At 32.6% G+C, this 72,089-nt stretch overlaps 2 protein-coding genes across 4 annotated transcripts; both read right to left on the bottom strand.

Moving 5' to 3' along the window:
• Positions 1-6,048: 6,048 nt before the first annotated feature.
• On the bottom strand, positions 6,049-8,421 carry LOC111403687 (60S ribosomal protein L10-like). The gene is made up of 4 exons (XM_023032278.1): positions 8,273-8,421; positions 6,749-7,250; positions 6,529-6,610; positions 6,049-6,384 (listed from the first exon to the last, which is right to left on the bottom strand). The coding sequence occupies exons 1-4, from the start codon at positions 8,280-8,282 to the stop codon at positions 6,310-6,312; spliced, it is 669 nt and encodes a 222-aa protein (XP_022888046.1). The 5' UTR covers positions 8,283-8,421; the 3' UTR covers positions 6,049-6,309.
• Positions 8,422-27,282: 18,861 nt separating this feature from the next.
• On the bottom strand, positions 27,283-53,250 carry LOC111403688 (probable LRR receptor-like serine/threonine-protein kinase At1g06840). 3 transcript variants are annotated; one of them, XM_023032280.1, is made up of 21 exons: positions 53,164-53,250; positions 46,202-46,363; positions 36,070-36,220; positions 35,921-35,992; positions 35,722-35,793; positions 35,118-35,261; positions 34,949-35,020; positions 34,798-34,869; positions 34,558-34,632; positions 34,348-34,416; positions 33,712-33,780; positions 33,509-33,580; positions 33,249-33,335; positions 32,589-32,657; positions 31,936-32,438; positions 31,076-31,231; positions 30,123-30,406; positions 29,313-29,364; positions 28,815-29,065; positions 28,532-28,666; positions 27,283-27,839 (listed from the first exon to the last, which is right to left on the bottom strand). In XM_023032280.1, the coding sequence occupies exons 2-21, from the start codon at positions 46,359-46,361 to the stop codon at positions 27,495-27,497; spliced, it is 2,910 nt and encodes a 969-aa protein (XP_022888048.1). In that variant the 5' UTR covers positions 46,362-46,363; positions 53,164-53,250; the 3' UTR covers positions 27,283-27,494. The 3 variants fall into 3 exon arrangements, with proteins under 3 accessions (XP_022888048.1, XP_022888049.1, XP_022888047.1); XM_023032281.1 differs by lacking the exon at positions 53,164-53,250 and adding an exon at positions 46,468-46,568 and having other exon boundaries at positions 34,810-34,869; XM_023032279.1 differs by lacking the exon at positions 53,164-53,250 and adding an exon at positions 46,468-46,568.
• Between the last annotated feature and the right edge of the window lie 18,839 nt (positions 53,251-72,089).

Raw genomic sequence — 72,089 nt, forward strand, 5'->3', positions numbered from 1 at the left:
TATTATAATTATAATTCCACAAAAACTAACCTTTACAACTCTTAAAAGCCGGCAACCGGAAGTTCTTTTGTGAGGGAGATGTCTGGACGGACGACTGTCAATGAATCTGATTTTTCCTTTCCAAACCGTTGATAGAGAGACAGAAAGATGGAGGGGTATTTTTGGAAACGTGTTTTTAAATTGTGTTTTTCGTTTTTTTTTAAATCAATCAAAAGTCAAAGTGGAAATAAGGGCGGGTCGAATGGCCATTTTCACTTATTTAATCAGAATTAGGCCTATGTTTCCCGACAATTTTCCTGGGCAAAGCTACTCGAGGAAAATACAGCTATCTCTCGTTCTTTTTTTCTCGATTATTTTCAACTACGCAATCTTCCATAAAATAATATTATACGTAAATAAAAAAAATTTCATTCTTTTCAATCACACATTTTTTCAAAAAAACACTACTCTAACCACTAAAATTTCGAAAGAATGGAAGCCGAATGAGGCTAATATTCCATTTTCATAAATCAAGATTTAAGTATCATAATACAAAAATCAAGTGATTATGTATTTTAAATAATAATATAAAATTAAACTAATTCAACCTATTATATTCCAAACCCTAATTTTCCCATCTCTCTCTCTCTCTCTCGCAAGATGCAGCCACCATCGTTGTCGCCGTGAAGACCCCTCACTTCTCTCCTCTTTCTCACAAATCATCGACGAATGTATTGGCGTCATCTGAAGCAACCAACTACGACGGTGTTGTGTGTAGTGGTGTTGGCAGTGTGCGCCGACAACATTTCTCCATAGGCACTGCAGATCTGGTTAGGTGTGGTGGGTACGTTGCGGTCGATGTCAGCATTTCTCCTTCATCTCTTCCCGCGTATGCGTGGGTATGGTGGTGCGTCATCATCAATCTGTGCTCAAATTTGGTGCTGTTAGTTTGGGTGCTGCGCTTCGCAGCCGTCGTCTCCAGTAATTTTTTGTGTGCAATGGTTGGGTACGATGGTAGTGTGCATTGTTAGTGTGTTGTGATCAGTGGTGGTGGTGTTGTAGTCAACGTTGGTGGCAGTTTTGTTGGTGGTGCGACGGCGGGTGAGGCGGAAAGAAAAGAATGTGACCATCTGCGGTAGTGGTAGATCAAGATCGGAGGTGGAAGTGGGTTGTTTGGTAGATGTGACCAACAATTTGATTAATTTGTGACTTGCAATTTGGTTATTTGTGACTAACAATTTAATTGTGACCTAAAAATTATTTCATTTGTGACTAACTAATTTGAAAAATGTGATCGATGAATAAGTTGTGATTTATAAAATTTGTGATTTGTGTTCGAAAGATATGAGCGAACCATTTAATTGTGACCTAAAAATTATATAATTTGTGATAAATTAATTTGAAAATTTGACGAATAAGTTGTAACTTTTAAAAATTTTGATGATAATATGTGACTAGTAAATAAGTTATGACCTATAATATGGCAATTGTGACCAAAAAATATGTAATGTTGTGACCATAATATATTATATTAAAAAATATTTTTTTAATTAATAAAATCATAATTATGACCTGATTTTTGAAAGTTTAGATGCAGTTTCTTAAAATTGAAATTGTGTATAGTTAATACCTTAATTATGTATTGTTCCCAAGCTACTTCAGTCATAATGGACCTTAATTTAGTATAAGCCGAAATTGACACAAATAGCACTACAATTGATCATATACTAATAGAATTTTTTTTTGGAATATTTTCTAACAAGTTAATTTCAGAAATGGTCACTGAAGTTTAAGTAAAATTTCAAATTGGCTATAAAGTATTTTTGTGTCCCTCATTTATTAACTAAAGTAAGATAATGCTACATTATTGGCCACTTTAGCAGAACCCACTCCTAATATTGACAGCTAAACCTAAACATCGACTAATGACCATTGTATCTTCGTAGTGAACATACAGACCATCAAAATAAAATGCAATTTTTACGAGAGATGACCTCACATTTAGCCAAAAATTAGTAAAATTCACTCCAAATATGACGGCGAATTGTTAAATTTTGACATCAAACGAACCATCGTTATGTTCATCGTAAAGTCACATTCCAATAAAATAAAACAGTGGAGCCAAAAATTCAAAATCGCTTCCTTTAACCCTAATCTTATTTTCATCATTAATAAATGGTAAAATGATTGTGATATGAGGCCAACTTGATCGACAATAAGTCCATGTGGATTAACAAATGCTAGACGTGAAAGTTTAATAGCGGCTAGATAGAATATAACCTCAAGCTAAAAGAGTGATCAAATATGTAACATTATTTAATGGTAAAGACTAAAGGAGTCACAAAAATACTTTAATAACCACATTAAAATTTTGCTTGAACCTCAATAATTGTTCGTGAACTTAACTCATTTTCACCTTTAGGTTTGTATCAAATTCCATTCAATTTTTTCTCTTCTCGTTTTAGTCCAAGTGTATTTAGTTAGGATCTAAGGGACTCAAAAATAATTTTGTATATAATATTTAGAAAGATATTAAACTCAATTCTATGAGGTTTGGACCCTCCATGTCAAAAATATGTCATACTCCAAGACTTGTAGTTTATACCCATTACACTATTGCACACTTACAAGTATATGTTTTGTTAAAATGGAACTACTTATAAGTTAAATTTATAATTTATTAAAATATCATATCAAGTGAAAATCATTTTTTGGACGATTTCTTACTATAATTTAATTATTTCAATAATATTTCACTTTTCATTTTTCAATATGTATTTAAATTATTTAACTATTTAGTCACCATCAATATACATTTACATTTGACAAATTGTGAAATGCGCTTTCATTAATGTATAAATTTTCTATTATTAATCCTCAATAATTAACATTCACATTCATTTAATTAATATTCATCTTCATTTATGCATTTTAGTGTAATTATTTCTAATTATAAGTTAATTATAATTTCATGTTCAAGTATGTATTTTATTATTCACGTCAGTTATGCTGATTAACATTCAATTTTACTTAATCGGAAATTAAATAAATGATTTAACATTCATTGTCACGTATATTTCCTGATATTAATTCTAAATTAATTAACATTCACACATAATGCACAATACATGTTCAATGTTGACTAATATATCTAAAAATATGTAATCTTTTTAATTGAGACAAACAAGTTGTCTGTCACGAGAATCTGTAAATGTTGAAATTGTGGAAGACGTATCCAAATGACAGCTATTAGATATACACATTAAAGTTCGAGTTTCTATGCAAGAAAGTGATGAATGATCACACACGAACACAAAAGTCTGGGATGTGAATCACTAGTCACTTGTGCATGGGAGTTTCTAACCTTTTCTATTGCTCCTAAACTATGTTTGATAGCCCAATTTTTCTATGAAAAATGAAAAACAAATTTCATTTTCATCTTTTGGCGTGTTTGATAGCCAATTTTTTTTCACTAATTCGTTTTCCACCTTTGCCTCACACGAGCACCAATTCTTGGTTTTTGGAAAATTAATTTTCCCATGGGGTAGCTGATTTTATGTTTTCCACCAATTTTTTTTATTTTATTTTGTTTTATTTGGTTTTGTTTTTGTTTTTGTTTTTGTTTTTGTTTTTTTAATTTTTGACAATGGGAACAAATTCTATGGACAATTGTAAAAGATGATATCCCTTAAATTGATAATTTACATGTAAAACAAAGTCAAACGAACACCAAAATATATAATTTTTTTTTGAATTTTTTTTCACAATGGAAACAAATTCTAGGAACAATTGTAGAAGTGGATATCCCTAAAATTAACATTTTTCATGAAAAACAAAGCCAAACGAACACCAAAATACACTTTTATTTTAACATTTTTCAGGTGAAAAATTATATGAATCAAACACTATTAATTAACAATTCTCATTAAAACATATTTTAGGCAATTCGATTCCCTTCAAGTCATTTTCTTTTCATCCAAATTCCATATTTATAATCAAACGGACCCTTATTATCTTCTATCCACGTGACAACAATTTTCACGATCATCGACTGTAAATTCACTTTTAAAGTGTAAAACAACATGTCCTTAACATATGCTAAATTAAAGCAACTATGCTATAGTAAAAAAAACTGAATAATGCTATTTTTAGTCCCTCGTAGCGATAGTCATTCTACATGGCATATATATGGTAGGTGATTATTTGATGCATTAATATTATAATCTTTTATCGACTCATATATCAAATAATCACCTGTCATGTGCATATCATGTTAGATGATTGCCGTTGTGAGCAACTACAAATAGCATAAACATCTTAGTACACAGAGGAAAAGAAAGCAAAAGCGATTTCTATAGTAACGGCGAGGGAAAGGTTTACGGTAGATACCTAGGCACCCAGAGACGAGGAAGGACGTAGTAATCAATGTTCAAAAAAATTGACATGCTTATGAGACAATGTGACATGGCCGGTCGATTGGACATTAAAAGATATCAGAATCGAAGAAATTTAACAAAGACCAAACCTAAGGAAAGAGCTCGGCTTATGTTATAAAGAGGTCAATCAGCCATTACTATTAAGCTTTGGTCATTTTAAGAATGGGAATGCTCTAGCCAAACAATGCGACAATATAACCAGACCAAAGAGCTTAGATCCAATATCTTCGTAGAAGCTAGCAAAGGTTGAAATCCTTAAGCTCACTAAATTATGCCTTGCTTGGTGCTCACGCATGACAAGCTTGGCCTAGCACAAGCATGCCCAACAAGCTAAGCAGGGCGGCACCAGCACGGAATTCTGCTGCTTCTTCAAGTTTGGGTTGGGCTCTTCGAATGGTCAACAATGGCAAATAGCAATTGTCCTAATTGGGATACTTGGCCCTTGTGCAAGATCAGTTGGATGGAGCATCCACCTTGGGCAAACCAATTTATATGGCCATCCACCCTGGAAGATGAGAGTGTCAATTGATGGCCCAGGCAGCATAAAATCCATTGCTGATCGTTAATAATTAGAACGTCTGATATATCAAAATAAATGGTGTGGATTACTGACTTTACACATTTTTTCTATCACAAACTGTCATCATAAGTCGACAAATGCCAAAAAGAAAAAGTTGCAGAGTCCATTGAGAAGTAGGATTCTATTAACAAGCCTGCTCCTTGTCCCGGCTTGGGGACAGGATCACGGACAGGGCGCTCCCTATTGGATGCCGGCATCCCTCCAATAGGGGGCGCCACATGCTTCAACCTTGTTCCCAAACCAAGACGGCGGCTTTATTATTCTATTTATTATTCTATTAAACAGGTAAGATTGGATTCATATTTTGTTAATTATAAGATTTTATGCATTTAAATTAAAATCTTCAGCACACCCATCATGTGCAAACGAGTAGCTGCGTAACAAATAAAATTCTAGTGCCTCACAGGGCATAGCCCGATGGTGCAAAGGACAAAAGTGAGATTATTCGCGCCTTGTCGACAGCCGCAGTGTGAAAGTTTGATTCTTGAGACATGAAATTTGACTCCTTGTATGCGCAGTTTACATACAGCTCTTGTTCCCTGATCTGTTGGGACACATCCCACGATTTATCTCCCTCACAAAGCTCTAAGAGCGAAACGGTAAGGACTCTCAAAATTGGAGTTCAACCTTTTTTTAACAAATAAAATTCTGGTAACTGACTTGAATCCTTTGTCATTGTGTCCTATTTGGCCCTCATTCTTTTCAAATTTTAATGGTTGAAATAGTGATTTTTTGAAAAATGTGTAGTTAAAAAAAATGAAAGCCTTTGATTTTCATGTAATATTATTTTATAAAAGATTGTATAGTTTAAAATAAGAAAGAAAAAAAGAATAAGAGGATATTTGACAAACATTTTTATATAAAAATGTATTTTAAAATAGTAAATTGATGTGAAATGTATGGTTGAAAAATAAGGAAAAGTTTTTTATTTACGTTTAATATTATTTTAATAAAAAATGTGTGATTCAAAAGAAGAAAGAGAAAAATACATTTTGAAAAAAATGGCTACCAGACGGAACCTAATAATGGGAATGAGGACAAAAAGAGGCTGTATGTTCCAATACTAACAAAGTTACATCACATTAAAAAAGGGTAATTAAACTGTTCAAAGTACCACAGAATAAATACCTCAAACCTGGAAATTAATATTGACAAATGCATCAGAAATTTAACACAATCAAGCTCCTACACTTCATCCAAAAAAAGGATAGTATATTTAAAAAGCAAGTATTTGAAGTCTCAGAAATAACAGCATAACTCAAAAACTAAATGAGAAGAAGATGGAGCCGATCACCACCATATCTCTTCGTTATCCTAGGCAGATTCAGCCTGAGATAAAAATGCTCTTCCTGGTTGACGCAGAGCCAGTGGTCCGTGACATCCCAGAAGCTGCAAAATCAAATACAAAATTTTCTCATAAACAGTGAACGGCACCCAAGAGGTTAGACAATAAAGCAGCATATGTAAAGATAAAATTGAAAAAAGGGAAAACAGCTGCAAATATTTTAATTAATCCTCAAGGTTACAACTAACCTTAGCATTCACACCATCAGATAGAATCCGATTCTCAGATTTCCACTTCAGGTAATCAGTGCGGCTGTGTTTAGTGAACCCCCTGAAATTCAAGATAAACAGCAATACTTTAATAATATGTATGTGAATGGGGCGGTAGTCTAGACAAAAACATAAGGTTTTCCAAACTACAAAATGTCTCAATTAATCCAAAATGAAATTCAATAGGAAAGCAGCATACCATTTCCTGCTGACAATAATCTTTTGACGGCCAGGGAATTTGAACTTTGCACGGCGCAATGCTTCCTGCGCATTGTGGCTGTTGCTATCTTTGCAGCGAACAGAGAGGAGCACCTGGCCAATAGCAACACGAGCACAAACACCTTGAGGCTTGCCAAAAGCACCCCTCATACCAGTTTGGAGCCTATCAGCTCCAGCACATGACAACATCTTGTTAATTCGCAACACATGGAAAGGGTGCACGCGGACCCTCAGGTGGAAAGCATCCTTTCCTGCAAACTTAGTCATGTACTTATTGCAGGCAATACGAGCAGCTTCAAGTGCTTCACTAGACACATTTTCCTTTTCCCAACTGACCAAGTGCACGCAGAAAGGGAACTCATCAACTCCCTTCTTCTTCATCCCTACATCGTAGATCCTGATCTTGGGATCTGGCACACCACGGCAGAACCGTGATTTTGGGTATGGCTTATTCTTTATTTGACGATAGCACCTAGCAGGTCCTGCGTACGAGTAGTCAACTCATCAAAACAATGTACTGAATTTTCTATTTCCTAAGATAATAAAAAGACAATTTTCATTTCCAGAAGTATTTGATATACAATCCACTCTAGGAATGCTACACACTTGGAAGCTCAGAATAGTCCCATAAATCCAAAATATAATTAAATGAAAATAACATCAAGCAGCCTATCTAAGATTAATGAGAAACAACACATTACTTCCCAAATACAATGCATTAAAACAGTTAGCAATTTAATAAAGAAAGACAGATAACAATATACTGAATGATGACAACAAACACAAAATAATTAGCAATACATATCCAAGTATAACAAGATTGACAAAATCAACAGTTACCAGCCACATAAATAAAGTTCCCCTCTAGTCATAAACAGAACTCCATGAATGAAAAAACCCACACAAGCCAAATTTATACACACCTAACTGAAAATTCGAGGTTTTATACTTTCCAGTGAACCAGAATACAATATACTTAGCACCTAATATCCACATTTCTAAATAAAACAATCCTATGATCATAATTAATGAAACTATCTCATTCACCAAATAAAAATTCAGTAACACAATACAAATTAAAATTATATACCCTAACAACGTTACATGCATCACCAAAGCCTAATCCTTACAAATAAACCCGAAAACGGCTTTCAAATATCAATAAAACCATGGATCCATCATAACAACCTTGATAAAAAGGTCAGCAACACTAACAAATTTCCAAAATCAATTTAATTCATACCACCAAGCAAATAACGCAAGAAATAATTCCTACAGCATCATTTTATCACAAGTCAAAATACAAATACCACAAAAGCATGCATATATCTAGCTATGCATTTACATATTCATACCATCTAACATATAACATAGAAAATAATTCCTCCGGAATCATTTCATCGCAACACAAAATAGTTATTCAACAATATGTATCTCTATATCTAGCCATACATTTACATCACATATACTCGTGAACGAATCTATCTGGAGTGAAAGAACTTACTTCTACCCATGGCGAATTTTCCGCTTTGTTGGTCTGCGGCTTAAAATTGAGAAATGACCCACACACTCCTGGATATGGGGGAAATTCTATTTATATAGTTAGGGTTGGGTTGGGGGAAGAATATGTTTCCCGACAATTTTCCAGGGCAAAGCTACCTTAGTTATAATGGACCTTAATTTAGTATAAGCCAAAATTGACACAAATAGCATCACAATCATATACTGATAGAATTTTTTTTGGAATATTTTCTAACGAGTTTATTTCAGAAATGCAATTTTTTTTTTTTTTTTGGAGAATGGTTAGCCAAAAATTAATGAAATTCACTCCAGATACAACGTTGAATTGTTAAATTTTGACATCAAACCAACCATCGTTATGTTCATATCGTAAAGTTGCATTCCAATAAAATAAAACAGTGGAGCCAAAAATTCAAAATCGCTTCCTTTAACCCTAATCTTATTTTTGTCATTAATAAATGGTAAAATGATTGTGATATGAGGCCAACTTGGTCAACGGTAAGTCCACGTGAACTTTTAACAACTGCTAGATCGAATATGACCTCATGTGAAAGTTTAACAACCGCTAGATAGAATATGACCTCAAGCTAATAGAGTGATTAAATATGTAAATTATTTAATGGTAAAGACTAAAAGAGTCACAAAAACACTTTAATAACCACATTAAAATTTTGCTTGAACGTCAATAATTGTTCGTGAACTAAACTCATTTTCACCTTTAGGTGTGTATCAAATTCCTTTCAATTTTTTCTCTTCTCGTTTTAGTTCAAGTTTATTTAGTTAGAGTCTAAGGGACTCAAAATTAATTTTGCATATACCCTCTTTGTCAAAAATATGTCTTACTCCAAGACTTGTAGTTTATACCCATTACACTATTGAGCACTTGTTTTGTTAAAATGGAACTACTTATAAGTTAAATTTATAATATATTAAAATATCACATCAAATGAGAATCATTTTTTGGACAATTCTAACCTTACATAATTTAATTATTTCAATAATACCTTACTTTTCATTTTTCAATATGTATTTAATTTATTTAATCATTTAGTTACCATCAATGTACATGTATATTTGACAGATTCATTTCATATGTGCGTTTTCATTAAGGTATGAATTTTCTATTATTAATTCTCAATAATTAACATTCACATTCATTTAATTAATATTCATCTTCATTTATGCATTTTAGTGTTATTATTTCTAATTATAAGTTAATTAGAATTTCATGTTCAAGTATGCATTTTATTATTCACGTTCATATATGCTAATTAACATTCGGTTTTACTTAATAGGAAATTAATAAATGATAACATTCATTGTCACGTATATTTCCTAATATTAATTCTAAATTAATTAACATTGAAGCATATTCAGATATTATTTTTAAAGCACTTATAAAATATTTCATAATAACGTGTAATGCATAACGTTGACTAATATATCTAAACATACGTAATCAAATAAGAACAATACTCTATTACCTAGAAAATTGAAGCAAAAATCCCCAACCCTATGGATAATGTAACATTTGGGACTCCTATTTTTGGCATATACACCGTAAACTTTCCAAATATGATATAACTCGGTTCTTTATTGAGTGTTTATGTCTACTCAATCAAAATAAGAAGACGAAAACTTATTGAAAATTATATTTTCACGATTAAAATAGAAGCAAATAACAATTATTAAAAAAAAAATGGAGTACTCCCTCTTGCAAAAATGCAATTGTTGCTCCTCTCTTCTACCTAGACTTGTCCGTTCAAAATGAAGAGAAGACAGGCAATGGAAATGGGAGATGGAGGGTATAAAAACACAAGTATTATGAGAAGCCAGATTTAGATTAGACTGGGAAGGGGGGGAAATATGTAGGTTGTAGCGAAGGGCTAAACCAAAAAGTAGAGAACTCACTAGTAAATTGGGGCCAACAGTGAATGGATGAGAAGTTGGAGTATGACATGAAGCGGGTCGAGTTAGTGGGTACAAGGTCATTTTAAATTCAGGTCAAATCTAAATTCGAATATGACATGACACTCCTAAATTAAGATTGTCGCGCGGAGCAGGTAAGACGTTTTGATTTTAAAAGATCTCCAAAATTAAACCACCTTTTGGACCGTTTATAAACAAGGAAAAATGTAAATCAATATCAATGCACTACAGTGATTATTAAAAGGAAAAAAAAAAAAAAAAAAACTGTTGACAACTTCAAAATCATAAAAAATTAAAAAACACATTACAATATGTTATCAACATGGACAGTAACGGATCCAGTGCTTGACGAACACTTGTGGCGGCGCTTGCTGTATTGGTTGGGAGCAATTTTTTTATTTTTTGACAATAGATAAATCTTTTAGCTTATATTACTGATAATTCATATTAAATATTTCTTCTAGCTAAGTTGGTTAGAGCTTGCATGTACATATTAGAAGCCTTGAGTTCGAATTCTTTACCAACCAATTTATTGTGCAATACTTTTAGTTCTATAATTTTTAACAATTAATTCAAGAGGGACAGTGCCAGAGAGGATTCTGAGCTTTTGTTAGGATTATTGAAAGTTTGACTATTATGATACTTGTTGAATTTGTACACTAATTTTAGTTTTAATGCAATTGTAAAGATTCAAACTCGTGCTCTTCCTTTAAATTGTACACAATTTGGCAACAATGTCATTTAATGAGTACGGTTTATTCTTATAACATAATTATATATGTTCAATTTGAACAAAATAATTTTCATATTTAAATTTTAGGCCTTGTTTGATTTTTATTTATTTCAAAATAAATTTTTCTCTCTCTTCTTTTCAACTATACATTTTTCAATAAAATAATATTACACGCAGATTCAAAACTTTTCATTATTTGTAACCACACATTTTTTTATCAAATTACTATTTCAAAATGCTTTTTTTTTTTTTGCAAAAAGATGACATCAAAATGACTCTTAAATATTTTATTGCAACTGATGATCGACGATCAACGACCGCCCATGCTGACTCAAATTCTTGGATTCGCCACTGCAATATGGTGTTGTTCAATGTATATTATGCCCTAATGCCAGTGTGCAATATTTTTGTTGATCGCATGTCAGTTTGATATAAGTTTTGGAGATCTTGCAAATGACTTGGTCTTTTCTTTTTTCTTTTCTTTTTTTGACGATTCATAAATACACCTAAAAAAACCCATTTTAGAGTACGCTATACACCCTTTTTTTTGTTTTTTTGTTTTTTGTTTTTAGAGTTCTTGCAAACAACTTGGTTTCCATTCTCTCCCTCTCTCTTGGGACTGTTCACAAATATACTTAAAAAGAAAACCCTATTTTTGAGTATGCTATACGACTTTTTCCTATTCTTTTTTTAAAAAGACATTGTCTTATGTTATGTTACACCCATTTCATCACATGTTTTCGTCATCGCCATGACTTGTAACAAAGTGTATTACATACATTCCATCACTTATTTCTATCACCACCAGAGTCATTACTACTACCACTTCTTGTAATAAACACTCGGTTCATCTCCACCACCACCAATTATAGCATTTAGTATTACACATCAACATTGGCACCACCACTTATAACATAATATGTTGTACCACCATCACTTATACCATATCGTTTTACACCTCAAGCAACAATGGCTAAACTTGACACCGTCTATGCCATCAGACTAACCCCATCTCCACCATAATTAAACCACCGTCTACAAACCCTAAATCACCATACTAAAAGTAAATTTGAACCATCACAACCACCACTGATGCCCACCACAAAAATAAATCATCTTAAAATCATTCACGCCTCTCAAATTATAAAATTAAAAATAAACCCAAGAGAGTTCAAATCTAGTTTCAAATTTGAAATTGTGTTTGCTATCGATTGTGGTGCTAACCCTAAATTCCCCGACTCCTAGAAAAAATAGTAGAAACCTATTCATCCTTGCTGAGAGAAGCACACAAAAGTTTTGAAGTAAATTAAGGATTTGTGTTAAAAATAGGAGTCCAATTGGCCTCTATTCATCCTTATTGTAGTGGATGGTGATGGTGATGGTGATGGTGGTGATATCTTGTAATGATAGAAATCAGATCAAGGAATTCTACTCACATAGCTATGACTTTCACTTCCTAAACTCACTAGTTTTGATACTCAAACAAGAGCAGGAAGAGAAATGGTTATTTGAGAAATAAATTTTTGAATTGCATCCCTTCTTCTTCAAATGATGGATTATTTATAGATTCCCTCCAAATGTTGGGGTATTTGGTCATCTTAGAGGCATGATGGATGGTGATTTCTTGTTGGCTTCTTGATGATTGATTCTGTTACAAGTATATATATTGCTTTATGTGCATTTTGACAGTTTGTAGTCAGTTTGGACAAAGGAAGGGTTTGCAGTTTATTATACAAACTCTTCATGCTTTCTTTCTCCTTTGCATATGGTTGTATACTTTGAAGAAAATACTATAGGGTTTGCAGAGCGAATTTTTGGAGTTAAACAATAGTCCTCGAAGTCCGATTTTAATATTTATATTAATTCTAGGACTTGTTGTTTCTTTTGATGCGTTGCTAATAGTGGGTGATGTGGGCCATTTTGAGGGGACAAACTATGATTACTATAATTATTTGCGAGTGCCACAAAGCCTTTTCACATGTTTCTAGGCTATGGCCTTATGTATTTAATGTGCATGTCAGATACATTTGATTGAGCTAGTTTTTTTGAATTCTTAGTTAGGCGTCTCTTAATATTTAATGGCTGCGATTACTTGTGTAATTTGGTCGGTTACGATTCATCTAAAAATGCAATCTAACGGTTCACGTTTCTTTTTGAACCGATAAATAAGTAATTTCTTCTTATGGGTTTTGTTTCTTACTTCTTTTGCTATTCATCTCTCTTAGTGATTTCATACCTTTCCTTTACCATCATATTTTTCCATAGTAATTCTCAAAATATTTCTTAAGGATTTGAGATTAAAGGTTCTCGATGACACGCCCCGTCTCGAATCACCCTAATAGACTAGAAATGTGACGTGCGTCGATAATAGATGCTGACTAGATGTCAGATACACCACCAAGGCTAACTGTGACTTACTACAAAATATGCATCAAAATCAAATGCTATGTAAAATATAATATATTTCTTAAGGATTTGAGATTAAAGGTTCTCGATGACACGCCCCGTCTCGAATCACCCTAATAGACTAGAAATGTGACGTGCGTCGATAATAGATGCTGACTAGATGTCAGATACACCACCAAGGCTAACTGTGACTTACTACAAAATATGCATCAAAATCAAATGCTATGTAAAATATAATGAGATAGGCCCAAATTATTTACTTTATGCCTCATCAATATGAGTTTATAACACTCAACATGTCGTGTGCCTCTCATTCCGAAATCATTAGGCTCTTCCAACTAAAAAGAATCAATTGTTACATGCAAGAAAATTACGGGAAAATATATGAGTTGATAGCTCAGTGAATGCAGAAGTTTAAAAATAATTATACTTTTTCATTTATACATTTTTATTGAAAATCGAGTTCATATCATTGAATACTTCACAAGGTAACATCATAAAATTTATAGCTAAAAATTGTGACATTCTTATAACTCTGTAAATATTATCTCATATCTACGATATAGTCATCAGCTGATATCTATACCATCGTCTCATCACATCACATGTGATCCACAAAAAATGTACTCTCTGACTAAAATCTGAAATTCGCCCATCGGGCCAAGCACTTTTGCCACGGGCCTTTGGCCCCCCTTCGTGAACGAAAGCGGGTCTTAAAGACCTCTGGTAATCAATTCTAGAGCACGATCAAGGCCTCTCTGTGAACTATATGTACACGGTCGAGACCAATATCCGGTTAAGATCCTCCGTGTAGGATAGAACACGGCTAAGGTCCCTCTGTGAATTAGAAGAAGTGCATAATCACTGGTACTTTTCTGGTCGATCTCAATATCACGTCTCACATACCAAATAAATCTCAATATCACATATCTCATATACCAAGTCATAAATGTATAATAAATAATTCTTGAAATTCCACATGTATCATAATAAAAGAGATTTCCATAATAATCATATAATCAAACACATAATTGAACATATTTTGATAATATACTTAATTTATAAATATTTTAAAAATATTTATATTTTTCCACTCATAGAATCAAAATTGAGGAATTCAAGCCTAATAATGTAGACCACTTATTTTCTAACAACATAGGCGAACTTCCCTTTTTTTTTTTTTTCTTCTTCTTCCTCTTCTCCTTTTTTTTTCCTGCCTCGTTTTCTCTCTCTATGCATATGTGAAAATGGGTTTTTCTTTTCATTTGTGTGTGGATTGGATTGATTATATCAATCCAATTCACCGCTTGACCGTTTTTCTTTTCTTTTTCTTTTTAATTTTTTTTATTTATATTAAGGTATTTCAAATTTCACCCCATAACTATAATTACAATACAAGTCCCCAACCTTTATATAATTTAACATTTAGTCATCTTATTTATCATTCTAGAAGCTAAATCCCAAAATTTATTTTTATATCATTTTGAGCCCTCTTAAGTACTAGCAATTTCAATTTAAACCCCATGAAAATCATTCCTCCAACTTAAATCCTTATTTGGCTTTAATTTTGACTATAAAATTCATTGACTTTGAGTGTAATTGAGTGAGGTATAACACTCGACTCAGGGATTCATCTTCTGAGTGCCTTCTTCCTCGGATAGGTCTTGCATTTTGTGATGTAGTCGCTTCTCTCAATGAATCCTTCATCGTTTGAGGCTATCCCAAAACTTTTCGACCAGGATAGTGTTCCCAACCTAGGACTGACGAGGCTCGCAAGATTTTGACTATAGCGATAGAGAGACTTTCGAAGTCTAAAAAATATTTTCACATATCGCGAAAGATGTGGGTTAAATTTGAGACTGCTTTGGTGTTTCTGATACTGTAGAAATGATTTGTCCTAGGTAGTTTCAGACTGCAGATTGTCCTTCCCATGATTATATAGCTTTGCATGAGCTTTCGATAGGTACGTAGTTCAAACTTCATTTTTACCCTTTCTTTATCATCATCCTTTCCTCCTTTAATATTGCCCCCACCCAAATTACTCCGAATGGATAAAGCCATATGATTGGGTCGTTTTTGTCATTGAATATTTCCCAGATTATAAATAGAAATAACAAATCTAGAGAAGCTATTATAAATAGAAAGAAAGTTACTCCTTGCTTCCCTAAAACATGCTCAAAACTCATCGTCATTCTTAATAAAATACATGATTGAAAGGAGAGCTTTTCTTTGCTTGCCGCAATTGGAGACTACATCCTAATTGGATATTCCCTGTCTTTATGGAAATTCCAGTAAGTATTCAGCATTTACACACCTCTTCTTTTTTTGACTACCTTTGTCCAAACAAACTGTTGACTCCTCTTCGAGGTCAAGCCCTTAAAGATCTTCTCATTTGGTAGCTCCTATTCTTAATTTGAGCTCGGAGATTTGCAAAGCTGAAAGGCTACTAAGCTCCTCCGATCCAAAATTCTATGATACCAGCATTTAGATTTCTCCGGAAATTAATGATTCATTTCCTTGCTTTAATGGACCTTTACTATCTTTTCGGAAGATATTCAAATTTGTTTGTTTCTTTTGTAGTGCAAACTGATTTGGTGCCACATCTTCGGTGGCTTCTAAGTGCCAGAAGTCCGCAACATCACTTTCTAAGAAATTGATCCGCAAAGGTTCCAAGAGCTCTAAGGAAATATCCCTGCAGGTGATCGATGCTCTGTCCAATAAGCCCCGTCACATGCTTCTATTGCTGGAGCTCTAGGATCTTCACTTGTAGAATCTGCACCTCCTTCTTCTAGTATTTTAGCGAAACGTCCTCAACCCGAATCTCATTAAATATAAGATTTATTAATTAGAGAAAGTAAAATGGATACCTTTCGCAAACCTCTATCCGGAAGGAGGTGTTGGCCACAGGCCATTCCAAAAAGCATTCCTTGTTTCCTCGCCACACATAATCTCACTAGCAAACATTTCAGCTTTAAACCGTGCATAATAACTTCTAAGGAATTCTTCTCTCCTTTGATCGATGCTATTTAACCTTGTTGCTAATTGAATTATTTCGAGACTTGCTTGTTGATGAGAAAGCCAATCATTGGTTATATATACTGGTAGATGATACATCACATTCTCGTTTACACATTGCTCCGGGGTGGATTGGCCTTCTAGTCCTTTGTGCAAATGAATGTTATAGGAATTGCTATAGTTTTCCATTGGTTATACCTCATGTCGTGAGAGTTTTCCTTGTTCGCCACTCCATCTATTGAGGATCTACTATTTTGTGGTTTTTCCACTTTCCTACCGGAGCAACTCCGTGCCTATGATGTCATTATTGCTTTTGGGAAGAAACCTAGCATCAGACGCTAGTTTTCTTGGATTTTCCTTTCGTTGCCAGCTCGTCTTTAGATTGTCATACTTTGTGCACAGAAATGCATTTTTCGCTATCAACGCCTTTAGTTTTTCTGCCATTTCATGGATTGCCTCCGCAGTAGGCACTCCATTCCCATGACAATGGCATCGGACAGGGAAAATATCAGCTTGAGATCTAGTCAACATTTTTTCCCACTTCCTCTTTAGATTAATGTCACTTTTGATTGAATCATTGCTAGATTATTTTGTCCCCGCTTTTGATGCTTTGGCTACGTTCAGATCTGCTTCTACTCCATTAATCTTTCTAGATCCTCAAGGCTTCTCAATTTAAGTAGAGGGATTTGTGGTTTCCTTTGTTTGGAAATTTCCACAGATGAATGCCAATTTGTTGGTGATAGAAATCATATCAACAAATTCTACTCACATAGCTATGACTTTCACTTCTTAAACTCACTAGTTTTGATACTTAAACAAGAGCAAGGAAAAAAAAAAAAAAAAAAAAAAAAGGTTATTTGAGAGGGAGATATTTGAATTGCATTTTTTCAAATGAGGCAGTATTTATGGATTTTCTTCGAAACTCTTGGGGTAATTTGATCATCTCATGGGAATGACAGATGGTAGCTTCTTGTTGGCTTCTTAATAACATATTCCATTACAAGTATCATGCTTTATGTCCATCTTGACAGCTTGTGGTCAACTTGGACGAAAGAAAGGTTGGCATCTTATTTTGTGAACCCTTCCTGCTTTCTTTCCCCCTTGCATATGGTTACATACTTTGCAGCGTATGTGATTGGGTTTGCGGTATGGATTTTTGGAGTTAAAAGTGTCCAACAGTGGTGGTGTGTTCCTGTGTTGGTGTGTTTTAAAAAAGTAAGTATTGCTGAAATAAAGAAAATAGTTATAGTGGAATTGAAATTTGAAAACAAAATATGGTGTATGGTGCAATTAGTCCTTTTTTATTCTTTTTAAATCTAAGGCAATTAGGTGACAATTTTATTTATCAATTAGAAACAATTTTTTCTTTAGTAATTGTTACTAGCACTAAAAACTCTATTAGCTCACTTAACTTGGCAAGTGCTTGCCACTCTTCAATGGGGAAATACATGAAATTGACCCAAATAAGAGATGCCATTTTTCAAAATGGCCTTTGACTTTTCCAAACATTTGAAACTACCTAAAATACCCTTAAACAAATATTAAAAAAAACCTACTTCATTATAAAAATCTTCTATTTAAGTCCTTAAAAAATTAACAAGTAATTTTTCTTAAAATTTGAAAGAATTATTAATGAATAATTATAAAATGAAAAAACCCAAATATAAGAGAGGACCATATAATATAAAAAAAAGTTGTTAAAAATAAAAAAGAAATTAAGTTTGAAAAAGAAATTGATAAGATAGGATATCAAGAACAATTATATGCATCACAAGAAATATTAAAATGTTTCAAAGAAAACTTATTAGAAAATTTTGTTAAAGGAATTGTAAGATCAATAATCATAAAAGATATACAAGATATCATAGATAAATTAGAAAAAAGGAAGAAAAATATCTCAAAATACGATATACCTTTTAGAACAGACATAGATATGATAACAGATATTGATATTATAAATTCTCAAACATTACTAGATTTTGAAGAATTACTTAAAAATTTATGAGAAAACCAATAAAAAATAGATTACCACAAGCATATAAAAAATTAGTTTTTAACCTTATATTAAGATTTTATATACGCTTAATAACAAATAAATTAACTAAAACAAAAATAAAAGAATTTTTAGAATATTAGAATACTAGATTTGTGATTATTAGATTATTAGATTTTTGTTCGCTCATAGTAGCACCCATCCCGTTGGTATTAGAGCCAGAGAGATCATGAGAAAGTATATAAGAATAAATTACCTAAAAGATATTGAAAATAAATAAAATTTATGATTTTAGAAATTATTGAAACTTATAAAAATAGACTAAGGTATTAGATAAAATATAGTTCTAATATAGAAGACTATATAGAAGAAGATAATATAGTTAGAACATATAGTAAAGACATAAAAGAAGTATTAGAAATTTTTAGAGTAATTAAAAATTTACCTTTAGAACTAAAAGAAAAAATAATTAAAAAGATATTATTTGAAGAATATAAGCATATATATATATTAGGAAAAATCCAGAGTGAAATAGATTTCATAGTAATTTGAAAAAAAAAATTATTATGGAAATCATAAAAATAAATAATTATTATCAATGTATTGAAGAAAAATGATGTTATATATTTTTCAACCCTATCTCTAATAAATTAAAAATAATAACATTATATGTAACTAGGAATTTACCTAGAGATATAAAGGAACAAATATTACATAAATTAATTGTAAGATTTATCAAAGATAAACGTACATATGAAATAATTATCGAAATATTTGAAAATGAATTATACCATGGAGAAATATTTGAATCAACAATGGAAGAAACTAAAAATATTTTAGAAAGAAAGTTAAGAAGAATAAGATTAATAAATAATAAAATTTTAGATGAATTATTAATACCTGGAGATATAACTAAAACTCAAGAAAAACAAAAATTAAAATTAAAACAAGAAAGGTATAAAGAAAAGACAAGGTATTATGAAAAATTAAAAGAGCTAACAAATATTGAAGTTATAACACAAAAATATGATAAAATGATAAAAGAGTGTAAAAATGCTGAGTATATAGCATTTTATTATTGTCAATCAAAAAATCGATAAAATGTCAATCAGTGAAGAATTAAAAATTTAATAAGAACATTAATAAATGATGTACGAGAAATAAAGAATGAAATAAAAGAAGCAAAAAATGATATAAATATATTGAAACTTGAAGTCAGAAAATTAAAAGAAAATGAAGAAAAGATAATAGAATAGATAAAAAATTTATAGAAAAAGAAATAACCAGAATAGGGAAAAAACATATTGAAAGGAAAAATATAATAATAGAAACAGAAAGCATTGATGATGAGTTTAGAAAAAATATATTACCTAAAATATTAGAAGAAGGGGAATATAGAGAAAAAATGTTATGTAAACAGAAAATTGAAGAAAATCAAAACAAAGAAAATAAATGAAGAATTAGATCTACTTATAAATAATTTTGATCATTTAAACTTAAAAAGTATAGATGATGAATATCAAATCTTAATGAATACTGGAGGAGGACATAATCCCGTAGGAACCTCTAAACAAGAATCAATAGATCCAGATGAAAGTTATGCTCCGATGTATAATAAACTATATAGACAATTTTATGATAAAATAAGAGATAAACAACTGTCCAAAGGAAATAAATATAGTAATAGATTTGAATCAAATAATAATTATGATAAACCTGTTAATCATGGAGGAACAAAATTAGACTTAGATTGCAAAACAAATACTAAGAAAGCCTTAATAACTTGGGCAGACTCAATGATATTATTTTTTTTATATAATAAAGATGATACATGAGAAAATACTGAAAGGAGAATAGACTTTTTAATTGCATCTTTTGAAAGAAGTGTTAGAAATTGGTGGGAAGGAATTAGTAGTGATACAAAATCATTAATAAAAAGAAATGTACAAAGAGAAATAATAATGTCAGATAAACTAGGAATAGAAAGATTAGTAGAATATATTGCAGATGAATTCTTAGGAGAAAATTGGTTAAGAAATTATGAAGAAGAAGCAATACGAGAAAAAGATAATGCAAAAGTTAAGTTAATTAATTTAACAATTTGTGATATGTGTAAAATTAAAGAATATACTTGTGAATTCAAGGAATACTATTATACGCAATTTTATAGTAATGAGAATCAAAAAGTATATCAAGATATGTATTATAATAAATTACCAGGTTCATGGGGAATATATTTTAAAATAGAATTTGAAAAATATATTAAAAAAAATATAGGAATACCTAGAACATTAGGATCAAGAATAAAATTCTTGTTTGAAAGACTTATATATATATATGTCAACAAAGACAATTATTGAAAAAATTAGGAAAATTAACTAGAATATGTTGTGAAGATATGAAAAACCTACAAAATGGGGATGTAATTCTAAAAAAAGAAATAATAGAAAATATAAAAACAGAAAGTTTAAGAAATATAGAAACTTTAAGAAAAAATACATAAAACCTGAAAGGAAATATTATAAAAGGAAAAATAATATACAGAAAAATAAACCTTATAAGAAAGATAAAAAAACAATGTAATTGTTGGAATTGTGGAGAAATAGGTCATAATAGTCCTGATTGCACAAAGAAAAAAGTGAGAATATTACAAAAGGATTATTTTGAAATAGAAAGTGAATTAAGTGAAATATCTGATATTGAACATTATAATAATCAGGAAGTATATATAAGTGAAACAGATTCAGAAGATTATGGAGAAATTGAAGAAATAGAAAATAATAACATAGAAATCCAAGAATATGAGGGAATAGAAGGTTATGGATTAAAAGTAACTTTTGATAATAATAAATTTAAGAAAATACAAAAGTTATCCTTAGATTTGAAAATAGGAAAATTGGAAATTCTAAATAGAATATGGAGAAGAGAAAGAATAGCAATAAATGAATACCATAAGATTGAAAAAACTATAGATGTTAGGACTACTCAAGGAACACATAAGATAAACATTTTAACAAAAAGTACAGTATCAGAATTATTATCAAAAATAAGTAAAAAAACATAGTGAAAAGATCCAATATGTTTATTTAGCAGAAATACAAATAATATTTAAATCTTTATTTAGGGAATGAATAGATTCACCATTAACTATAAGTTTACATGATGGAAAAATTATAAATCTTGAAGATGGTCATTTGGGAACTATAGAAGGAAATTTAGCACATCAAAAGTTAATATTTACTTGTTACCCAAAATATTGTGTTTCATTGAAAGATAAAAACTTTAATGAAATCTTAGGATTACATTTCAAATTACATAGAAATGATATAATGGAACCAGGAGACCAAATTATGACTATGGAATATAGGGCATTATATACATTTACTAATTCTAATTATGAGAATATTTATTCTAATAAATCATACATAGAAATTCATAAGGAATGTAAGGATATTAGTAAAATAGTGGAACCAAACAAACAAATAAATCTTATTCCAGAAGAATATGAATTTAATATAACTAAAAATAAGCCTGAAATAACAGAGTTAAGAGAAGAAGAAGATTATAAAATAACATTTTATAATGGAAGGTTGATAAAGAAATCAAAAAGTCTTAGACTACCAAATAAAAAAGAATATTTGGGAGAAGCTAGTGGTATAAAAGAAATAAAACCTCATGGAAATATTGGAAATATGAAAATAGAAGGAAAATATTTCAACGGTAGAAGGTATATAAAATAACCAAATATATTGATAGATACAGGAGCTGGTGAATGTCATATGACTGCAAATAAAAATGAAGAATTAATGACTTACAAGATAGAACCATATGAATATAGGGATTTTGATGGACAACTATATATTATAGAATTAAAGGTAAAGGTACCAATAAAAATAGATGGGATTGATCTTTTAGTACCATGTTATTTGGATGAAAGTATGGATATTAAACCTCATATATTATTAGGAATGAGTTTCTTAAATGGATTAGAAGATTATAGTATAAAGAGAGAAGGATTATATATAACTCATAAAGGACAAACTACATTATGTAAAATAGGAAGTGGATGAATAATCAAATAAGTTTTCCATTAGCAGTATATATACAAGTTATTATAGTAGAAACAAATATAACAACTTGTGCCTTAATTGATACAGGAAGTGATATAACAATTTTTAAAAATTTCTTAATAAAATTATGGAGTAAAAACAGTAAAATAAAAATAACAGGAGTGACTGAGAAAGTACTCAAATAATTAATAGTGCTGAAATAGCTAATATAATACTTGGTAGTAAACAAGTTATAATAAATAAAGTATATAATTATAATAAATTAGAATGTAATATATTATTAGGAAATGATTTTATCCAACAATTTCAATATTATAAACAAAATAATTACATGATAATGTTACAAACACCTTGTGCACATCTATTAAAAATACCAAGAGAGTTTAGACCCTAGTTCAGCCAGCCCAGCGTGGTGATAAATGAGAAAAATGACCAATAGTACAAGATGAACTAAAAAATAAAAAACTATCATATAAAAAGATCCTAAAAACATAAATAGAGATAAGTATGGAAAAAATCATAGAACAATTAGAAAAAATTTATGGAGAAAACCCATTATTATTTTGGAAACCATATCATCCTAAAACTAAAATAGAATTAATAGAAAATGTTATAATAAGAATTAGACCAATGAAGTATACCTTATAAGATATGCAAGAATTTAAAATTCAGATAAAAGAACTATTAGAATAAAAGCTAATTAGACCCAGTAATGGACCTCATAGTAGTCCAGTTTTTATGGTTATGAAACATTCTGAGCAGATTGGAGGAAAAGCTAGAATGGTAATAAATTATAAGGAATTAAATAAATATACTAAATTTGATTGTTACTTTTTACCAAATAAAGAAGTCCTAATAAATCTTGCAAAAGGAAAACAATATTATTCCAAATTTGATTGTAAATCAGGATTTTGGCAAATAAAAATGGAAGAAGACAGTATACAATATACAGCTTTTAGTACACTTCAAGAAAAATATGAATGATTAGTTATGCCATTTGGTTTAAAAAATGCACCACAAATATTTCAAAGTAAAATGGATAATATATTCAAAAAGTATAGTGATTTTCTTATTGTTTATATAGATGATATATTAGTATGCTCTAATAATAAAAAGGAACATAGGAATTATTTATTACAATTTATAAATGAATGCAAAAAGGAAGGAATTGTACTTTCTAAAAAGAAATCTATAATTGAGAAATAAGAAATAGATTTTCTGGGATTATCAATAGATAGAAAAGGAATAAAATTACAAACTCATATATCTAAAAAGATAGAAAGCTTTTCAGATGAATTAAAATCCAAAAAATAAATACAAAAAAATTTTAGGATGTTTAAACTACATTGAAAGATTTATTGAAAATCTCTAAAAAAAGAGACATAAGATATAAATTCTACTTAGAAAAATAAATACTTAAGGTTGGAATAAAGAACATACTGAAATTGTTAAAGCATTAAAAGAAGAATGTAAAAATTTACCAAAACTAAGATTACCAGATGAAAAAGATAATTTAATTGTTAATACTAATGCCTCGGATAAATATTGGGCAGCTATATTAGAAACAGATTTAAATGAAATATGCAGATGTTCAAGTGAAACTTTTAATCAAGTAGAAATAAATTATACTACTCATGAAAAAGAATTGTTAACAATTATTAGAGGAATAAAAAAATTTTCATTATTCCTTTTATCTAAAAAATTTATTGTTGAAACTTATAATTCTCAAGTTGCAGGGCTCATTAGAAATAAGTTACATATGGAACCTCAATATAGAATGTTACACAGATGGCAAGCATATTTATCATTCTACAATTTTTATATTGTTCATATTAAAGGAATAAATAATTATCTTGCAGATTTTTTGAGCAGGAATATCGAATTCGGAGATAGATAATATCAAAAATTCATTAATAGATGTCAACAGACGAATGAAATTCCTCATGAAAGAATCAGAAGATATGAAAATTGGAATTGAGCAATTAGAGCAAATGGCAGAATCTATCCAACAAAATGTCAAATTGTTGGTGGAAATCTCTAATTCTCATTCCAAATATACCAAAGAATTGAATGACAGAATTGTTGATATTACTTCACAATTCGAGTCATTAAATACCAAACAGGAAATACCAATTGATACAATCTCAAAAATACAAATAGGTACACAGCCAGGAATCAGCAGTGGACCTAGCAATATCAAACGAGATATAGCAAGTCCCCGGAAGGTGATTATAAAAAATGGCGATGAACATACAAGAGTTATCAGAATCAAAACTGATGAAAATGATGATACCCCTTTATCATCAAAAGAAGAAGAATATAGACCATTTGCCAAAATTATTTATGAATTGGAAGAAAATGAATCATATTTTATTGCATCGGGAGATCATGTTTATCCCAGATTAATAATTACCAAAGATGCAGACCCTTTCATGATCAAAATGGCAGCAGATTATGGATTTCTGGATTTGATCTATCCAGGAAAAGATTTAAAAGAAATTGAAAAATTTGATGATATATTCAGGGCAGAAGTTTCAAAATTTGCCCAAGGGAGATCGATTTATACCAAATTTTATTCAATAAGTCTCGAGGTTGATGGAAGGATATACTATCCTGCTGAACATATTATCACAATTGAATATATTGGCCGAGATTTCTAGATTGAAGTTGGCCGAAATAATAAATCATTGCCTAAAATCAATAAATCATGGATAAAATCCCGAAGAGTTTTGGGGATGAAAGTTCTTTACAACATTGCAAAGAACTTATATGATAAAAAATTCAGATGCTTGTTCCAATATGAAGGATGGACACTCCTTACGAATAATGGAAAAGAAAAATCTACTATTTTGAAAGAATATATCTAGAAATTTGATACTCATCAAATTAATGGAAGTCCTACAACAATCCAAGAATCATGCAGATTGAGGGAGTGCCCCACATGCAGACAAGATTAAAAGATTGATTCTTTAAGATAAAAGATGAATGAAGAAAAATAAAAGGGGACCTACCACTACCAAAGCATCTAACCAGCTGCATATGGAGCCAAAGATTGAGAGGCAATAATAGAGGAAAGGATGTCCCTCTGATGAAAAAGAAAAAACCGCATGTGAAAATGTAGACCCCAGGAGAAAAAGAATAAAGAGGCATGTGAGCCTTTTTTCAAATTCTGATGTATGCAATAATGTAATAGACCAATAATAGTAAGTTTGAGTCATGTATAAATAGAGGTCTTTGGGAGAAAATGGATCATCTCGAGTCAGAAATCATTCTCTTTCCTTAAGCTTTGTTTAAAACCAGTTTTTCTGGAAACCCCTTGTATACAATAGAAACCTTGTATATATCATTATATAAATAAAATTTCAATCTTTTGATATTAGAAAAATATGAGCTTCTAAACTTCCTATCCCATAGATTCTTGACAGATTGAAAAAGATAATTTCTTTCTTACTTTAACAAAGAGAGAATTTTCTTTACTAAGATCCTTATTCTTAATTCTAAAAAAAGATACAGTGAGGGCAAGAAGCTGAAATAGCAGAATTCCCATTGAGGCAAAAGGCCGTTTGAGGGAGCAGTTTGCAGATTCAGAGCTTGAAGGTCACTCGGTTCTAAGAATACAGATTTGAGATCATAAGTAAGATAAAATTATTGTCTTTGTTAAATTTAGAAAGAATTCTTCCAATATCTTGAAAGAATCGTAGGGATTATTACTTATCATATTTGCAAAAACTTATCTATCATGTTATTATTATCATAAAGCTTGGAATTATCTATATGATGCCAAGCTATACAATTAAGGGATTAGATAATCTGTTAGAAAGACTATTAGAAAAAATAAAAAGTATATTTTCTCAACTAGAGACTATGGATATATCATCTAAGAAATATGATAATCTTAAAGAATTATCTGACAATTATATTACAGATTATGCTACTTTATTAGATCAAAGGATGAAACTATATATTAAAATTAGAAATGAGAGAAATAGAAGAATTTTGGAACTATCCCAATAAATCAGGATATTTTGTGCAAAATATGACAAGTCATTTCATTAAGGATATTATACATATTTTGGCAAGAATGAATAGTGATAGGCCATTTAGAAAAATCCCCCCTCCTCAATGGCCCCTATGCTCATTCAATGGCCTAGTAATCGGATTTCTTCATTCAGAAGAGCATTTATCTTATACATATATGTAATTCTTTGAGAAATGTTGATTGACAAGTAAGAACATAGGGAGAGAGTCGTAAGAAACTAAAAAGTCAAAGGGTGTTTGATAGAGATTTTGAAAATTGATTTTTTGATCATTGGAGATAAAGGTGAATCCTACCTATAAGAGAAGAATTCAAAAATGACGGTTGGAATAGTGAAATAAGGATCAAAAAAATTAATTTTAATTGACTTAAAATCCCCACCAAACACCCTTTCAGTATATAAGAACATAATTTGTACAAGTATTCTTATCTAAGAATACTAATAAAACAACTTCATTATAAGGTTGTGGATGAATATTCGAGAAAACATTGAGTACTAATTACACAATCAAACCAAGAGTAGCGATGTCAAGAAAATAGGAAAAATGATTTCCTATATTTCTGAAGAGCCACATATCCTATCACTAAAATATTTTTTTAGTGGGGCGTGGATGTGAAAGGACAAATTGCCCCATTTCTTCATTTCGGAAGAAATAAAATAATAGGAGCTAATTAATCGCTAATATAAAACAACCCTACACATGAACAACTAATAACGAAGAATAAAAATATCATGGAGAATATTACGACAATATTTTCATATGTTTAATAAAAAAAAACATAGGATATATATAGAAAGGAACTGTATTCATGTCTTGTACAGTGTTACAATTAAAATGATTTTTATTTATACACATTTTTAGAGTATATCCTCCAAACTATAGTTAAGAGGCTCCCTGGAATGCTAGGCATAAGACCACTTATATTCTCATGTTACAGATAAAATTAAACATATTATAGACCGTACAGATTCTGGTTAATTTCCCATTAACCAAAGCAGGAAAGGTGTGGCAAGTAAAAACATTACCTAGGTTTAACGGTGTGAAAGACTCCACTTAGAAGATTACTGCTAGAAATATCTTCCGAAACGTTAGAAGTTTTTACTGTAGAAGACGAAGATGTTGGAGTGAAAACCTTCTCAGCATCAGATAGTGTGGATTCTGAAATGATGTTATCGGATTCTGGCATCATTAACGATATGCTTTCAAGTTCTCTAACCACTTCGACCATTGAGGGTCGAGTGTCTGTATCATCGTGGCAACAGTTAAGAGCCAGCTTTATGAATTTCACAGCACATTCAGAAGGATAAGATCCCATCCGTTTATCGATGATAGAGAATATCATACCAGAAGAATATGCAATGTTGACCTGATGAAAATGGACGACGATTAAGTAAAGTTAATCATCCAGCAACTCGTTTTTTTAGAGGGGAAGATTAGTAAAACAGCATACAGTTATGAACGGACTGGTAAAAAAATAGAATCATTTTGCATCGGTAATTAGGGCTAGTTTAGCATGACTTTAGAAAAGCCAAAAAGGCTTTTAAGACCCAAAACTTGCTTTTGAACTTGTCTGACTAATTGTTAAAAAATCTTCTAATTAGAAGAGTTTTTAGAGGGAGCTAGTCAATGTAACTTCCTCTAAAAGCACTTTTGGGATAGGAATTTTTTTTAAACATTAGCTTCCAAACAAAAACTAAGTTAACTTTCTCAAAAACTTTTCGATAGGAAGCAAAAGTCATGCCAAAGGGACCCATAAGATGGTATAAAATATGACATCACAAAATTTCACTCATATTGCTTTCTATTTTACACGTGCATGTTCGACTGGTCTTTTAAAAAATGTAAAATTGCAAGTTTTTTTCGTTCAAACAAGTTCGGAGCTAGCTTCTTACTTTCAAGTAAAAAATTACTTCTTGTAAAAGTAACTCTTACATATGGTCAAAATAGGTTATTGCTTATTTCCAACTTTGACCAACAAATATGTTAAAAAAAATTGTTCGTTTAAAAGTAAATTGATAAACATGCACCTAGAACAATAACAAAGTAGCTAGATAGTACCTCCCTGACAATGTTTTTGCCTTCGTAGATTGGGTGCATCCCAGTTAAGAGCTCCAAAAATACAACTCCAAGACTATAGACATCACTTTTGTCAGTTAACTTATGAGTCAGGAAATACTCTGGATCAAGATATCCCTACAAAAAATCATGCATTACATTTTTGAGTAGCACATAAAATGAATCGAATTAGAATTGTTCTGGTTTCACTGTTGAATCCAGTGGTTCTACTGGAAAACTAAATGAAAGGATACATATTTGAGCTCGGTCGTGCAATCATACTTACCGGCGTCCCTTTAACTACAGTAGATACATGAGCAGGCACCAATCCTTCAAAGTCGGGAACTGGAGCAAGTCGCGATAGTCCAAAATCGGAAACTTTGGCGGTAAATCGAGGGTCCAATAATATGTTGCTTGCCTTGATATCTCGATGATATATTGGAGGATTGGCTTCCATATGTAGGTAAAGGATGCCTTTGGCTGAACTCAATGCAATTCTCAGTCTCATAGCAAAAGTCAAATGAACTTTTAATTTACCTGTGATATCTCAAACATTAAAAACTTGCTAACACAGCAAACACTAACATCTGATTTAATACATAAAATTTTCAGTTCTCAACTATGTGCCCGTCAACAAAAAAAAAAAAAAAAAATTCCATAAATTTTTTTTGCCCAAGAGGCTCGATGCAGGTTAGGATGCTTTCAAAAATATCTAGCCAACCACATATGACAAATTATTTAAACGTATACAATACCAATTTAAAAAGAACGAGTTCAAATTTACCCGATAGGTGATCTCTCAAGTTACCATTGGACATGAATTCATATATCAACATCTGCACCATGAAAAATACGGTAAACCAAGAGAAATTCAACATCTATAACAACAATTTGAAGATATATTGGAAAAAAAATTGTTGCTCTCCCGGAAGATTATAAAATTTAAAGCAGATAGATTTAAGCTTTCGAGCACTTTTTGTCATTGTTCTGGGAGTCCTGAGTTCATATTAGAAGAAGAAGCAAGCTATTTAGAAAGCCGTTTGAAATGAACTGTGAAAAGTTAAGTGCTGTAATCTTGCCGCATGCTCTTCCTACAATAAACATTATCCTTTCTTCTCGTCATATCAGGACTCTCAATAGGGACAGCAAGAAATCTTTTCTTCCATGTAGCCATTCCCTACACTTTCTGTATTAATTTATCTAAGCTATATTATATGAAGCTGGATATCAGATCAAGAAAAAGCTTTTTAATTTTGTTGAAGAAATGTTATGAATCCTAGAGAGTAAGAAAATGGGGAATGTTCTTCCAAAATCCACCAATCAAACCTCAGGCAGATCCTAGTAGTAAGTAAACATATCTCATGGGTGAATGAATCAATCAAAATTATGTTGAAAAATTCCTAAGACCACCATTCAAAACCTGGACAGGCTTGAATTTGAAAATAAGTTAGTTATTGTGACAGTAAGGAAATAGTTACTTTCACATTAAGTACCTCATTTTATTTAAAAAGTAGAGAAAAGTAAGTTATCAAAAAATGTTGAATGTAATTTTTACTTTGATTAAGCTTTGCCAAATATCTAAATTATTGGGTACCTGTTCACCTTCTTCATCACAATATCCAACCAATGACACCAGATTCCTATGGTGTAGCCTTGATAGTAATTCTATTTCGGTAAGAAACTCCTTTTCACCCTGTAATGATCCCTCCTGAGCACGCTTTATGGCTACGATAGTTCCATCAGCAAGAACGCCTTTATAAACTTTTCCGTAACCTCCTTTTCCAACAAAGGTTGAGCTATTAAAATTATTCGTTGCAACTTCCATTTCACTATAAGTAAAATCTTTTACCCCATCGATTTTGATGGAGGTCCTTGATGCTGCAATAGAATGAAATGAGAGATTTCAGTGCAAAAACCAAGAAAATGGATTGTGTGTTGAGTATAAATGTGTGATACATATGTATGTCTGAATGTGTATGTGAAAATTGGGAAGGAAAGTCATATTGAATTACTATACCACACTCAAAAACAATAGTATGCAGCCCCTTTTACGGATGAGAACTTCATCTATTAACCAAATATTACTCCCACCATCTCAACCCTAATTTCTTTATGTCATTGAATTAGGCCCCTCAATCATTGTTGCCTCTCTTCTCCTTTGATTCATTTCTTTTTCTTTTTTATTTTCAACAAATCAATTCATCTCCTCCTTTCCCTCATTTCCTTTGCCATTTGATCTCCTTTTTGATCCGATCTGGTCTGGTTCCGTTCCTTTTATACTCAGGATTTTTTTGTTTAACTTTGTAGGAGTATCATCAATGTAATCTGAACTTCAGTTATTTAAATTAAGAAGCAGGTTCCTGCCAGAATACTTTATGCGAATTATAATGGCATCGTGCAACTTTTCTGGAAAACCTATAGCATGAATATTTAACGTTTGGCGAAGAGTCAATCAAAATAATTCCATGGATGACAGTATAAGCCATGAAATCACAAAGAAAATTATATTTACCTACCAATATCTACCAGGGATTGTAAGATGCTTACATAGACGTCTTCTTGAATCTGTACGTTGTCTCCTCAAGTGCGATCTGACAAAAACAAGGAACACAACAGCAGATAGTATTACAGATCCTGCTGCTGTCCCGAGTATTATACCAGCCAGTGCTCCCTTGGTTATACCAGATGATGAAGAGGAAATTTCTGCAAAAAAATTAGCAGTTTAGAACATCTCCTGAAAAATAAGCAAAAATGACAAAAGCCCACGAAAGAGATTACTGAAAAATGAGAGCCAAAAAATTCAGGCATCTATATAACAACAATACAAAACAGAGATGTTGGGAGATAATGAATGCATGTGATTAATTCTGGTTTCTTCAGTTCAACTAGGCCCATAGTTCCGGTACAAATCAAATGTAATAGTTAAAGTTCGAAAAAATTATCCATGTTATTGCTTGATGACTTCATGTTGGATTGGAAAATCAGTTACCTTTTCAGTGTCCTGATTTTTGACAAATAGCACTGCACCAGAGCTGATTCTTGCCATTTTGTACAAGTAAAAATTAGAATGCCACCATCTCCGTAAGTATAAAACAATGGCTCATTTCCAACACAAAAAATGTCTCCATTTTCCTCTTATAATAGCTTTAGTTGACAGCTTAAGCATGGACTAAGGTAACATTTTCTGTAACAAGCTACCTGGTACATTTTTTAAGCATGCAAATAGATATATTGTTTCTTTAGAAGCTTGGAGTAGACAATGATTTTAGTTCATAAATAAAATGTAATGAAGATAATCCTTTTCCTCAGCAGATAAAAGGCAGATAGCGAGTTAACATGGTCCAGAAGACTTTTTTATCTGTAAATAAATCCTTAGTGGAACATGCCAGATGAGAAAGGAGACGAACCATCTTTATAAGGTTTCAAAAGCGTGAAATTGAGCAGCTCAAAAGGTCCAAAGACTTCGTTACCATGAATGTTCCATCCACCAAACAAACCACGAATTCGGAGGACCTCGCTCCTATTAAACAGTTTAATACTCTTGTTTATGTCTGCCGGAAAAATCTTCAGATACATTCCCAGTCGAGGTCCACTTTGCCATGCAACTGAATCTATGTCAAACTGGGAAATAGTCAAATTGAGAGCATCACTTATGTAATGCCCAAATTTATCATTATACGGCAAAAATTTTGTGAACCCGGGACTCTTTAAACGATACCCAACAAGCAGAGGAGCAGCACAAAAGCAGTGACCAGCAGGAGATGCTGGGACAAACTCATAATGAGGTGGACATGATTGATGAAGGCAGACATTGGAACTTGTTCGGTTCAAATTCTCGTTAAACTCTTCTTTGTAGGATCCACAGAACTGAATCAGATCGCCTTTGGAGCAAACAACGTTTCCTTGAAGGCTGAAAATGTTTATATTGATGAAGGAGGGGGAAAATATACTTCAATATCTTAAGTTTCAATCTTGTATAAAATTAGAACTTCCATTTTTTATAAGTGTCCAATTCAGAAGGAAAAAAGGCATCACGGCTCAAAGTGATAATTGGACGAACCTAACAGTGACGTTTGGAGGTAGGACAAGACTGCCAGAAATATTTAAAAACTTATTGTTCCGAAAATCCCTGCGATGTCAGAAATCATAACTGCATGAGTGAGATAATAAATCAGAACACTTTGACATCTTGTCCTATTAAACCATTGAAGGATGCTACATGTACATAGATTGTAGAGTTTTACACTCTAGTGTACAGCCCCCTTACAGCCCTCTCACATGTGAGGGGGCTCACAAATTTTTTAATCAATGTGAGTCCCCTCTCATGTGAGAGAGGTGTACAAGAAGCATTTTTCTAAATGATTAGTTTCAGTATGATGGAGATAATGAAACTCTAGCTTCAACCTCAAATTCCCGTGACAGTTTTATTCCATTGCCCCTACAGGCAGGGGCGGATCTGTATTGGGGGGTGGGACAACACTAAATTTGAAATGCAAGATTTTGTTATAAATTTTCAAGATTTTCAAAAAAAAATTCCTTATAATTTTAAATTTGTCCCCCATAATTAAAATTTTGTGAAATTTGCTCCCACAACTCTAGTCTTCTGTCTCCGCCCCTGCCTGGAGGTTGGCAGGGTGGACCAATACCTAAGCCTCAGGGAAATTAATAGGATCAATGATAGGTAGGAAAGGCATAATTCTTTTCCTGTTTTAGGTCTTACAAGAGGAGTGTATCAGATTGATTGAGAGCTCTATTCTGCCAAATGGTGGATGGAACTGAACCACTTAATGAATTGTTTGCTAGTGACCTGCAGGAGAAATGATGACAAATATTCAGTTCATCACATTCTTGGAGAAGGATCAAGATAACTATACCTTGGGCAATAACTGGACGTGAATGAAGATTAACTTGGAACCTTTAAATTTAGAATTAAATCATTTCCAGAACACCAAATTGATTAAGAAGTCTAAGAGTGCTTACAATTTCTGCAAAAGGGGAAGCCTTGAAAAGCTTGCAGGAATAATTCCATTAAGATTGTTGTTCGATAGATCACTGCATATTTGAAACTAAGTATTAGTTCCAAAAGTGAAAGTCATGTTTTTCCAAGGCAAACCCTGTAATACCAGTTCCGACGTAATTCAATTTAAGAACCAAAACAATCAATGAGAAAATTGAGTCCTTACATGGTTGTCATAATCTCAGGAAGCACACCTGTTGGTATTGTTCCACTAAGCTTGTTTAGGCTCAAATCTCTGAATTGAGCATGATAATTAGATGAAGAAATACCAGTTAGAGACCATATTATCTCAAAGGTTAAACACAAACTTATAAGGTCAGGGCGCAGCATAGCTAAATTTACAGCATAGGTAAAGCCACTTGGAAAATGCTGAAGAAACAAGCTCAATGACAGTGCTTTTTTCCAAGGACTAACTTGACAGTTTTTTGTTTAATTTTTTTTAACTGCCAACAGAAATTTACCAAGTGTACGTCTGTCAAAAAACCTTATCATTGAGCCTATTTTTTTAGCAGAACTCAAGCTACTTTGTCAGAAAGATGTAGATAGATATCTTGACATAATGGGTGTAGGCAAGATATGATTGAATGAAAAAATTGACTATGTTTTATACAATTCAATAATAGAATGCAATGTAACATTATGTTAAGGATTATGTCAACATCTCTGACACTGCATCATCATTCTACAGCATATGGGCTTGCTTGGTAGAATGGACTATATTGGACAATATTAAAATATCTAAGATATTTGTCTATTATCCAGTCCAGCATACCAAACATACATCTAATGTATAACAACTTACATATAAGCAATATTTGTCATGTTGCTCCAGTTAGGAATTTGCCCTTGCAAACTGCAATTCCTAAGACTCCTGATACAGCCAACAAAAGCAAATTGTAATAAAATTTATTCTCGACCTTCTGGTGCATATGACTTGAATGCTGATCGTGAACCATCGATTATCTTTACCTATAAATGTGTTTTGGAGCACAAATGAATAGAATATACTTACAACTTCGTTAAGGTAGATGAGTTCCCATAAGAAGGAGGTATTGTGCTCCCCTCAAAGTTGTTGTTATCAAGTTGACTGGAAAAAATAAAAGTCAAATTTCAATGTTCAGAGATTTTTCCAGTAAATCCCCAGAAGAAATATTGACATTTTTATTTCATACAACAGTAAATAAAAGGAATAAAAACTTAATATCAAGGAATAGACAAAAGTAAATGTATCCTATTGAAGCAAGATACATACAGTATCATTAACCTTGGCATTTCAGAAAGTTCTGGTGGAAGATGTCCCGATAAGTTGTTATTATCGAGCAACCTGCGGTATATTAAATCTTTAACTAACATCAGATGATTAGATGAGTGGAATCGATAAGAAAATCATGTTTTCAACTCACAAATGAACAAGTTGTGGCAATCTAGAGAGCTCTGGCGGTATTTTTCCACTGAGAGAATTATTATTCATGTGGCTGTTCACAGTATAAAGAAATAAAATTAAAATGAAAAGATGAGAATGAAAAAACTGAAAAATAAAATGATATTAATCCAGAAATCAGAAAATTTTACAAGTGCATTGCTTTGTTCAAGTTCGCCAATGACTTCGGTATTGAACCAGATATTTGGTTCTCATCAATTTGCAACCTGTCCAAGTTGCGGAGATTACCAATCTCATCAGGCAAGGGGCCTGTTAGTTTGTTTCCATTGAGAAGCCTGAAACCAGAGAAAGAAAACCGCAATGCAGAATATAGTGCACTTTTAAGTAACTTTACATCCCAACCATACTTGAATAAATTCTTACATTTATGTATAAAAATTTACTTTTCTTGTAAGTAACCTAGTTCAGTGTCAAAATAAGAAAGTTTTTTGCAACTTTTATAGATTTATTTATTTTAAAACTTACCTATTTACTTATAAAAAAAGGTTTTTAATCCAAGACAAGCATGCTCATAATATAAACATGTCAATATTATCCAAAAGAGAGGATATTTTTTCCCAAATGATTCAGATTTGTTACGCTTCTTGACATGACTTAGCATTAAATCTGAAGCACTTCGGAGCATGGATATAAAAGCCCTTATTTCCAGAAACACTAGTCGAACATTATACGAAGTAGAACGAGTGTTTATTTAGAAAAGGGAAGAGAGTGAGCAAAGAGCTTTTTTCAACTTACAACAATTCTAACGTTGTAATGTTGCCTATCTGCTTTGGTATAGTCCCACTAATGTTGTTCCACATAAAATCCCTATTATGATTAAGAAAAATAGTTATTGAAAAGCAAAAGAAAGCTACCATTCTGCAGAAGATGATTAATTGAAAAAACGTACACAAATGCTATTGGAAAAGAGCAGAACGAAATACATCTAACTCACATTATCTTCATATGAGATAGATGGACAAGTTCTGGAGATAAATTTCCATGCAGATTCATATTCAGTAATGACCTGCCAGGAAATGTTATATGTTAAGTAATTTTATGTCTATTAAAATAGTTGGATGGAGCATAAAAAGAATTTCATACAATTCTCGGACATGAAGAAAACCATCATCCGGTGTAATATTATAGCAGAAAATTCCGGTCCAACTTGAAGTGCATGGATCCCCCCTTTTCCAGTTTTTAAGATTCTGAAATGGATCGGTCAAACTTTCTCTGATGGCTCTCAATGCATTCACTGCAGACAACATTTAAAACTTATCATGGTTATATATATATATGTTCGTGAAACTGAACAAACCTTATCTAGGTTTCATGATTATATTTGTTTTTTTATCACTCTTAATATTATAATAACAGTTCACCAACATTAGGAGAATGGAATATTGGACAAAAGGAATTGCTCATAAAATTAACTTGGCCGTTTTTGTGTCAATACTCGGATTGAGTGATGTGTTCAACTTAAACAATGAATTAAAGGGGGAAAATACCGGTTATTTTGCTCCTTCTCCTTTTTTAAAAAAATAAATAAAGATTCAAATGAAAAATGAAATCAGTTAATACTCTACACAAAATAAAATCAAACGTTTAGATAAATAAGGAGACATACATCAAAATCAAATTCAATTGACTCCAATCATCTTTCACCAAAAAGACAAACTAATTAATAATAATCTACTTGCCATTGTCCAGTGCGATCTAATATAGTATAGCATATCAATTGGTTTGAATGCCTCAATTGAGGTCTACTTCTCATTTAAATAATAGAAACACAACCTCTAAAGAAGATAAATTACAATTATTTCTCCTATACTAAGAATGGTATAATTATGTATCGTCAAATGTCTTAGATTAGAAAGTACAATCAAATATCCTATATTAGGAAATAAAATATTTTTGGACAACTCTTTGACATTCCCCTCAAATTGATGTTGGACGATCAATAAACATCAATTTGTCAACCATAAATTGATGGGGATGTGAGATAGAACTTTGGTAAAGACATCATTTGTTTGATTTTTTTTAGAGATGTGAGGAAGAGAAATCACATGGCCACCAAGCATTTCACGAATAGAATGTCAATCTACGTCAATATGGTCGATATGGTCATAAAAGAATGAATTACTAGCAATCTGAATAGTAATTGTATTATTAAAAAGAAGAGGAGTAGGAAAAATCTGTGAATCACCAATTTCCCCAACAAATCCTAAAGCCATACCATTTCCTGATGACATGACCCAATATTCAAACTCAGTTGAAGACTTCGAGACACAAGCTTACTTCTTACTTTTCCAAGAAATAAGTGCACCACTAAGAAATATACACTAAGTTGTGATAGAATGGCGAGTATCAGTCCAAATCCCACCAATTGAAAATAAGTTCCAAAATAATGAACAAATCATGATCAACGGTGCCTTTGAGATAGCAAAGAACATGACAAACAGTAGCTAAATGGGGTTGACAAAGAGCTTGCATAAACTGATTGATATGTTGGACAATGAAAGAGATACCAAGTCAATTAATGTTCAAATAATTCAAACTCCCTACTAGCTAGCGATACTAAAAGATATTGGTTCATAAGCTCAACGATCCCATTCTGTTTAGGAATGTAAGGACACGAACACTAAGGAATAATATAGTTTTTTGTTGTAGAAAAGATGCAAATCTATAGCCAAAGTCGAATTGCAAAACCTTATACCCCAAACATCATTTTAAACAATCTCAAAACATATAAAAGTACGACTACCCTATCGTGGAAAAGGTAACGATTTGCATTTACAAAGTTTATAAGAGGCTGTTAGGCAATTTGTTGTCAAACTACCTCCCAAGCAATGATGTAACATCGGTTTTATTTATTATCAATCGGCCTTGGTCATATGATTGAATTATATGTCGACACTATCATCGAGACAAGTCAACCCACATCTCCATGGACCGTTAGAAGCAACCTATTTTAATAGTGTTTCTCATGGTTTGTCCCATTTACTTGGAGGGCTATGGTATTCATTTGGAGCCCACTGCCTTGTGTTGAGCCTTGTTTGGACCACTTAGTTAACCTAACCTAACTTACCATTTTTGGTCACTCATTTGGCTTATAACCTACGACTCCTCTACGCCTCCATTATGAAGAACACTCCATCTCTTTCAGTGACTTTGATTCTCAACCTCTTTCCTTCATATAACCTGTGTGGTTTCTCTTGGGCAATACATTGTTCTTCATCTTGGCTGACTCTTTGTGAGTATATATAGCAACCGTATGTGGAAAGGAAGGAAATGGAAGTTGGGTATTGTCTCAATCGAGGTTGTGTCGATATATGGTAGAAATTGAGCGGTATCACCTTGGTTATTGCTAGAATTACACCTTATAACTAGGTCAGAGCGTAGGTCATCTTGCAACTGCTTATTCCGACCAAACGTGACCTTCGTTGGACGAACGGAGGCCGGACCCATAACCAGTAGGTAGAGGCACGTGGTGGCGACGATCGACGGTGGCGGCGGCGACGATCGACGGTGGCGGCGGCGTGTGGAAGACCTCCTACGTGGTTTTTTTGTGCCATTTCAATTATTTTAATTTTATGAACGTACTAATGTGTTTGGTTTAGTGTTTCAGGTTGTGCAGAAAATTTTGGACGATTTTACCCTGATTACAATCTGCATTTGTTGTTGAACGAACTGTTATATTTGCTAAACCTTTAGGGCGAATAGTGGTAGCCCTAAAGCAGCAAATTCGCATCTCTTCACGTTACGGACTCAGATAGGTCCGCTCTGGTAAATTGGTTGAAACCTTTATATTTTTGCACTAGCAGATCATCGGGTGGGGTGATCATTAGGTTTGGGGGTTGCCATTGCTTGTGCTAGAATTAGGGTTACGTGCTCTTGATTATTTGATTGAGTATTTGTCTTTTAGTTAAATCAGTATTTGAGCCTCAGTAACATAACTGTCGTGAAACTAATTATCTGTTAGACGTAGTTTTTTTTGTTGCATTGTTATTTCCGCTGCTTATCCATTCCATTAGAATTATCGTGACCTTACCCGTTTTCGAACATTCCCTTGATCTAAGATCCCGAGTCTTACGAAACCCTGGGAATCTTGAACGGCGTATATTATCTGAAACCCTAAGACTACTTTGTGTGGTTTGATTGTTTTTTTGTGCACTCTTTAACTATTGTGTAAAGATGACAACTTACAACTTTGATTTGGGGATTTTTAATGGAAATGGTGATTTTGCTATTTGGCAACAAAAAAGAAGGGCATTTTAGTCCAACAAAAAGTTTCAAAGGTCATTGAAGGCAATTTTTCAACTGATATTTCACAAGAACAAAGGGAAGAAGTCGATGAGCTTGCTTATACCTCAATTATTTTACACTCTTCTGACGCCATTTTAAAAAAAGTGGGTAAACTGAAAACCACTAAAGAAATTTGAAAAAAATTGGAAGACTTATATTTTCTTAAGTCTACACCAAATAAACTTTACTTGCTCGAACATTTTTTCAGTTTTAAAATGGATCCTTCAAAAGATCTCGATGACAATTTAGACGTGTTTAACAAATTGATGCAAGATATAGTTAATTGTGATGAGACTGTGTCCGAAACTTATAAAGCTATAATTTTGCTCAATGCAATTTCGGATTCCTATAAGGAAGTTAAGAACACCATTAAGTATGGTAGAGACACGTTGACACCTGAAATTGTCATAGACTCCTTTAGAAGTAAAGAAATGAAAATTAGGGTTGAAAAACACGATAAGAGGAACGGTGAGGTACATATGATGCTGGGTAGAACTCAATTTAGGCAAAATAGTCATGATAGATATCAAATTAGTGACAAGTCAAGTGGTAATGGATGGAAAAAGAAGAGCAAAGGTAGGTCTAGATTAAAATCTAGGATTAAGGCAAGAAAATGCTATGATTGTGGAAACACGGGGCATTTTATAAAAGATTGTCATAGGGAGAAGGGTAAGCTAAAGGTTAAGGAGAGAAACGAGGTCAATGTGTTAGCATCTACTTCCGATATAAATGGTGGTGAGGTCTATATGATAACAAGTCTCGTTGCATATACTGCTGAATTAAATCTAACTGCTAATTCCCGCATGCATGAGTGGATACTTGACTCTGGTGCATCTTTTCATGTGACGTCTGAGAAGAATTGGTTTTATAAATTGCATGAATCTAATGTTGGGCATGTTGTGCTGTGTGATAACTTTGCCTATACTATTTGTTGGAATTGGTGACATAAACGTAAAATTTGACACAGGTTTTATGTACACGTTAAAGGATGTTAGATATATTCCTGAAATGTCTAGGAATCTGACTTCAGTAGGGAGAGTTGAAAAGGATGACTTTACTGGTAAAATTGGAAATGGTATGCTAAAAATGATCAAGGGTGCTTTAGTTTTCATTAAGGGAATTAAGAAAAACGATATATATATTACTACTGGAGAAGTAATTAGAGGTTTGAACTCCTCTATCTCTTCTACCAAGATTGATCACACACACACATGATATAATAGACTTGCTCACGTAGGCATCAAGGGATTTAAGCTACTTAATAAAAAAGGTGCTTTTGGTAATGACCATGTGTCAGATTTGTCATTTTGTGATCATTGTGTACTTGGTAAGTATCATAAAACTTCTTTCTCCAAGAGTGTTAATAGAGTTAAAGACATGCTTGAATATGTGCACTCTGATCTGTAGGGTTCTGCTAGTAATTCCACATTGGGTGGGAATAGGTATTTCTTGTCTATTATCGATGACTACACTAGGAAAGTGTGGGTCTATCTATTGAAAGATAAATCTGAGACTTTTAATAGTTTTAACAATTGGAAGAGACAAATGGAAAATCAAACTGACAAGAAAATCAAATTTTTAAGGACAGATAACGGCCTAGAATTCTACAATAAGGAATTTGATAGTATGTATAAAGAAAGCGGCATAACTAGACATAAGACCGTTTCTTACACTCCTCAGCAAAATGGGCTAGCAGAAAGGATGAATAAGACCATACTTAATAAAGTACGTTGCATGATGTTAAGTTCTGGTGTTCCCAAGTCATTTTGGGATGAGGTTGTTATGACTGCTTGTTATTTGATTAACCTGACTTCTTCTGCTGCATTGAATGGTGACACTCCGCATGAGAGATTGTCGGGTAAATTGAGTGATTACTCGATGCTTAGAACTTTTGGTTGTACATCTTTTTCTCATCAAAGTGAGGGAAAGCTGGAACCTAGAGCTAGGAAGTGTGTCTTTCTAGGATACTCCGAGGGTGTTAAGGGCTGTAGGTTATGGGATAGAAGCCAAAAAGGGGTTAAGATCACCATAAGTAGGGATGTCACGTTTAACGAGAATGAGATTCCGTGTATTAAAGGGGAAACTGAACCTGAGAGTGAAACTGAACCAGGTAAAGAAAGAGACCCGTTTAAGGTGGAGTTAGGAAAGCTCAGTATACCTGCCCCTATTGCTCCTAATGAAGTGGAGATTCAAGTTCAGGAACCTGAGGTGGAGAATAGTAATGAAGTAGTGATAGAAGAGCACTATGAGAAAGAAAATCATTTAGCTAACTAAAACTTAGTTAGGGATAGAGAGAGGAGACAAACGAGAGAACCTAGAAGGTTTAGTTTTGAATCTGAATTAGCTTTCGCCCAAGCTAGTTATGAAGAACTAGCTGATAAAGAGCCAAAAACCTTTGAAGAGGCAATAAGTACCTAGGCCTAAGAACAAATCGATTGTTGATTGCAAATGAGTCTTTAAGGTTAAGGAAGGTACTAGTAGCTCGGAACCCTTAAGGTTTAAAACTAGGTTATAGCTAAAGACTACACACAGAAGGAGGGCGTTGATTATATTGAGATTTTCTCACCAATTGTTAAGTACACCACTATCAAGGTCATGCTCGCATTGGTTGTACGCTTTGACTGGGAACTTGAACAACTTGATGTAAAAATTGCCTTTTTATATGGTGAGCTTGATGAACAAATCTTCATGAATCAACCAAAAAGTATTAAGGATAAGTCAAAACCTAATTATGTGTATTTTCTGATAAGATCCTTGTATGTGTTAAAACACTCTCCTAGACAATGGTACAAGATGTTTAATTCATTTGTACTCATTATAGGGTTCCAAAGATGTAAATTTGATCACTACTTGTATTTTCAACACAATGAGACTAATGAATTATCTGTTTTTGTTGCTCTATATGGACAACATGCTCTTGATTGGATCATCCTCTAAGTGGATAAATAATATAAAAGCAAAACTAAGTGGTGAATTTGACATGAAAGACCTAGGTAAGACTAAGAGAATCCTAGGTATGGAAATAGAAAGAGACATGTCAAATTCCATTTTGTTTTTGCATCAATCTCCATACATATCCAAAGTATTGAAGAAATTTAATATGAGTGATTGCAAACCTGTCACATTGCCTCTTGCTAATCATTTTATTTTATCGAAGGAACAATCCCCTTGCAATGAGCGTGAAGTAGAATATATGAGTAGAGTGCCTCACTCTAATGTGATTGGTTCCATAATGTATTTGATGGTTTGCACTATAGCGAATTTAGGTTTAGTTGTTAGTACTCTTAGTAGATATATTGCTAATCCGGGCGCTGAACATTAGGAAGCACTAAAGTGGCTATTAAAGTACTTGAAGGGTACAAGTGACGTATGTTTAAAATTTAGTGCTGATAAAGAAGGTATAAAATTAAAGGATTTTGTAGATGCTGATTATGCAGGAGATAGGGATGGTAAGAAATCCACTTCGTCTTACGTGTTGTTATGCATGTGACTCATATAAAGTGGAACACAGGTCCTGGATCAAATGGGTCGATGCCTACGCGGAGCGGACTGGAGTGAGAGGAGCGGAGCGACGGCATCAGCCTTGCGCAGGTTTAATTCACCGTCTGGTTGTTAGGGATGCTGAATGGGTTGGGGGTGCGGGGGCAACCCCCCGCGGTACAATACAGGGGTATTTTCTATACGAGCCTTAAAGTTTTATATGGACCCAGGCTAGGTTAGTATAAATAATATGTTATAACCCTATTTTTAACAACTGAATAAAGAAATCTTCGCTTCGCTAAGCTCTCGTGGACGTAGGCACATCGTCGAACCACGTAAAATTTTTGTGTTGATTTTCGCTTTCATCTTTTTAATATTGCGCATAAAATCCAACATAGCCTATCTAATTCATGTGTTAGTTGGAAATCACAATTACAACATATTGTTGCACTATCCACTACAAAATCAGAATATATTGCTACTACTGAACCTATCAAAGAAGCTCTATGGCTTAGAGGCCTACTTCATGAACTATGTGTCTTGAATGATTATGTGGTAGTGTACTCTGATAGTCAGTCATCTATACATTTGTGCAAGAACCCGATTTTTCACGAGCGCACTAAACACATTGATGTTAGACTCCACTTCATTAGAGATATAATATCTCAAGAGGTGGTAAGACTTGAAAAGGTCCACACCCACTACAACCCTTTCGATATGGGGATGAAGGTACTACCACTGACAAAGTTTAGAAGTTGCAAGGAACTTCTAAACATTGGCACAGGTAAATGATTTTCAATTTTATTGGTTTTCTATTAGAGGTGTCACTAATGGGAGACATTTTCTTTTGCAGGTCCTTTGACACCAAGGTGGAGGTCGTTGGGCAATTTGTTGTCAAACGACCTTCCGGGTAATGATGTAACCTCAGTTTTATTTATTATCAATCGGCCTTGGCCATATGATTGAATTATATGTCGACACTATCATCGAGACAACCCAACCCACATCTCTATGGACCATTACAAGCAACCTATTTTAATGGTGTTGCTCATAGTTCGTCCCATTTACTTGGAGGGCTATGGTATTCATTTGGAGCCCATTACCTTGTGTTGAGCCTTGTTTGGACCACTTAGTTAACGTAACCTAACTTACCATTTTTGGTCACTCATTTGGCTTATAACCTACGGCTCCTCTACGCCTCCACTATGAAGAACACTCCATCTCTTTCTGTGACTTTGATTCTCGGCCTCTTTCCTTCATATAACCTGCATGGTTTCTCTTGGGCTATACATTGTTCTTTATCTTGGCCGACTCTTTGTGAGTATATATAGCAACCGTATGTGGGAAGGAAGGAAGTGGAAGTTGGGTGTTGTCTCAATCGAGGTTGTGTCGATATATGGTGGAAACTGAGCCCAGTATCACCTTGGTTATTTCTGGAATTACACCTTACAGAGGCACAATCTAAAGACAATTGAAAAATGTCATTCATATTATTTTAAAAACTATGTTTCACAATATATGTTAAAATGCCCAATTTATTATGCCAAACATAGCTATTATTAACAACAACAAAACAACTAATATAAAAGGAACGAGGGACGAAAAAGACTGAAGAAGTAAAAAGAAGTCCCACTTTAGGCTTTCTCCCTATCACTTATCGTGACGCTTGATCGACACACGACTATCATTACAATCAAAATGTATAGCAAAATATCTTCTATCAATTGTTCTATTGAAATTAAATTGGTAGATAAATCGAGAAGACAGAAAAAAAAAATCAATGATGAGAACCTCATATTTCAAACTGCAGTAATAGGAAGGGTACTACCATTAACTATCTGAATAATGAATATGTTGCTCATCATCATACTCACGAACATCATGTAGGACCTTCAAAGTTTCAGTCATGTGACTGGAAGCCGTAGAGTCAATTGACTAAGGCTCAGAGAAGCTGAAATAATCATATGTCGAACATGCTCAACATACGAGTAAAAGAATTCCTCGAGACAACGGGTTGGTAGGAGGCAGTATTATAGTAGTATGGAGAGCAGGGGTCGATCGATTTTGAGGTCGCACAGGACCACATTTTATAGTATGACCCTCTTTTTTGTTGCAATAGATGCAGAACTTCTTGCTGCAATATGTTAAGATTCCTCGCAACTAGGACACTATGTTAAGGATTTGGATTGTCCTTTTTCCTTGAGCAGTGTAGGCCATATTGACCATCTCAGTACTAACAACCTCTTGATTGTTGCCAGCCTGGGAGGCAAGGCACCATTCTTCACTCAAGATTTTTCCCTAAATAGACATCTAAAGATGGGACGGGTTCGCGATTGATTCACCCAATATGTATACTTTGAAACTCGAGCCATGGCTTTATCAAAAATTTATTTTGTTGACTTTCAGAATGGATATCTTGTAAGGCATTCAATACAGTATTTTCGAAATCTTGGACCATACCAACCCAAAGTAATCACTGCATAAATTGAGAAATCCATTGTAAAATTATTCAATAGATAGATTCCATTGACGATATTTGTTGATATCTAACTCCAATTGAATTTTTGGGCAGGATTCATGATAATACATTTGCTGAAAGATATCCCACATCTCTTTGACAGTAGTGAATGAACAAAGATTGTTGAACATATGGGGTTCAATAGAACTCAGTAGCCAAAATCAATTTTGGCATCATTCCCTTCCCATGAGTTAAGTTCCTTGAGATCATCTAGATCACGAAACGTTTGGAATTTAAATTCCCAACTGACATAATTTTTGTTATTAAACTGAACAACGGAGTGTTTGCTTGACATTATTATGTTAAAATATAATAAAAATCTGATAGTCCTTTAAAAAAAATGAAAAAGAAACCTCGACGCTGAGCACAAATTGAAGAAGAAACCTACTCCAGAAAAAGGAACCTGGCTACAAGTAAAAATTTCTATACATATCCAAAATCAAAAGAAAAAACATAACTGCTCCACACAAAAAAAAAAAAGGTCGAGTACTCAAAAAAACTGAAGAATCCAACTGCCTCTACCCTCGACTGACTTCATGGTTCCCACAAAAAGTGTCAATAGAAATAAATTTTTCGGCCACCCTAAATTATGGGAGTAAGGCCATATATTTTGAAGAGATGTATGGCTCTGATACCACATCAATTGATTTGAATGTCTAAATTGAGGTTTGCTTCTCATTTAAATAATAGAATTATAGCATCTAAATAAAGTAAATTACGATCAAATCTTCTAGGAAAGGTATAATTATATACAATCAAATATCCTATATTAAGAAATAGAATATATTTGGACTGCTCATTGACATTGCAGACATGCACAAAGTAAGTTACACCAACAAAAAACAAGAACAAAATATTCTTGGATATTATGCACAATTTTCCTATAACATTATAGAATATTCATCTTTTGCAGGTTCAAACAGCAGAAATTACCTTCTGCAGGATGAGTTTTCTGTCTATCCGCGCCAGTAAGCAACAAAGACCAGCATAAATACAAAATTAAAGTCAATCCAAGCTTCACAAAACGTGGCTGGTATCTCCCAGACGTACCCATTTTTCCAAGATCATCAAACACCTTCACTGCTATGTTCATACCTGATAGAATATAATCAACAAAATTGAAATTCAGAATCAACCCAACCCTAATAATGATAAAGCATAAAAAAGTCAAGCACTGAACTAAACCACAGGAAAAACACCTTGAGATAGCTGGAAGAAGTAAACGAAGAAACTAAAAGATGTTCAAAACATAAAAGTAAACACATTCATATATATATTATTCCCCCGAGCGAACATGAAATGTAAAAACATAATTGTAAACAAAAGGGTGGTCACAACTCAAAACGAAAGTAAACAAATAGACATTAAATTAGAGGAGACTGAAGTATTTCGAGTCAATTAATAATAAACAAATAGACATTAAATTAAGAGTAATGTTTTTTAGCACCACTGGTGTTAAAACACCAGTTGAGATGGTACTAATGTCGTATTATATGATAAGTTACAAAAGCCTTACCGATCCCTTACTGTAGGGGTTGGTCCCACATTGGAAAAAAAACAAAAAAAATACATCGGGACTCATGCATGTGTGTGTTCTGGCAGGGGTCTGTAAAATAGACCGCTGTACTTGTAGCACCTCTCTAGATTATATGAGTCACTTAATTCCACCTTTCGTTGAGTAAATCACATAGCATCCTCTAAATTGGTGCTAAATAGCATTATTATCAGGCCGATCTAGCGATCTCCATATGGTTCATAAGTGTCGGACGCATCTTGATTGTGAAACTGCATCAATTCATTTTTTCGGGATCATTACCTATCCAAATTTGAGATTCCATATTAAACGTCCACAGTAGCCAAATCCCTACATAATAATTATTATTTCGATATGTAATCAACGGGTAATTTATCCTTAGAATTAATATCTAAAAATCTTATACACAAGGAATCTAATGCTCTGTTTGTATATTTTCCTAACAAGTTACTTTTTAAAGTTAATACGAATTTAAATCACACATTTCGTACGACCCACAAATGCTATTCATTTATCTACTACTATTTCTTGAAAAATAAAATTTTTGCGAACCAAAATGCTTAAAAAGGGTGTTGATAAGTGTAAATATGTAAATATTTTACATATCTTGGCCATCAAATAAGATCTTTGGAAGTAATTTTATGAACGAGATATTTAACGTTATATGTTTATTGATTATTTTAGGAGAAAATCCAATATTGGACAAAATCGGATGAAAATAAATAATAATTGATCAAAAAGGATTAGAGTTAGACATGATAGGGAAGTTGGGGATGAAAGTGTTTGGAAGTTGATAGGCCTAATTGCAATATCTAAGGACTCAATTAGAAGAAGAAAGACGAAACAGGGACCAAATAGCACAAATACGAGTATAATTTCCAGCAATTTGATATATCCTAATTTGACAGAAATTATGGTTCGCTGTCATCTTGAGATACTATTTAGACCTAAATTGAGGTTTATAAATATGAATCTTTTCATTCAATTAAAGAGAATGATAGAGATATAACCCTGATGCAAATGCAAATTGCATGATTTAAGCACAATATTGACATTAAAATGTTTGATCACAAATTGACTGATTTATGCACAATACTGAAATCGAAAGAAGATTTATTTGTCTAGTTCATGCAGTAAGTGATATAGATTTTAATAAGAGGTCGAGGGATAATCTTACAGATTATGCAATCATGATTGAATTACTACAATTGAATGCTTTCAATTGTTTATGAATTTACATAGAAATTTAGTAAATTCAAACATGTAGATAGGACTGGTTTTACTCGAAAGATATTACTAACTAAAATTGATTAATTCATTTGTTAATGAATATGAAAAAGTGCTAAGAGATGTTGGATTGAATGACCACTAAATAGTATAAGTGAAATCGAAGTTTCAAACAACTTCATCCTAAAAGTTACCATGAGTTCATTAAACTCAGATTAAATTAGATTAGTTTAGTTTAATTGTAGTTATAACTTAAACACTTGACTTGATAATGGGGTACTTTTCGAAAGGACCAAGTCAAACAACTTTGCCACATTGATCAATATTTTTTTACCATTCACCAAAAGGGCTTTTTGAATAGTAAATGTCATTTTTGATCTTATTATGTTTTGTAATTATAAAAACATATCATTTGTGCAAAAGACAATAATACCCTCGTTTAAAAAATTAATAAACCCAACCACTCCCACTTAAAATTCAAAATCAAATCACTTTCTATATCAGATTCTCTAACACAGTTAAAAAGAAATTTCCTTTTCCATTTGTCAGAACATTGAAATCTCACAAAGTTATCATAGGCTGAACAAAAAAATATTATTCATAGTCGTCATTCGAAATTGATAAGTATAAATACATATTTTTAATTTCGTTTTAGTTAAACTAGTATATTGTTTGAATCTTTAAATTTTATTTCGAAGTAGTCAGATAAATTATTAGAGTCTTAAACCGTTGTACAATTTTTTTAGCAAAAATGAGGAAAAAAATTCATCTGTATACATATTATTTCAGAAAAAATTTATAGTCGTCTGTAAAATTACCAAACAAAGCAAATGGAGGCGATAACGGTTGGCCCAGACGGTCCGGACAGATGGCCCAGACCTTTTTTTTATATAAATAATGTTTAATTATTTATTTTATAACTTATTTGTTTATATTTCATGAATTATGTTAATTGTTTATGTATATTTTTTATTTAAGTAAATAAATAACTAATTGAAATAAATAAAATAAATATTAATTAAACAATTAAAACAATTAATATAATATTTTAGATAAAAAAAATTAAATTAAGTATTAAATGAATAATTAAAATAATTATATATTAATTACTTCCATTTAATCTAATTATTTTCTAATATTTTTAATTTGTGATGCAGATATGATATCAGCAAGTGTCCCAATTTGTTATTTCGGTGAATTTTAAAAGAATGAAAATGTCAATGGGAATGGAAATGGACGAGTGAATGAGATGAGGTTAAAGTAATTTTTATAACAAGAAGTACATCGTTTACAGAAATGTACCATGATATACAAAACATGCTTAACGTCGATCCCTCTCCGTACGATATGTAATTGAGATTTTTATTTTAAAAGCATTCAACTATTTTGATTCCATTTATGAAAATTAGTTTTGAAGTGGAGATAAAGCATCTAATTAAATTGATCTAATGCCAAAAGTAAGAGTGGGCGCGGTCCGGTTCGGTCCGGTTCTAAAAGGAACCGAACCGAATCGAATACCAATGAGAATTTTAGAAATGGAACCATTGGTTCCATTGTTAGCTATGGAACCGAACTGGAACCAAACCAATCGATTTCGGTTCGGTCTGGTCCAGTTCTTTACATAAAGATGTCAAAATAAAATGTTTACTAATAAGAAATCTAAAGAAACTACCAATGTGATACTTTTAAAAAAAATATATAAGAACCGAACATATTATACAAAGATTAAAAGAAAACTAAGTATACAAATTTTAAAACAATATGCAAATAATATAAGTTACTATTATAAAACAAATATTAACTTATATAAACCGTCTAGTATTTCAATGATTAAACAAACTTTCATCAAAATGAAAACAAAATAAAAGTGTTTGGAGAGTAAGTCATATATTTTACTGAAAAAAAAGTCAATTGAAGGGTCCCTTTTTAACATTTTCTTGAACTTTCAGGTAATCACAATTCAGTATTTTTCTCAATTATTTAATTAAAAAGTGACATGTGAACTATATACATAAGCATTCGTTTCATTTCCATATGTCACTGCCTCTACAATTTTTTTTTTTAAATTTTGTTTTACTTTGATAGAAGTTTCTTTTCACTTTAAGAGTAAGTCATATATATTAACAATTTCGTTTCGGGACAAATTGAAGAGTAAGTCTTATATTTTACCAAAAAAGAAAAAAAATACCCACTAAAAAAATTCTATGAGAACCGTTCGGTTCCTCGCGATTCCCATACTAGAACCAAGAACTGGACCGGAACCGATCGGTTCTTAATATTTTGTCCCGAAGCCAAATTATTTTTTAGAAGAATCGGAACCGAACCGACCGATTCTAAATGGTTCCGGTCCGATTCCAGGAAAAAATGCCCACTCTTAGCCAAAAGTCAACTCCTGTTTATGTAACTTCATTAAGGAAAAATGTCCCCGAGAGTGAACATGAAATTTTCGATGAAGAGGATCGTAATGTAAATAATGTTAGGGATACAGTTCAAATTGCTCATGAAGATAATGTGATTATTCTCGAAATAATTGCTACTCACCATGATCACACTATTACGCACATAATTCCCTCGGCAGTTGAAGACAACGAGAATAAAAATGTATCCACAAATGAGGATTTGATTGCTTTATCCTGTGGAAGACATGAGTCGGTTGAGAGCTCACATACTAGACCGATTATACGGTCCTCTAATTATTCGCGTGTGGTTCCTAATGACGAAGATGTATACGTCAAGCAACTGTTCGAATCAAAGAAAGAATTGCAGAAAATTGTGTCCGGATTGCTTTGAAGCATAACTTCAAGTTTAAAGTGAAAAAATCAAACAAGTCGACGTACACAATTATTTGCGTTGACGACAGATGTCATTGGCGTTTGTGAGCGATGAAGATGGACATAAATGAATTCCTTATAGTTCTTAAGTATGCACTAGAACATATTTGCGAAGTGGGTATCCGTCGAAATGATTACAGGCAAGCTTCATCATGTTTCATTGGTCGAGAAATAATACACAAATTTCAGGACCCATGAACGATTTAGAGACCTTTGGACATCATTAATGACGTTCGTCGAGAGTACGATGTGATCATGAGCTATCAGAAGGTTTGGAAGACCAAATAATGTGCACTGGAGGACTTGATGGGTTCAATCGAGAAGAGTTATACTAAATATGTTAGGTATTTCATTGTTTAGATGTTTATTTAATATTTATTTTAATTGCTAATTATTTTATTTCAATTGTTTATTCTTCTGTTTATTTAATATCTAATTAATTATTTAGTTCAATTGTTTATTTTTCTGTTTATTTAATATTTAATTGATTATTTAAATTATGATTATTGTTTATTTAAATTGGGTAGGTATTGCTATAACATAGGAAGAATTAATATTGGATCGACATTTTTTATTGAGAAAAATGATGAGAATCGCTTCAAGTATTTCTTTATGAGCCTTGAACAATGCGTTCGATCTAAATTGAGGTTTAGAAAGAGAATGCTAGAGATATAACCCTGATGCAAAATTGCAAATTGCTTGATTTAAGCACAATATTGACATTAAAATGTTTGATGACAAATTGCTTGATTTATGCACAATGTTGAAATCGAAAGAAGATTTATTTGTCTAGTTCATGCAATAAGTGATTAAGGTTTTAATAAGAGGTCAAGGGATAATCTTACAGTTTATGCAATAATGATTGAATTACTACAATTGAATGCTTTCAAATGTTTATGAATTTACATAGAAATTTAGTAAATTCAGACGTGTAGATAGGATTGGTTTTACTCGAAAGATATTACTAACTAAAATTGATTAATTCATTTGTTAATGAATATAAAAAAGTGCTAAGAGACGTTGGATTGAACGAATATTAAATAGTATAAGTGAAATCGAAATTTCAACCACTTCATCCTAAAATGTACCGTGAATTATTTAAACTTAGATTAAATTAGAATAGTTTAGTTTAATTATAGTTATAACTTAAACAGTTGACTTCATAACTGGTTGCTACATTAATTTATATTGTAACTAGGTTAGAATAAAAATTGATATTAAATATTTAGTCTTTGTAAGACGATATTCAAAATTAAAATATTCACTTTATTACTTGTCACTGTTCAAACACTTACTAAATCATATGAATGGGTCCAAATGAACTGAATAAGTCATGTCCCTCCATAGTCCTGATTGTGATTTCACAACACGTTTTTGGGGTAAAATGTATTAGTGAATTGGCAACTAATATTTTTCTTTATCTTGAAAGACTCATATTACAATTTGGCTTAAATTCACTAACGATCATCTAACTTTATACTTAGTGTCATCATGACCACTTCTTTTGATTTTATTTCACCATGACCATCTAATTTTATACTTAATGTCAAGATAGCCATCCAATTTGATTTTATTTTATCATGGTCACCCAATTTTATACAATATTTCACTATAGCCACCAACTTCTTTCACCCTTTTCATTAATCTTACAAATGGTAAAATTTTAACATTACATTATATATATAAAATAAATTTTAAAAAATAAAAATAATTTTTTATTTTAAAAAAGGTTATTTTTTAAATAAAATTTTATTTTATTTTATTTTTCTAATTAACATTTTAAAATATGTTTTTATTTTATTTTAAAAATATTTTTTAAATCAGTTTTTATTTTATTTTAATTTAATTTTCTAAGGACCTTTTTTCTTAAATAACTTTTTGTTTTATTTTATTCTTCTAAGTAAACTCCTTATTTTATTTTAAAGACCTTTTTTTAATAATATAAGTTTTCATTTTATTTATAAAAAAAATTTGTAAAATAGTTTTTATTTTATTTTTTTAAGTAACGTTATTTTAAAGTAATTTTTTTATTTTTAAAAATAATATTTTATTTTTTAAAATTTATTTTATATAATTCAAAGTTATCGTTTTACCCCTTTTAAAATTAGTGAAAATGATAAAAAGAATTTGAATGACCATGGTGAAACGTTATATGAAATTGAGCAGTTATGGTGAAATAAAATCAAATTGAGTGGACATGATAATACTAAATATGAAGTTGAAAGGTCATGGTGAAACAAAATTAAATTGATTGACCATAGTGATGCTAAATACAAGGTTCGGGGGGCCATTGATGGACTTACCGCATTACGATTTACATCCAACCTTTGGTTATTGGGCGCCAAACTACCCATTAAAGTAGTCCACCAAGCATTGGTTACCACAGCCATTGGCCTGTGATTTAGTAGCCATTAACTCATAGCCGAAAAGTCACAAAAATAGGATAATTTAGGCCCAATCCTATTAATTCCATGCGTACTCACATCATTTTGCTCTAAATTTCAAAAGGAAAAGGCACTTGAATTAGAGAACACCACATAAATCCTTCATTTAAAAATCACATTTCAAAACCAACAAACTTCTACAAATCTTTCAAAAATAAGGTGATAATTAAATTTATTAAATATTTAATTATAATATAGTATAATTAATATACTTATTCTACTCCATCTCCAACCCATTCACCCATCATATCAAATCATTCTCTTTCTCTCATTATCCCACCTCGCCTCCGACAACAACACCAATAGCTTCTCCGCTGACTTTCGGCAACGGCTCCGGTAGTACCGGCAATGGCTCCGACAACTTCCGCGTGACGGCTCCAACGACTTTCGACGGCAATTTTGACGACTTTCCGGTGATGGCTCCGGTAACTTATCTCGTTCTGACGAATATTCTGACGACCTCTCACACCGATCCGACGACTATTTCGATGACCACTCACCTTTCCGCCGACTACCATTTTTCTTTTTCTCTTCTTTTTGGGCAATGACATGTGATCAATTGCATTAGATCTGTGACCTGTGCACATTGTCATCTGTGATCAGTTCTATTGAATCTGTGACCTAATCAGGTGGAATGAATATACATATGATTAATTTCAAAATTAAGAAATAAAGTTTGAAATTTCAAAAATCAAATAATATTAAAATTTTAGTTATGAAATAATTCATGGAAATAAATATTTTTGTAATTAAATATATTAAATTCACAAATCTTTTTTCTTTCTCTGGACAATGACCTGTGTATATTATGACGTATAAAAGATGATTTTAACCCGTGATTTGTTACTCGTAACTCTAACATAAAATGTGACCTATAAATTTGATCCATAACTTCTACAAAACAACATGTGACCTGTTATTATTGACCTGTGATCCATATATACTGATTTGTAACTTATATGAAATGACTGAATTGTGAACTCAAACCTGTGATCAGTGAACTGTGACCTTAACGACAAATTGTGACCTGTAACGTATGAACTGTGACCTATGTGTTCATACCAAATTTTTCTTCAGTGTAACTATTTATGACCATGTGACTATATGTGATCAAGTCAAATACAGTCCACTTAATAGAAATCTGGTCATAGACAGTCACATTAAAGATAGATTTGGTAACTCATCAGATTCAACAAAAATCGTCCCAACCTCCATATCCACTGCCACTGCCACCAACAAAAATCAGTCACCACTATATCCAATAAAACCACTACCTCAAAACCACCCCCATTTGGAAAAATAATAGCAACCACCAATGAGCGATGTCGCAATAGTGAGCTTGCTACCTAGTCATGTTGTCGCCGCCACGTCGGATTCACAATCTACATCGCCACCGTCCATACAACCAACGATTCCCATTCACCACAGATCACAACCATCTACTACTGTACACAAAACATCAAATTGTAGAGCAGTAGATCCCGACCACTACACGTCGGATTGTCAACAGCCACTTCACTCGACGGTGGTAGGCGCGATGTCGTCCCCAACGGACAGAGAACGAAGGATGGAGAAATGAGAGAAGAGAAGGGTGGTGCTAGTGTCATGGTAGTGGCGGTGCTTCCCAGTGTAGGTGCCCTGAATCTAAATGGTAGGGTGGGGAAGAAGTTGCCGATTTGAGTTTTGGGTAAGAGAGTGCCGACTTGATATTTGGGGAAGAGAGAGAGTTTGTAGCCTGTAGGTTAGACATAAATTGGGTTTTGGGGGTAAAATAATTGTTCGGGCTAGGTGGGTGTGTTGGTGCAATTAATTTGTTTTAATTAATTTAAAAATTAGTATTTAACACCTGATTATTGAAATATTATCTTTTACCCACATGTTTTTGAAATGCAATCTTGAAAATAAGGGTTATAAGTAATTTTTCCCTTGAATTACCCTTGGATGTCCAGTGGTTGTTCAACCAGCAGGACCCATTTCCAAAATCGGGTTTTCGTACGTTGCCTAAGTTTGATTTATGAAATCAAAATTAATTAAAAATCAATAATTAATTTTAACAACATATTTTCATAGGACCCAAAACTTTTTAAATTTTATTAAATATATATTATATCAATTTTTATCAAAATCTACTAAAAATTTAAATTTTTGAAAAATCAAATCTGAGCAAACATTGATCCGCTTTCATTTTAATCTAGATTGTCAATCAATATTTTCAATCTTCAATCCTAGAATTTTAGGCAAAAAGGTTTACATTCTTTATTTTGTAGTGTTGAATCGTCCATTCAATTTCTGTTTCAAAAACATTAATCGATAATTTCAAAATAGAAATCAGAAGTATTACAATCAGTGTAACTTCAAAATGTTATTCTAGATTTTGCAAAATCAATGATCAATGTAACTTGTGCAAATCATAACTCTTATTGTAAATAATAACTAGTATGCTCTACATCCTTGTTATTATTATAATCGTATCATTAATTCTTCCATATAAATATGGAATTCTAGTTCCCAATAAAATACATATAGTTCTATCGACTTCACTATTTTTCTCTCATTTTCTTTCCAATTTCTAACCGTTATCAGCATGATTCTCAAAATTAAAGTGAATTAAGTTAGAATGTAATAATTTTTATAAGCATAATCATCTGTCACAGTACCAAAGTTAATTTGGTGACATTTGAATTTTTCTATATGCATATGCATCAAAATGAGATTTCTTCTTTGTCTCCTCCTCCTCTTCTGCTTTTTCACTTGTATGCAAATCTATAATGATTATTCTATTTTAGCATACTGATTATTATTTTTTATTATTTTACTAATATATTATCTCCCACAATACATATGCATTAATTCCCATCTTTTTGTTTCATTACGCTGCAACATACATTCTTCATTCTCCCAAACAGAAGGGGATCGAAACAAGTAGCCAAGTCGCAGATCAACGTGCCAACAAAGGAAAAATGAGTGTGTTTCACAAAGGAACCAACAATCAAGAGCCAAAGCAACGAACGATAGGAAGTCCACAAAAGGGGATACATCTCGATTTCTCTCAAGAAGGGCTAAAACATTTCCAACCGTGTGTAGTATCAAAAGGAGGGCCAACATATAGAGCAGTCACTTAGCTACGTCAATTAAGTGGATCGGGCCCTGAATGTAATACTCGGTCCAACTTATATTGTGTGCGGCCAATTGTGTGTTTTAGGTCGATTATTAATTATAGTCTCAATAATAGGTTCCAAATGAACCATATGCTTTTAATTTGATCCAACGAGTCATCATCGTCCTGGATTTATTTTGTTCAAAATACCTAACAAATGCTTTTATTTGCATTTTGAAAATTGGAATTATTGTATTTTTGGTATTGAAAATTGAAAATTGATGATAGTTTAAAATTAAGTTTCATATTATATGATTTTTATATTTTAGTCCATTTATATATTGATTGAAGAACTTTTAACATTATTTAATAAAATATTAAAAAACGATCTCGTTATTGTGATCATTAACAATCAACGATCAATAGTCGCTCTAACTCACCAATAGTCTTGAATTTGTCACTGATCGTAACTCAGATAAAACTTCAATGAAACTTCAAATTTCCGAAACCTAGACATGCTACTTTCAGTTGTAACTCAGACTGGTCTCAAGATCTGTGGACATGTATTAAGCAACTCCAAAGTAAATCAATGGCATCAATCTTAATGCCAAAACAATGACAAAGATTAACCTTATTTTTCGAATTCGTATCCACAAACAGTCCACCATTCGATTTAAAACAAATATTTCATAAATAAAATAAAAAACACTTAATAAAAAAAAAAATCCAGAGCACAGATGCAAGCTAAATGATACTCACTTCCATCCTTACTCGACATCAAATACTTAAGAGTGTTCGAAATTGAGAAAATTTAAAATTATAAAAAATAAAATTAAAAGGGAACAAATGTTAGATACGATTGGTCGGTTCAGAATCATAGGTGGCAGGAATATCAATTTTTGAAACTAAAAATGATTAATAATATATATTTGGAATTGGTTGGGAAAAGAACTAAATAACTAAATTGGTTAGGTCACTAGGAATTTGTTATTAAAATGAGGATTCATTATAAGATAAAATCTTGAAATAAGCAATTATATGAGAATGTAGTAACGTCATGGTACAACCTTCACATCCAAATTTAAAAGTTAGCTAGTCAGTGGCCCAAACTAGCTGTAAAGGATGTTGCAATCTGACAAACTGGAAGCCAAATTCGAAGGCAAAATATAATTTCTTGAATTAAACCAGTTTGATAGAAAAAGGGTGACATGCGATTTGACATCCTCTCACATTGTGTTGGGATCCGTGTGAATAAAAAATTGCAAAAAAAAAAGTGGCCCCCACTTGTATTGTGAGTGTTCGGTCAAAGAATCTATAATCCTCGTTCTTTTAGTGTAGCGTAGTTGTAATTTCTTTATCGTGTTGAATTCATTGTCCTGATAATGTTTTATTTAATTGAGTAACTCTGTTTAAGGCCTTTAATTTGTTAAATGTAAAATATGAAATATTAATACACCATAAATAATCTTATCATGTTTGAAATTCCATATTAAAAGTTTGATCTAGCTAGGAGAACAATCCAATCCCTTCAACATTGATTGTTAATTTCATATTTAAAAGAGAAAAGATTTTATCTTTAACATATCTTGCAAGATAATGACTCATTTGAAAATATAATCTTAGAATTGGATTGCATGTTTGAGCTTAGAAGCTTCAAATAGCTGATTTTAGTTTTTTGAACTCATACACTTATTGAGTTTTGAGGTTTCTATTTTAAAAAGTCCACTAATCAACCTTCATATATTGGTTATCGATTTCTTATTGTTGCTATAATTTATCCTTAACAATTTTGATTACACAAATTACTAAGCAGAAGGGTTATTGATGTAGCGCATAGCAAAAGCGATAGAAGTAAATATGAATAAATACAATATCGAAATTCTGCTGACTGAATACAAATATCCGAACATGATCATCTTCTAGTTTCTATTGATTTCTAAGAATATCAAAAATCCAGGCACCAAACTATTTGATTCGTACACTAATACAAAGAATGGGACTCGTTGATTTTTAAATATCAAATATGAGAATTTATTGGAGAAAACTCAACAATTCAAATTCCTATCGATTTATCATCATCAGGCTTACAACTCGGTAAATAAAATTTGGATAATAACCAAATTTCTAGATAATGATAAAAGTTTAAGATAATAACTAACACTAAATGAAATTAAAATCTTAATTTAATTAACATTATGAAAATTAAGAGTCTTAATACTAATTAAAGGTTAAACTAATTCTAAATTAAAATACAATATATAGATAAAATTGTTTAAATTAATTAAAACCATCCATATTCAATATTCATCATTCTCCATCCCACGAATCTTATACTAAATGATCATTTGATGCCTTCTACTGGCACTAACCCACTTAGCCCCTGTTTGTTTCTCATTCTTTCCGCATTAAAATGAAAAATTTGACCGTTATCCATAACATCAAACCACCAAATTTGAATTTCTTTCTCTTGTGTGGAACCCGTGATAGCTATATTTTTCATTCTTATTCTAACAAAAATGGAAAACAAATGGGGCCTTCGTAAATCCACAAGAAAAATTTCGCCAAACTCACCCAATAAAGGGTAAGACTTGTATGTCTATTTACAAAGCAATAGACTTTAGTGATTGTTTTCCATCAGTCTTGAAACATCGAACTGTGAACAATATATATTAGCAACATAAATATTGTTTTCAAAGGTTACCAAACCAAATTCTTCATAATTATCATTAGTATCAATAAAACCAACATTTATCTTCAAAGCAACAAAAAATTCGCAGTCAAGACTCTTCGTGGAAAATTGGTTGACCATCATAAATTTCATCACAAGAATTAAAACATTCTTTTATTTTTTCATCGAAGACCGGGGACCATTGTAACTATCATTATCCAAATTCACAAATCCATCAATTTCTTCGCCAAAGATTGGAGGATCTTCGCAACTGAAATCCAAAAATTCTTCATTTTCTTTGTAAAAAATTGACAGACCATCATAGTCATCCAAATCTATGTACATTGACTTCTTTGGATCGAGATGAACCAAGAGTTTATCATCATACATCATAACTTTTGTCATTGAATTTCACGATCACGATCAAGATCAAGACTCTAATACTAGCTGATGTAGTGCGTAGCAAAGGTGAGAGAAGTAAATGTGAACAAACGCGGTATCAAAATTTCTTTAACTCCAAACGAATACCGGAACATGATCACCTTCTAGTTTATGTTGATTTCTAAAAAAAAAAAAAAAAAAAAAAAAAAAAAAATCTGGATTTAAACTCGTAGATAACGACTAACTCTAAATAATGATACAAATTAAAGATATTGACTAGCTGTGATTGAAATTAAAATGATAAAAAAATAAGAGTCGTAACACTAATTAAAGACTAATAAGTTAAAATACAACACAGAGATAAAATTACTTAAATTTTATTAAAATCATCCATATTCAATCTTCATCAGTTACACTTTTGTTTATGAAGACAATAGATTTGCGGAGAGCAATTTGATTAGAATTTTAACATGTAGCATCACTTTAAGATTTATACCAAAAGGAAGATAATATATACTATTTTCATAAATCTCAATTATTTATGTATAATCCTTGAGGAATTATTTGTCCATACTAAAGTTGCATGGGGATTAATATTTATTTATTACATAATGGAATTGTTGGAAGAAGGTGAGATGTTGTTATCAAGCCCAGCAAGACTCCGCAAAGCGCTCAACGACATTAAGGATTTGTTAATTGAGGGCATATTTATTCCCTTCAACAATGATAGCCATGAGTGGGTACCATCATATCATTTCTCTTCATCCTAATTTTTTAAGGACTTGTTTGGAATCACTTTTATTTTTATTTCTATTTCTTGTAGAAGAATTTTATGAGCAGGTCACTCCGATTACTCTTGACTCAACAAAATACTTTAAAAATTTATCTAAAACGAACCAAGTGGAAGTATAAAGTGAATAGAGTTTATGTGACAGTCAAGATTTAACAGGATTGACTCGACTTATCTTTAAGATAAAATTGTTCCTTTGAGCTAGTCTAGTAGGGTTATTGTGGTTCAACGCGATTTATGGCTAACTTCGTGCATGGATAAAAAAGGATTATTCCATATGTACCAAATGTGGTCCCTCCTCTCACAATGCATGGGGGCCTGCGTGAATTTAAAAATGTCGACATGTAGTCTTCACCCCTGTTGTGAACTGTAGGTAAAAGATTCAATAAAAAAATTCGATATGTGTTGTATTGCCCGATAAAAATAGGTTGTTCTAGAGACCTACTTTGTGCACGTGTCTGCATGTGTTAGGTAGGTTAACCCTAAAGTAAATTGGCAACCATTGATCATTGGATGGGCCCATGTCTCTCCCTATTCATATAAAAGTTTAAAAAGGCAATATTAGAGATATTCATAAGCTTTACATAAACATCAAAAATGCTTTTTCATTTTTAAATATCGCTAACCTCTATTATTTGAAGCATAATATTCACCCATGACTACTTTTAGTTATTTATTGGATAAAATGATATTGATATTTCCAAAATGTCCTTATGAAGAAATGATTTTTCGTATATTAATTGCAATTTAATTTGTTCTCTTAAATAATAAATTCATACTTAAAGATTTTAAGCATACACAGTTCTTGATTATGCATATTAATGAAATTTTCAACTTAAAAGTTGTTGAGGAATTTAATAATGATTTAAAGCTTCTTAATTAATTGTGTACTATGTATACATAATTTAAATAGTAAATAATGCAAGCTTATCAATGAAATTATATTTATAAATTCATAAAGTACTAAAACAAAAATGTAACTATAACCATTTGTTTACAATTCTAGTATTGCTATAAATATATACGAGTTAGTTCCTTAAACATCCTCAAAATTAATATTGAATGATGACAATGTTATATATAAGAATGTCAAGTTAATCCAATATATTAATCATCAGAATAACTCAAACAAATATCATAATATCTCATTTGGTCATTTTCTACACTTCAACATAATTTCGTCATAAAATTTTTGTTACAATCTATGTCTATTCTTGTTTCAAATTTTTATCTTGCACAAGATAGGGATGTGGCTTCTTGAGAAATATGTTAACAAATTATGCTCAAAACATTCAAATCATTCTTGAAAATGCTTGAAAATGTGCCTATATCCTTGACATGCCCTGTACACAGAGCTGCCTTCATGTTTGAAAGTGCCTAGGAAAACTTCAGGATGTGCCTATATTTCTGCAACACTTTGCACATTGGTGCTGTCTTTGTGTGTCTACATTTCTGCAATGGATTGCACACCGTGCTACCTTCATATCCTTGAGAATATTTGAAAATGTGCTTACGTCCTGGACATGACGCTGCACACCGTGTTGCCTTCGTGCGCCTGAGAATTTTAATATCCTAGAAAATATTACAATTTTAAAAATTCTAGAAGAACTTTGACATATTGCTTTATGAGAAACAAATATAATGCATATTAGTATTCTTTATATTGTGTTCCTTATAAAGCACAAATTAATAAAAATATTCTTTTATATATTAATATTCTAAAAGAATACTATAATTAAATTTAAATGTAACAATATTTTTGAAGAATACTATTTTATTACTTGTGTGATCATAACCAAGATATATCAATATTTTAGAAGAATATTATTTCGATACTCTAGAAGAGTCAATACTGCGTTATGTGAGAAAATAAAATTTTATTATCTATAGTAATTTATTCTATACTGAATTAAAGAGAAGCACACTAAGTTTTAAATGTGCGATACAATTGAAACAAGCAATATATTGAACCAGATGTTCAAATAATGAATGTATTATTGTTTGACATGACTAGCTGGGTCATCACTGGACCAAAAATGATAGGAGATTGAGAATTAAATAAACATTCAATGAAGAGCCATAAGATTTTCAATCTGATGAATTTTTATATGATGTTGTGGTGAAAAATTGTCATTAACTATCAAATAACTAAAATAGGGACTGAATTCCCTATATTTCGAAAAACTAATTAGGGTGATACATGGCGCCCGTCACCTTCCATGTTGACCTTCCGGATATTATTTATATTTAATAGATATGATACATCTACTGGATGATTGCATGGTGCTGTCATGTGAAGTTTGCGAAATTAATGCTCGAATTTTAAATTATGAGCACACTATTTAGATTATATGATTAAGACAACATGCCTTGTCAATGTTGGTGAGACTAAATCTCAATCTTTTAAGAAGTGTTAGTTGGGATGACAGTAAGTGGTTTAACAATATTATTTTTTAACTACTTTCATTTAATTTCTAAATAATTACTATTGAGAACAAAGTGTTTTCCAATTCCGTCTAGGGAATGCTATTATTATCATGTCCATATCAAAGTTTTCCCCGTATTTAGCCTATGGTCAACGCAAAATTTTTCATCTAGTTATTTTGTAGATCCACCACAATGTATTGACATGGACAATAAAGAATGTAGAGAATACATGTCTATTCTAAACCCTTACGAAATATCTTAAACTCCAATGAATAATATTTTATATTGTGCTTTGCTAATTGTCAATTTAATTGGATAATTCTCTCAACATTAGGGAGAATTAAGAAGCTGAAAAATTATGTACTTAATGCATCATTGTATTATCTAGATCATCGCAAGAGACAATTCGAACCAGAAGTTTGAAAATGATTCACTTAGATACATTTATTGATTAAAGAGATAAAAAAAATCTCACAATCAACTTTAGATGCTCCAACTCGAATTAAAATTCTGGAACAATAATTTGTTAATATTATATTTGATAAACTTATGGCATGTTTGAAGCATGATTATATTTGATTCTAAGACAAAAATATCTCCAAAAGAATAAGTAGCATAGGAGGAAGATAGTCCCATTAGGATGTGTATACTTTTGGAAAGTATATAGACATAACAAGATGCAAAATCCCATACGAGGTCCAGGTATTTGAATGTTAAAAATTGAAATATCTCAATAAGTTATGTTATTGTGAGAAGAAATAAAATTCAAAAAAAAAATGTCGACGACACTTTTGTACATGATATATCGCTTTATATTTTAAAAGCCGAGAATGTCAAAATAAATTCATCCAAGCATATCAATAGAAGAAATAATTGGCATGAAATTCGAAATGCGATTATAACCAATTATCTGGCATAACTATAATGTTGTTTTTGAGAGATTTAATATGCTTGAAGCATATAGTTCAAGTTATAATATCATGATGAAAATATATACGCGTTGTAATCTTTTTTGCTTGACTAAGGTTTTGTCCCATTGTATTTCTTGATAAAAATTTTAATGAAACAATTTTTGTGGCATATTCAAAAAAATTAATGTACTCTTTTTTCTCCATTAGAATTTTTCCTAATAAAATTTTAACGAGCCATACTCTTTATATAATGAATGTCCATAACGTACAAGACATTTACTCGTAAAATAATAAGACATAACGTACAAGACATATAAGAGACTCTTGAAGAGAACAACAAAAGCTATTCTTCGAATCATCATGTTACCACGGCCATCAAATGTTGATAAATATCTCGTGTGAAGAAAGTATTATTTGAAGACTATATAAGACAATATGAGGCATATTTTACCAAAATTGCAATATTGAAGATATTAACAAACAAGACATGGATAGTTCGACAAGAATTTTCATTTATTGAAATCAAGGGGATCAGTTGTACTCTTTTTTCCTTAACTCAAATTTTAGATATTTTACAATATGCCATTCAATGGAGAGTATTATAAATTATATATTTATTAGTGAATGATCATTATTACCTTATAACCCTAGTTATTATAACTATTATCTCCCTTGTACTACTCTTTTCTATAAATATAGGTTTTGATTCTCAATGAAATAATCACAAATCTATTGATCTTGTTGGGTTTTTGATACCCAATAAATCTCGGGCTATGGTGTTAACGTAAGTTAATATTATTTCATAGGCATAGGCCGATGAATGAAATAAGTCCAACAACCAAGTCCATGAGCTATACCCGGCCCAATTGTATTCCTTATGGATGGCTTGAATCTTGGGTCGTTTACCCTTTTAATGGCCCAACTTAAAGCCTAACCCTAGAGTATATATATGAATATAACCCTAGCCTCTTTGACATGATGATTGTGTGATTTTGAGAGAAGAAACTAGTGAATCCTGGCTGCCCCCTTTTGTGTGAGAAAAAGGTGTCCAGAAGTGTCCAAAACGCTTGTATAACGTGTGCAATTTGTAGTTCTTTCATAGTATACCTTTGTGGTGTCTTCTCCTAGCCTTTGTGGCCATAAATCATCATCATTTCTTGTCCTACGTGGGTAAGATTGTATAGCAACCAAGGTGAATCAATTGGTTGTGATTTGGAGCCGTTTAGATTGGTTGTTGGTAGAGAAAGGTACGTTGGACTGAGCCTGAAAAACCACCGTTTGAAGATCTTTTGAGAGAGCTTCCGCAACATATCTCTTTACTTTCTTCTCTTTTTTCCCCCTATTTCATTACAATATTAATATTATTACTTCTACAATAACTCGAACATAAGAAATTATGTATTTTGTATTAGTTTATTTCAACATGTTGTCTGTACATAATCAAACATGGATGAGAATGGAGACATTGTTAGAAATAATGAATCAAATCATGACCATAACCCGCGGTTACAACTTACATTATCCTCGCATGTTTTGTTGTAATTTAAAGTTTGTATCAAATGTATTCTAGATTGGATTTATCATTTTTCTCCTTCCTGTTAGATACACACACCGATCTAATTTCCTGTCATGATAAAAACTTTCCACTTATGATGCAGCAGTTCTCTCTACCACATCAGTATAAAGAAGTTTTTATTCAACTCATTGTGGGGTGGGGTGGGGGGTGTGAAGGAGATCGAGTACAATTTCAATTATCTTTCTATTAACAATTAAATTCAACACTTAGCATGTACAACTTACAAGAATTTGACTGAACAACGAATTGAGAAACGTAAGTCAACTTGCTATTGATTATAGGTGATCAACTAGCCAATAAAGTCGGTCAACTTTCGGACCATCAAGTTGCATTTCTTCAAGGCTGGTCCTGGGCACGGGCAAATGAGGCCTGTGCCTCAGGCCCAAAATCATAGGGGGCCTATTTTGGCCCTTTTTTTTAATAACATTAAAAGAAGGAAAAGGAAAATAGTTTTTTCATTAATTGTGAGATATTTGTTTGTTGTTTTAATGTTAAGTTTTAAGTTAGCAATATGTTGCATAACACAGTGTTGAATTTTGTATTTACGTTGATTTTGGAGGCCTAATTTTTGAACTTCACCTCGGGCCCCAACAATCACAGGACCGGCCCTTCATTTCTTTGATCAAGTCACGACTTATGAGTCAACTGTTCATCCTTCTACACATTTGTTATCAGAATCCTAGCTCCAACCAAAACTCGAGATTTTATGGATTTATGATAATGTACCACCCAATTAATTACTTTGTCATTCCCCATAAATGAATGTCTCTATTTTTTAAACTTTACAACAAGGCATTTATGCCAAAAAGAAAAAAAAAAAAAAGGAAAGAAAGAGTTAACTTACTGTCCTTTCACAAAAGCCTTGCAAATATGTACATAATGCTTACCGTCCTAACATTTTTTTCCATGGTAGCTATTGTTTAATTTCAATGACCTCGAAAGTCATGAAGTTTCAGTTTCAATGTTTCCATAAAATATAAAATAAGAAACCTTAAGCGATTACATGGACTAATGGTAGAACGACGATTAGATAGCTGTGAGTTGTGACATAATTTATGTACTAAAACATGTCACTATTCATATAAGTAATATGATTTTGATAAAATATGCTAAGAGTATTTTCCAATAAAAGATGCTCTTTACTTTAAATAGCCAATATTCAAAAATAAACATAAAAAAGAGTATTTTAACTTTTTAACAAAATAGGCTCAATCTCTATTCTCATTTTGTAATGATTGTATCCAATAAGCTATAAATTACTCCACTCCATAAATTATTCAAATAATGTTTAAACTGATTAATCACTGATATATAAAAAATAAGCTGAATAAAAAAATGACGATAAATTTGTTGATCTCAAAAAATATACCTCTAGCGTGGTTAACAGATTTCAATGCCTCTCACATCCATACAAGCATTGTTCATACACACTTGGACAAACTGTTAGCCACACATGGCTTCCTCCGATGGGGGTGGAGTTGGTCGAGCGCACTTCAACAGTCAAGTCAGTTGGAGAAAAAATATATTAGTGTGAGGGAGCTTTAAACGTGAGCCCCCAATACAAAAACAGGGTCGACTTTGGGAAGTAACAAATAGAATAGTAATGTGGCAAAGTTATAATGTAAGAATCTAAAATTGTATTACCTTGGGAATGACACAAAATGTGAGCTTTTATAGTAGAAGAGGATGAGGAAGAACTGTTGAATGAAGAGGCATATGACTTCATCTCTGCAGTTGGTGACTCTTTTTGGAGATATCAATCAATCATAAGCATTAAAAATAATACCATATATTTTTATCCACACTGGCTAGCTTGCAGCTTTAGACTTGATTTGGTGGGCTAGAAGTGGTGGTGATGACAGTGAATTGTCACATCAATCACATACCGTAGATTATTTAAGAAATCTTGCTCTGAATTCCCATTATAGCCTCACCTCCTCTGTAGGTTGACTCTCTTTACAAGTTTAGCTAGTGGGGGTCGGCCTAGCGATGACTTGTGTGTAGGGTCCACTAGCCACGTAGAACATTTGAGGTCTTATGGATGACGGGTAACAATAGTCCTAGAAGTCTATGTATTATTATTTATATAGTGCGTCGACTTTTAAATTGGCTGTTTTTTTGAAGACAATGTAGCCAGCTCTATAATCTCCAAAGTCCATATATGATTATTCATATAATGTGTAGAATTTTAAGTTGAGATGTGACATCGTGTAAATAATGAAATTGTTGATGTGATGAAGCCTCTTAGAAGGCCGAATTCGAAGACGGCGAGGCCCTTGCTAATGAGGGCGAGCCTGTTAATATGATGAAGCCTGAGAAAAGGATGAATTCGAAAAAGGTGAGGCCATTGCTAAAGCGAGCATGTTGATGTGATAAAGCTTTTGAGAAAGCTGAATTCGAAGATGGCGAGGCCTTTACTTAGGAGGTTGAACATGTTGATGTGACGAAGCCTTAGAGAAGGCTGAATTTGAAAAAGGTCCTTGCTAAGAAGGGCGAGCTTGTTGAAGTAAATGTTGATGGGATGCATGTTGTAATGATTTGCTAACATTATCTGTCTCCAAGATACGTCAACACTGCAGTTTGGAGTTTTCCATATGCGTATTGCGTGCGCATTTATGACTCATTGCAGATGGCCAACTATAACTAGCAAGGATTACACATCTGTTGGGGTATGCTATGCACGGATCGATCACGTTGATCGATTCAATTTCAAATGCGTCTTTTAATTTTTTTTTATGTATATGATGGGAGTACTAGTGTACGTTTAGGATTATTTCTGAACTAATCCAAAAGCGGCACTCTATTTAGGCGGCTATAAAAGGAGGAAAACAATTGTTTCTTACCTTTTTACTTTGCGAAAACTCCCAAACCCTTTGAGAAATTTATTTTGAGATTTCTTTCATCTTTACTACTCTGTTGGCGAAAGTACTTCGTTTGTATCTCCATGTTATTTCGTGGCCTCTATAAGTGACAGAACACCATCTTCTTTGGTGTTAGTGCTCTAAGATTATCATTCAATGGCCTTATCTTCGAAGAAGAATATGTCAGGGAGTCTTCTGAGAGAGTGGACCCACTAAGAGGATAAGGGATGCCATGGGGGTCCATATAGTACGTGGATGATGCAAGAGGGCCTCATAGACTATAGTTTGAGGTGGGAGAGGGCTTCCTTATGGCTGTCGTGTATAGAAGAGAGTAAGTTGTAGACATTTAGGGAGGGATATAAGATACCTGAAACTATTGAGACGTTTGCCCCTACCCTGATGAGTGAGCATGCTTTCCAATGGAGGGTGTGTTGTTGTAAGTAAGTCGATTCTTAGTGGTAGGATGAAACTGCCCTTGCACATCTTCTTTAGACATATACTTAGGCAATATGACTTAAGTTCCTACCCAGTTAGTACCCAATGCATGGAGCCAATTTTCTACATTGGAAGAAAGTCACTATTGGCAATGATATGCTTTTCCATATCTTTCAGACCTTTTTTTAGCCACGAGCTTCTAGTGGAAAGAGGATTGCAAGGGGTGGTATTGTATGAACTCATGGGCGTCCATATTTACCCTTCATCTGGGACGCTTCGACCTCAATAAAAAACTAAAAGTCGTCTTAATTCTGGGTAAGGAGTCGCTGGCAGACAGTGGAGAGGGATGTAGTCCTAGAAATAATTGTGCCAACCCAGTGTCATGAGTATATTAAGTTTATTTTATTAAGATCATTCATTCATTACTGCATTTTCATTAAGCTGTATCACTAACTTATGTTTTGTTAAGCTTCAGTTAACTGTTTTGAGTTCGAATCATCGGAGTGGGACATTGTTGAGGCCATCTACGAGCTGTCTACCAATAAGAGGTATTTTAAAACATACTTGGCAACCGAGCCCTTTTTGTGACACATTTATTGATGGCGACCAAGGGTAAGTGGTTAACACATCGCATATGTTGTTGAAATACTGTTTAGATTTTTAGCTATGTTAATGCCTCAACCTTTCTTTCGTAGAGCAACATGATAATAAAGAATATATCAAGCTAGTTATGTTCTTTACGAGGTGCCTGAGAGGCGAAGAATAAAAGAAACCATTGAGTTCCAGCTCTTCCATCTACAAGAACTAGAGGGACGAGTTGTCCCGTTTATCTAAGATAAACCCACCTCTCCCCATAGAAAAATGGGGATAAGAAAAGAAAGGAAAAGCTCAAGCCTTTTGAGGGGAGTACCCAGATGAGAAAGTTAACTTTAACAAAGAACATTGAGCTTCCTCCCCCTCAAAAGTACTAAATAACAATTGACGAATCACAAAAGAGGCCTATTGAGACAGACACTATCTCCTCTGTGAAGATAGTAGAGATGGAGGAGGTGAGTAAAGAAGAAAGGGGCCTCATAAAAAAAAGAGGGGCAAGAAGGCCAGCAGAAGTGGTCCTTTTGAATGAAAAGCCCAAAATTTCTTAGGAGGCAAGTCTGACAAGGTCGCCATGCAATTTTGGAGATGCTTTTCATCAAGGTCTAGGTAGCTGCAATAGTCATCATAAATATTAGATTGATAAACATTCATCCCATGCTCAGAGCTGTGACTCGTTTGATATGTTGAAACATGGCCTCGCCGTACAAGCTCATTCCCAAAGTTTCCTAACACCCCGATGGATATGAAATGGCCGCAAAGGCTAAATAAGGAATTTTTCCAGAAAGACAGCTGATGTGGAGACTGAGGCTAAGAGCCTGAGGCCTTCATTGCTAATGAAGTCGTTAAGACCTTTAGGGTAAGGCACGTTGAAATTGAGTCAAAGATTGGGCTCCTTAGTATCAAAAATGAGAAAATGAATAGGAAAGTCCACCTGTGCAAAATTGAGGTAAATGCCATGACGAAGCAGGTCAAAAATTCTGACAACATGCAAAAGATAGCTTTGTCAACCTTGGAGACAGCCAATAAAGAAAAGAGGAAGCTAAAGGCTCAAGTGGCTGAGCTAACTGTTGAGGTTGCCAGTTCAAGGCAACAGTTAAGTGGGGTAGGGAAGCAGTCGTAAACAACTATGTAGCATGCTTCCATGAAACAGTTAAGTATGACGGCCTTGTTTGCACTGGAAAAAAGTCGCATAAAATGAAGTCTTTGAAGTGATAGCTGAACTGTATCCCCAAGTGGATTTGGCTACTGTAAAGGTGGAGTTTCTCCAACCAGAACCATCTACCCATGTAGATGATGCTGAAAGCTCTAATGGTGGGGAGAGCCAAGTTAAGCCTCAGCAGGATAAAGTCGCCGCATAAACATAGGCTTTTAATTTGTTAGGTCCATTATGTAATTTCTACTTGTAACCAGCTTGCCTTATGTATGTAAATAATTTTTTATTATCTCGCTATTTGATCTTCGTTTCTGTAATTGTTGGATTTTCAACACATAATGCAAACTGATCGATCATCTTTCAATAGTTGAGCTATAACTAACTTAACACTTCAAACAATTAAGTAACAAACCAAGATGATTGTTTTCCACAATCTTAAGGACTGGACAATTACAAAATGTATCATAATGATTTGGCAAGTCGAAAATTTTTCTATTAGGTTAGGGCACAAGCTCATGTTAGAAATGGGCTATCTTTTTAGTGCAACTTTCATAAGGGCTCGACGTAAATAATCTTGAATGAACGTTTGAAGTGTAGGGGGTTTGATATCATCACTGGGGCTTGCCAAGATCGTTGTCATTTACTATAGCCTTGTACGTTAATGACAACTCTATAAGCCACTCATTTAACCATCTTCAATCATTTACTATAGCCTTGTACATTAATGAAACCTCCATAAGCCACTCATTTAACCATTAAGAAAATATTCACCTCGTAGGTACAGGGTTGGCCTATGTAGATGAATGTTACCTTTTTATCCCGATGTGGATGACGTTCTTTGCAAGGGGGTTGCTCTTTTGTGTAAAGACCTCTCACATAGTGTTTGAGCCATCCATGGAAATGGTTCACCTCATATGTAAATGATCAGAATAGGGGAGTTACTCTTCTGTACAAAGACTTGCCATTGTGCTTCTTAACTAGAATTGAGTTAGATATCCACTTGGGATAGCTAGCTTCCCTGATGAACTCATTGGATATCAGCTTTTGCACTTCTTCCTTTAAGACTTTGTATCTTTTTGGGTTTAGCGTCTTCCTTTTTTCTGCCTGTGGGAAGTGAATTTAGGATCGATATTGAGGTGGTGGCAACTAACTTGGGGTCAATGCCTACTATGTCTTTATGTTTCCAGGAAGATATATCTAAGTTTTTGAGTAAAAAGTTCTTGAGCCTCTGCTTCTCTCCCAACCCTAACTCTTTTCCCACCTAGAGCATTTTTGTGGATTCTATGGGTCTACTAGGAATAATTTTAGCTTTTCAACTAAGGTTGCTTGAGAGTTCGACTCCATGATTTGAGGTCTAAACCTTCATCCACAGTCTATTCTTCAAGGGTCGTCTTGTTGCAGAGGCGTCTATCATCTCAACATCTTTCCTTTATTCAAAGATCGGACCTTCCACGGGTGTGTCAAGCATTTCAGTGTCTATCAAAACCATGTTTGTGCTCCGTAGTTTGGACTTTTTTAAGGAGCTAAAGTAGCACTCCCATGAACCCATTTGATCACCTCAAATAGTGGGAATGTCCTAATCAATAGGAAACTTTATGCATAAATGGTGGATGGAGGTGACTGTCCATAATTCTTTCAATGCAGTTCGTCACAGCACTCCATTATACGTCTACCGCTAATCTACAATGAGGAATTCCATGAAATGTTGAGCTGCCAAAGAGAGCGTTCCCATTTTTACGACTAACACAATCCTTCTTCTAGGGACAATACTGTCGTCTGTGAAGCCATACAAGGAGCAATCATGGGGGTAAGCTCATGATCTATCATCATTTTGTCATAAGTGGCTCCAAACAAGATGTTGATTGATCTTCCATTATCTACCAAAATGCGCT

The sequence above is a fragment of the Olea europaea genome, chromosome 11 (genome assembly GCF_002742605.1).
Source record: "Olea europaea var. sylvestris chromosome 11, O_europaea_v1, whole genome shotgun sequence".
NCBI lineage: Eukaryota > Viridiplantae > Streptophyta > Magnoliopsida > Lamiales > Oleaceae > Olea > Olea europaea.

Excerpts from the sequence above, each read along its gene's own strand:
- LOC111403687 (XM_023032278.1), bottom strand. Across the intron at positions 6,611-6,748 it reads ATTATTGTCAGCAGGAAATG|GGGGTTCACTAAACACAGCC; the intron begins GTATGCTGCTTT and ends CTTGAATTTCAG. Across the intron at positions 6,385-6,528 it reads CTGATGGTGTGAATGCTAAG|CTTCTGGGATGTCACGGACC; the intron begins GTTAGTTGTAAC and ends TTGATTTTGCAG.
- LOC111403688 (XM_023032280.1), bottom strand. The coding sequence starts at position 46,361 with ATGAACATAGCAGTGAAGGTGTTTGATGATCTTGGAAAAATGGGTACG. Across the intron at positions 35,021-35,117 it reads TTGAACAAAGCAATGCACTT|CCACATGAATAATAATTCTC; the intron begins GTAAAATTTTCT and ends TACTGTGAACAG. Across the intron at positions 34,633-34,797 it reads ATGCCAAGGTTAATGATACT|TCAACTTGATAACAACAACT; the intron begins GTATGTATCTTG and ends TATTTTTTCCAG.